At 44.8% G+C, this 62460-nt stretch overlaps 1 protein-coding gene across 5 annotated transcripts; it reads left to right on the top strand.

Annotated features, from left to right (window-relative positions):
• Positions 1–2554: 2554 nt before the first annotated feature.
• P4HA2 (prolyl 4-hydroxylase subunit alpha 2) lies at positions 2555–35847 on the top strand. Of its 5 annotated transcripts, none has more exons than XM_038552108.1 (16): positions 2555–2627; positions 3192–3323; positions 11123–11246; positions 11864–11960; positions 12324–12475; positions 15694–15831; positions 18495–18734; positions 20178–20371; positions 21115–21291; positions 25080–25150; positions 25387–25486; positions 30307–30360; positions 30910–30975; positions 32717–32785; positions 33122–33218; positions 35380–35847. In XM_038552108.1, the coding sequence occupies exons 3-16, from the start codon at positions 11165–11167 to the stop codon at positions 35448–35450; spliced, it is 1608 nt and encodes a 535-aa protein (XP_038408036.1). In that variant the 5' UTR covers positions 2555–2627; positions 3192–3323; positions 11123–11164; the 3' UTR covers positions 35451–35847. The 5 variants fall into 5 exon arrangements, with proteins under 5 accessions (XP_038408036.1, XP_038408035.1, XP_038408038.1 ...); XM_038552107.1 differs by having other exon boundaries at positions 2556–2627; positions 3189–3323; XM_038552110.1 differs by lacking the exon at positions 30910–30975 and adding an exon at positions 30801–30860 and having other exon boundaries at positions 2556–2627; positions 3189–3323.
• Positions 35848–62460: the final 26613 nt, after the last annotated feature.

Below are 62460 nucleotides of genomic sequence, written 5' to 3'. Positions count from 1 at the left end.
GCGCCTGCCTTTGGCCCAGGGCGCGATCCTGGAGACCCGGGATCGAATCCCATGTCGGGCTCCCGGTGCATGGAGCCTGCTTCTCCCTCAGCCTATGTCTCTGCCTCTCTCTCTCTGTGTGACTATCATAAATAAAAAAATAAAAATAAAAAAAATTTAAATGGGGAGAAGGATGAATTTTCTAGACAAAAAGAAAAGCACGTACAAAGGCCTGGCAGTACAGTGGGAGAGAGGATGGTTAGTTAGAGGGATGAGAAGAAGGTCAGCGTGACTAGAGAAGTGAACAGGGCCCAAACCATGTGGGGCCTTACGGGCTACCTTCAGGATTTTTCCTAAGAGCCATGCAATTTACTAAGCTGTTTGTGGTGGGTTCAGACCTGAACTTTGAGGAGACTACCAGAGCTGCAGTGTGTACAGATTGGTGAGAGATTTAGGTGGTAAAAGTGAATGGACACAGGATCTTTGCCCCCAGAGCAAAGACAGGCTCTGGGGGCAAGGCAGAGAGGGAGATGCTGGGTGTGATTGTCAGGCTTCTGGTTAGGCGCCTGATGGGGATGGGAGGTGGCTCCTTTACTGAAGCAGGGAGTTGAAATGTGTGGAGAAGAGAAGGAGAGAGACCATGAATTCAGTGTTGAGCATGTTGTGGATGGAGTACCTGTGGACACTGAATTGGAGACATAGACCCAGCAGGTAGTTATGAGTCTGGAGCTTAGGAGTCAGGGTAAATGTCGAGCAATACGTGAATCATTGATGTAAAGGAAGAAATTAGAGAAGAGGAAAGAAAGTAGGATGCTCAGGCCTGAGCTTTGAGGAACCCCCAAATCTTACTGACTAATGAGGAGAGGGGGAGGCGAGGATGTCCTAGGAGGGAAGAGGCTGGGGGTAAGTGGTGGCCAGAGTGATGGGTGGAAACCAGGAAAATTAGCATTCCAGGGAGGTGGTGGTCAGATACTGCTGGAGAGTCAAATTCTGACCCGGGTTTCAGCAGATGAGAACTAAAGAGAGGCTATTGAATTTTGACACTTGGAAGTTACAGAAAGTTTATTGAGACCTGGTTTGGTGTTGTGAGGACACCAGAAAGTCCATCGTAGGAGCCTGAGGGGTGGGAGAAACGAGGACAAGGATTGACAGACTATTCTTTCCGGGGATTTGCTGGGATTGAGGAGAGAGACACTGCAGTCGTTGGTGGAGTTGAATGAGGGTTTCATTTTCACACTAGAGGCTTAAATGTATTTATAGGTCAAGGGAAGAATCCAGTTCAGGGGAGGGGGCAGTTGAATAATCAAGAGAGAGAAGGGATGATCCACAGGGCAAGCTCCTGAGAAGGGGGTATGATTCGGAAATCTGGGCAGGCAGAGGGAGGCTCCTCTGCATAACAGGATGTAGCAGACACAGTTAGCTTTCTGTTTGGTTTTAGTGGAGCTCTGGCTGGTGGCTGACGCAGGCCGGAACAGTGGCTGGTTCCCTGTTTTATGTGTGCTGTGTGTAGTTCCATGCCTATGCTCGTGCCTTCCCCAGGCCTGGGCCGCCAGCCTGGACAGAGTGCCATAGGGAATATCCCCACACAGCCTGGGCGGAGGCTGGGCACCTCCCACTCTGGGCTAGCTCGCTGATGAGATTCTCAGACCGTGTTTCCCCTCATTCATGATCAGGAAGGTTCACAGAGCAGGCGTGGGAACCTGCTTGGCCGCCAGGGCCTCCTCCGACTCAGGCTGAGATTTGCGGCATCCCAGCCTCCATTCCCTCACACACCGGGCTAGGTAAATGAGGTGTCCACTCTTCTTGGCCCCTGTTGAATGAAGGGGTTTGGGCAAACCAAGAGTTGGCCCCAATATGCTACCCCCCACCTCAGCCTTTGGTTGGTCCGCTTCTCATCAACCCATCACCCGTAAGTACGTCACCAGGAGGAGTGCCTGACACTGGAGCTGGGGACGGACAGAAACCCTTGGGGGAGCTTGGTCCTGTGGGGAGGACCCCAGGTCCCCCGTATTTTTCAAGGTCTTCTCCACTGGTCTGTCGATTGCACGGACGCCCGGGCCCCGGCCCCCCGGGGGGCCCCACCCCGCCCTGTAACTCGGGAGTGGTGACGATGGGGAGGGGCTGCAGGAGCCAGTGCCCGGCAGGACCCCCAGAAGATGCGCAGGAGCCCCGGCCGGGAGTCCCCACCGCGCGGGCGCTTCTGCAGCAGCGGGGAGGCAGGGAGGCAGGGAGGCAGGGAGGGCCGAGGCCCGCAGGTGGAGCGGGGCGAGGGGAGGCGGGCGCCGAGTACGTGCGGCGAGCTGCCGGCGGCATGAAGGGCGGGGAGCGGCTCCCGCCGGCCCGCAGCCTGCTCCCGGCCCCGGCCCCGGCCCCGGCCCCGACCCCGACGCGCGCGGCTGTCCGCCCCCCTTGCCCCCCCCCCCCCCCACCGGGCGGCTGGCGGGGACCACCCCGGCCGAGGCTGCCAGGGCGCGGAGCCGGGGCAGGGGCCGCCCGGCGTGCTGGGGGGGCGGGAGGTGGGGACGTGGCGACGGCTCAAGCGGGCGGGGCCGGGCCGCGGCGGGAGGCGGAGCCGCGGGGGAGGAGGCGCCGAGCGGGCCGGGCCGCCGCGGGAGGTTCTGGAGCCGCCGGGAGCCGCGCGTGTCCAGGTGAGCGCCCCGCCCGCGCGGCCCGGGGCCCCGGCTGAGCTCGGACGCTGGCGGGGCGGCGGGGAGCTGGGGGCCGGGGGCGTTCAGTGCGGCCGCAGCCCGGAGCCCGCAGCCCGGAGCCCGCAGCCCGGAGCCCGCCGCCCGCAGCCCGCCGCCCGCCGCCCTGGTTCTCCTCCCGCCTGGGTTCCTGCCCCGCCGCCTGCGGGCCCTCCCCGAGCTCGGGGCGGTGAGGTCAGCGGCGCCCTTCCTGCCGGTCCCTCGGCGGCCGGGCCGGGCCGGGCGGGGCGGGGCGGGGCACTCGGCCGCCCGGGCTCGGCAGGCTCCCCGGGAACGCGACGGGCGGCCGGGCCCCGAGGGCGGCCAGAGGTTGGCGGCGGAGGCGGGGCCGTCGGCCGGACCCCGGGGCCGCTGGGCGTGAGCGCGGGCCGCCTTGCTCCCCCGAGGGCCGGAGCCCCTGGCCCCGCGGGGTGCGCCTTGGTGCCCAGGAAACGGGCTGTTGGTTGAGAAACTTTTTTCCGCCCCTCTAGACGTCCCTTTCCAACGTGCGTTGTTTTTCCTTAGCAGCTGGGCTGACCTGTGGTAACAAGTTAACGAATTCAAATAACGACGCCTTCTGTGTGTCGCGCAGCGAGGAGTTGCTAGCCCAGCGGGGCGGACGGATTGAAGACTGGGAAAGTCCAGATCCAGAACAGTGTGGTGAGTGCTGTGCTGGGAGGGAGTACCAGGCTGTGGCTCTTTGGTAGAGGACAGGATGCTTCAGGCCAGAGGGCTTCCTGGAGGAGGTGGAATGGTCAGAGGAAGGCTAAAGAAGGGTAACCTGGACAGAGCAACGGTGTGTGTGAGTGGGAGCAGACCGGGGCACTCCAGTAGAGGTAAGGCGTTGAGGAAGGGACATTTAAGGGGGTAGCTGCCAGGTGGACCCTATGCGCTACAGTTTCAAGTGAGTACTAGGCAGTGCCTAGTACTGTGCTGTGCATGTGAGTGCTGCTCAGCAGGCGCACAGATCAGGGCACTTCCTACTTCGGGACAGTTGGGCCCCTGGCCTTGTATTCTAATGTGACATCTTTAAGATGGTGTAGCACATTAGTGTGCCTCCCAAGACTGAGACTGGTGTTTCTGCTGGAGAGTGCCAGTTAAAGCTTGTGTCGCCACCGCGGCCTCCTCCTCCTCCTCTTCTTCAAGATTTTATTTATTTATTCATGAGAACACACAGAGAGAGGCAGAGACATAGAAGGAGAAGGAGGCTCCCCCACAGGGAGCTGATGTAGGACTCCATCCCAGGACATCCAGGATCACGACCTGAGTCAAAGGCAGATACTCAACCACTGAACCACCCAGGTGCCCCAAGCTTGTGCTTCTTACTATAAACCCTTTGAAGCCTGAGAGCCTTAGCCTTCTTGCAGGAGATGCTGGTTCTGAGAGCAAGGGTTGGGGGACATCATTTTGTAGCTGAGAGCATTCTCACCTGTCCCAGATTTTGCCAAAATCCGCTGTCCACCTAAGAATTTGTAGAATGTTTTTGCAAGCTGCTGCTGCAAAAACACATATGGAACAACAGGTTCCATGATTTACTCCTCTGTTCAATGAGCCACGATTTCCTTTGGCTGATGTTTAAACTGCCCCTGAAGTGTCCAGGGTGCAGCCTCTCATTGTGATTCTGGGACTCAGAGCCCAGCTTCTTCTGTTCATTTCAACATACTCACAGGAGCGTGCTTTGAATCCTTTTTTCTTCTAGGTTTTTTTTTCGTATTCTCAGATGGCCAAGTATGTCCACTGTGCATCCCCAGCCAAGGAGGCCACGTAGCAAGGATGGAGTGAGTTGGCTGGCGGCCTCATCCCAGAGATGATGTCTTATTGGGCCACCCTCATTCTCCAAGAGCTCAGTAGACAGACATGATGACAACTAGGCATTGCCTGTGACTTGTGATAGACCCTTTTACCCAGTAGGAGTTTCTGAAATGGGGTGCCTGGGAGAATGCTTACTTAGCCACTGCTATAACTCGTACACAGCTGATCTCTCTTCATTCCTTGAGTACCTACCCTGTGCCTGGCTTCTACTTGGAGCGTGCCTAGGGGTAGAATTAGGAGGGAGAGGAGAAGGAGGTGGTATTGACGCTATCCTTGCTGGTGGGTAGCTCATAATCTGCCTGAGATTGCTGCTTCAAGTTGGCAGCTGGCCATGTGGCAGAGGAAGAGCTCAGAGAGTGAATATTCATCAGAAGGAGAGACTGTGTGGGTGCAGCCCTGAGGAATGACTAGGATGAGGGAATCTGGGATCTACTCATTTCCTGACAGAGCCTCACTTTTACTCTGCCCTCCCACATCCATGGGAGGTTCTGAGGCTGGATGCAAGACCTTGGCTGATTTGTGGCCACGCTGGCTGATAGTACATTGGGTTGGTGGGTGTGTCCCTGGCTCTTGGGATCTGTCAAGAGTTTAATTTTATGCAGATGGTGATTGGCAGGAAATGCTGTGATGCAGGCACGTGCAAGCCTAGACAGAATGCTAGAGCGAGAGTTAAACTTCGATTGCTTGAATCTGGCAGTTTGGACTTTCGAAGTGTCCCAGAGTGGGACATCAGCCTGTCTTAGAGGGAGAGGGCTAGTGGCGCCTGTGGTCTCTGGGGTTTTTGCTGGGGATATGGAATGAAGGATATAGTTTTTATTCTCAGAAGGGGTGGAGGGAAATGAAAAATCTGGACTAGACTTCTTGAAGCCTTAGAAGAGAGTTTTTGTTCAAATGGTGTCATTGCCAGCCAGAGGATTAAGTATTTGGGTAGTGAATTCTCCAGCTCAGATTGGATCTGTCTGAGCTTGTTCACAGTCCAGTACCTGCTTTAGCCCTTTTAGGAAGTGCTTGCTGGAGTATAGTTTGCTTTGTACCTGGCACTTCTGAGGACCAGGGTGTGGCTGAGATCCTGAGCTGAGGCCTGGTACTTGTAGGAACTTGGAACCAATACGTCAGAGGCATAGAAATACAAGAGATCCTAGAGTATTAGTCCAATCCCCTGCCTTTTACTGGAGAACTTTCTTTCCTTGATGAGCTATAGAGCCAGTGATTGACCTCTTCCAGAGTTATTTTCCTGATGATCAATGTGCTGCATTATACCTGACTCTGCTCTCTCCTAAAGTAATATTTCATTTCTTTTGGTCCTTGTGGGATGTGGAGATTGCCCAATATCTGCCTTGTTTTCATCTTCACTGTCCCCTAGACTGGACTGTATTCATTTCCAGGGATTAGCCAGGCAGCTGGCCACTTAAGGTCTACTGGTGTAACTCTAGTACCCTTGGTGCTGATATGTGGTATAAGTGTGCTTGATGGTAGGCTGCACACTGATAATTGTCATCTCATTCAGTCCTCACTGTGAGGTATAGGTCCTAATGTTATCACCATTATATAGATGGGAAACAGGCTCAGAGAGATCTGGAACTTGTGTAAAGTCACAAAGCTAGGAAGTGATGGTAGAGCTGAGATTGAAGTTGGGATTGTCTGACACCTGACTAGACAGGACTACCTTGCCCTGAGCTGGGCTGATTGGTCATTTCTGAGTGCTGTGATGTCTGAGGCTGGAGTGACTGCTCTCACCCGAACTCGAGGCTCCATGTTGCTGTTGACTTTTTGGTGGGGATCCAGCCTGGTATGTTATGGAGCTGATTTGTGAACCATGATAAAGTCCTTGACCTGGGCAGGCCTGCTCGTCGTTTTGGGAGACCCTGCTGCTGTAAGACAGTAGATGTTACTGAGTAGGATTGAATGTTTGCGATACCTCGTGCAAAGTGTGTTTTGGGTTTGAGTCTCAGCTCTGACACTGATTTGTGGTAGCATGTCAGGTATGCAGGAAACTCTTGCTCAGCCTTATTTATCTAGTTTTTATATCTGAAATGGAGATGATTATCTAGTTTACAAGGTTTTGGTGAGGATTAGATGCTAGAATTGAAAGATTTTTGGAAATATAAATAGTGGTTAGCTTAGTTGCCAAAAAAGCAGAACCTGGGGCAGTGCTTAATGCTTTATTGGAGGGTGGAGTACAGCAAGGGTAAGGGAAAAGAAACCTGAAAGAAGGATGGGAAGCACAAGGTAGTGCTTTAGCAAGTTGGTCAGTTTGCCCAGAGATGTAGTAGTTGTTTAGCCATGTGGGTTATCTCTGGGTGAGCTCTGCAGAAATTCCATGCCACAGAACAGTTCAGCAGTGGAGGCCTGGTGAAGGAATTTATCTGCCGGCCTCCTCCTGTCTTCTGTCTTCATTGGTCAAAGTTGCCTCCTCGGAGCTAGCTCCCTCTTGCTCCTTGGTTGCACTAGCAGGGTCCTCCAGTAGCCACAGGGAAGGCCAGTGTGGTACTTCTGTAGAGTCTGAAAGTAGCAGGAGGAGCCAGAGATATGGGGCTTGCCCACATGCTTCCACTGAATCTGAGGCCCAGCAAGAAACCCAGGGCGCAGAAGACCAGCCTCTTGGTGAGGCCAAGAGACTGTGAAGTGGTAGATGGGAGGCATTCTGTAGATGGCTTTGTGGATTTTGTCCTCATGTGTAGTCCCTTCTAATGAGTTACTCTCACTTAGATTGCCAAACCTCTGCCAAGACCCTGAGTGAAAGTCCAGTTTGGTCTTTACATGTTGATTTTGCCTGGCCACTGAAGCAGGAGACTTTGTGGTTTTGATGGTACCCAAGTGGGAAGTACAAATCAATGTGTTCCTGTACCTGATGGAGAAGTATAAGGATGGATGCAGATGAACATCTAGGTTTCTGTGAAGAAAGTCCTCAGTTAAGAATATTTTCCAGGGAAGGTAAGCATTTGAAGCTAGGAAATGTAGACTCATGAGATAGAGCTAGAGAGGGCTGGAGGGCCATGTCATACAGAGTCAAGAAGGCCTTTGGGGGCTAAGGAGTTTAGACTTTATTGCAGGGGCAGTGGAGAGAGAGACCAAACGAGCAGCTGCAGTAAGCCATGCTGGCAGCTTTGTAGAGCAGAGCTGGCAGGAGGGGCGGGGAGGGCTGCTGAATGAGAGGAGAGAGCAATGCAGGCAGGGGCCAGGATGGCTGTAGGGGGGAATTGGTGGTGGCTCACACCAGGGTGATGACTGAGGCCTGACATCAGGTGAGGAGGGGTAGCTCCCATTCTCTCCAGAGGGTCAGCTTCTAAGCCTGAATGGACATCCACGTGCCTAAGTTCTGGGGCCTCCAGAGCCTCTCCACAACGCACAGGTCCTCTGGGCTATCATTCCAGAGTTGGCTACACCACTTGGAGGCAGGGCCACAGGGGGGCGCCCTTTTTAGAGAGCTTTTGCTCCTTCACAGAAGGCAGGCAACTTCTTGATGAGTGCCAGGCAAGACCTGCTTGTACTCAGCAAACCCATGTTCTGTCTCTAGGCTGTTAAATACATTGTTAAAAGTCAAGCTGTTGCGTTTGGGTTGCAGCTGGGAGTTTGGCAGGGATCGGTGCCTGATGAGGTAAGGGGAGAAGCTAAGGACGCTGCTGTTTTGCAGCTGGAAACTTTTTATGGCCATTTGGCCAGATTGTAAATGTCCTTTCCAAAGAGCAGGCTTGTTGGGGCTCTGATTGTATGTCTTGGAATTTGTCTGTGCTTAGAAACCGTGCTGGTCACTTGGTGACTGAATCACTGTCATTGGGGTGTTGGTGGGCTTTGGAGGACCTCTCTGTTGGACCTCTCTGTTGGGGTCCAAACTTGGGACTTAATATGCATACAGCATCCATTCTTAACAATCCATAACAATCCATTGAGTGGAAAAAATGTAAAATCTTCTGTTGTTGTTTCTAACTTGAACAAGTCTGTGGTGAAGCATTGTTTGTTGGGTACATGATAATGGGCCAGACATTGTTCTAAACCTGGGATGCATCGCAGATAAAAGTATTGGTTTTTCTCCTCAGGGTTGGTGCCACTTTGTGTTTTGTTTTTCATAAAAGGAGATTTGATGTTGCCCATTTCCTGGCCTATTCTGGAAATCCAGAAGGATTTCTGAGGGGTCCTGGAAGGGCTTTTAAAGGCAGCACTGGACACTTAGTGGGGGTGCTGGGTATGCACACACATTCCCACCTGCTCTGTTATAAGTAAGCTCTGGGTACAGGTATGAGTTTGGATTGGGGGAAGGCAAGTAGGTGCTTGGCCTTTCCCACACTGTGGCACAGTCCTTCTTGAATGCTGCCTCTTCCCAACCTGTCTTTGATTAAGTAACTTTTTATACAAAGTCTTTAGTGTTCAGGGTCAGGATCAGGAGAAATGTTGGGACTCTAGGGCATCCCTGCCTGAGGTGGCATCCTAAGGGCTGCTTGGGGGTACCTAGCTCTCTGACCAGTGAGTTGTCTTCCCCTCCTCCCAGCAGAGCAGGACTTTGCAGGCTCTTGACAAGCCATTTCCCAGAACCCCATCTGTGATTCTTTGGGGCTCTGCCTCCGGGGCTGGTATTCGTGGATGGGCTTAGTCTAAGCCAGATAGTGCATTCCAGAGAAATGACAGCTGGTATTCATGTAATGAAGGAACCTGCCTGCTTTTTCTTGAATGCTATAAGGCCTGAACCATGGTCAGTATCACCAGGAGGATTTGAAAGGAACAGAGAGGCATCTCCCTGCCTTGAATCTGTTACCTGATCTCTGAAGAGGTATACCACTGAACCTGGTGACACAACAGGGGAGAAGCGCTGGTCTCCCCTTCTTCCAACCGTGTCTGGTCTGGTCTCTTGCCTGGGCCCTGTTCTCCCACCATCCCAGCCTGACAGGCAGTTGGCTGGCCCCTCAGTTTCCACAGATACCCCTTGCCCCTGGATTTTACTCTTCCTTCTTTTCACATATAGAAGATGCTTTCCTGAGTTAGTTAAACCTCTTGAGGTATGAGGAACAGCACTACTTCCTATAGAAGGGGCTTATGTAAGCAAGAAGAGAGGCCTTCAGGAATCCTGGACTGGAGATGCAGAGGTTGTAAGGCCTGGGAGCAGACCTGTGGCTGGGACAAGGAGGACCTGTGCTCCACCTCAGGGCTGATGGTCTGCTCACCTTCTCTTGGTGACTTGCTTTCCTCTGCTGCCCTAACTCCATAATCCATCCCTTAGCCTGATACTCTGTGCCCTGTAGCAGGTTCAGGCCCAAAAGATCTTGCTTTGTGTATCTTGGCCCCCAACAGCTAGGGCAGTGATGGGCATGCTGATGGCTTTGCAGGCATTTGGCAGGGATATGAACAAATGTGGCCATTCGCTTATTCTCTCCTCTTTCTGATAGAGGAATCTGTTTGGGGTTGGGCCTTGTGGTTGGGCTTTTCTGAGCCTAACATGGAACCACAGTGGATTGAAATTTCTTCAGAGGCAAGGAGTCGTAGACCTGACTGTATGATCACCCATAGTAGGTGAAACCCTGATGAACTGGCATTACCTCAGATTTGAAATTTTGTCAGGTTAGGCTTACATTTTGGGGAGAAGCATTTGCATTTTTTTTGTTTGTTTGTTTTCCTTGTTTTCTCTTCATATATTTCTGGTGGGGCTTGACTGAAGTAGAACAGGAAGAGAAGGGACTGGGAGAGCTTAGGCTGAGGTGCTTGCTAGGCCACATGGCTGAGCTGGGGCCCCAGCATGCTCTGGGCTGCGTGGCTGAGCTGGGAGACCATGTCCAAAGCTTCCGTTACGTACTTAGGTCTGCTGCCAGTGGGGCTTGCCCCAAGTCGTGCCTGCTGCCTTCACGGCTGAGTCTGGCTATTTCTAGGCTGACAAGAAGACAGAAACTGGTCTTGCATCCCTGTCGACAGGCCAGCCTGTCCCAGGGTTTTGGCTTTGTGTGGCCAATTCATTTTTGAATCCCAGGTGCCTAGCTCAGTGAGTAGCCTGTGTGGATCTTCAGTAAATATTTTTGAATGGTGCCTTGCCAGTGAGGATGGTGTCTGCTGTGGTGGCAGACAGGAAGAGCAGTGTCTGCCCAGGGTGCCTGCTCCCCAGCCTGCCTTTGCTGTGGCCAGGTGCAGACTGGCCGGGGGCAGTTTTATTCCCCTTCTGGCCAACCATCTGCCATATACCTCATTTGGGGTGTGGGTTCCCTGGAGCCTATTGTGTCAAGTTCTCTTTCTGTCATTGTCTCTCCTACACTTTCAGACTTCTTGTAGGCACGAGTTACATGTTACCTGTAGGTCTCCAGCACCTGGCCCCATCCTGACATGTGTGTTGGAAAGAAAGACAGAAATAAGACAGGCAGTCTGGGAAATGAGAAGGGGTGGGGCAGTCTTGGACTGACTCTTGGAATCAGAGGTGACAGTCTCCCACACCATTCAGCCTTTCCATGGTTGCTGGCAGTTACTGGGAATCTGGAGGGTGCGAGCTCTCCCACTGGGCCGGAATTGAGCACATCACTGGTTGCACACCCTGGCCTCTTTGCACTGCTGATGCAGGATATTCTTAGTTTCTGTGTCCTAGTCAGAGTTTTGGCATGTTTGGCCGTATGTGTCTGTGTGTACCTGTGTATGTATCTCCTCACCTAAGTTGCTTTTTTCACCCGTTGATCCAGTGGCTGTCACTGAATGCCTTGCGGACACTACTCTCTGTGACCATGAAACGCTGGGTGTCCACATTGCTGGTGGCCTGGTTTGGTGTCCTGAGCTGTGTGCAGGCTGAATTCTTCACTTCTATTGGTATGTGCCAACAGGACTGTCATCTACCTGAGCAATCCTTGGCTCAAGTGCCAGGGAATGTCACCACCTGAAGCCTGTTCTCACTCAAGGTGGAATGGCTCATCCACTGGTTTTGACCAGTTCTGGGGAAAGTGGGGCTCACAGAGCTGCTGTTTCCCCTTCTGAGGCCCCGATGACCTGAATGTCCTTCTTGGGAGCCACCTGTCTCAACTGGGTCTCCTCCCTGAGAAGTGCAGGTTGCTCCTGGGCTTCCTGGCCTCTCTGACCATCTCTGTTCAGGGCCAGAGAGTGGTTCTGAGCAAAGAAGCCCTTATGATGTCCATGCCTTGGTGCCATGACCCACCTGGGTGCCAGTAGGTGAATGAGAATTAGGGCTTCTTCCTTCAGGTACTCCTAGTGCACTCATCTCACCATCCCCTTGAAGCCTTCATCTCTGTCTTATTGAAGCTGGGGTCCAGGACCGTGGGAGTGCCTAGGTCCCCTTAAACTGCCAAATCCTCAAGGTCCCAAGAGAAGTGATATGCCAGTGGCCCAGAGGACTTGTGCTGTTGTGCCTCAAGGAAGGGGGATGGACGTCCCTCATCCACTTCTTACTGCCCTTTTTTCTTTCCCTACAGGGCACATGACTGACCTAATTTATGCAGAGAAGGACCTGGTGCAGTCTCTGAAGGGGTACATCCTTGTGGAGGAAGCCAAACTCTCTAAGATTAAGAGGTATCCGATGTCCTAAGTCCCCCACCCTCACCCCCGAACCCATCCAGGGTGCCCATAAGAGGAAGCCCTTTAGAGAGCAGTGAGGGGTTGCTGTGGAGGTTACTTCATGCCAGTCCCCCAGAATGGCTCAAGGCATGGGCTGAGGACACCTTAGTTTCCCTATTTAAAAGCCTTTTTATGTACATTGGGATTCTCACCTCTTCTCTAGATTAAGGAACTGCAAGTGTCAGTGAGGAGTTGCGTGTTCATTTTTTATTGCCTCTCCACTGAAAAGAGTCCTGAATCTCACCAGCAAAATTACTGGTCAAGACTGGTATATGTGTGGGGGGGCGTGTTAGTCTTCCTTTTCCTCTGTTTCCACAGCTGGGCCAACAAGATGGAAGCCTTGACCAGCAAGTCAGCTGCTGACCCTGAAGGTTACCTGGCTCACCCCGTGAATGCCTATAAACTTGTGAAGCGGCTCAACACAGACTGGCCTGCACTGGAGGATCTGGTCCTGCAGAACTCGGCTGCAGGTGAGGACTGGTGAGCAGGTGCTTGGGAGCCAGAATGTCCCTGTGCCTGTGTCTGGGGAGTGTGTGTCTGAGTTTGTCCTGGGTGTGGGGTGTTGGTGGGCACGGGGAGTGTGGGAATATGCACACTGCCACTCCTGTAGCCATCTCCCTTCTCTGTAGGGACAGCATTAGGCTGTCTTTGTTTTTAATATGTGAGAATAATCAGTTCTGGCCTTTTCCTAGTGTTTTCATTTCCTTTTTAAAAAATATTCATTTATTTATTTTAAAAAGATTTTATTCATTTGACAGAGAGAGAACACGCACACAAGCAAGGGGAACTTCGGGCAGGAGAGAGAGAGAAGTAGCCCCCCCAACTCTGCAGAGCAGGGAGCCCAGTATGGGATCAGGGATCAGGATCTGAGCCCAAGGCAGACTCTCCTGACTGAGCCACCCAGGCACCCTTAAATACTTCTCTAAATAATGCTTTACTAATGTGTTCTTGTAGAAAAGTTAGAAAACAAAATAATGTAAGAAAACTAGAATTCTTTTTTTTTTTAAGATTTTATTTATTTTAGAGAGAGCATGAGCAGGTGAGAAGGGCAGAGGGAGAAGAGGAGAAGCAGACTCCTTGCTGAGCAGGGAGTCTGATATAGGGCCCAATGCCAGGACCCTGGGATCATGACCTGAGCTTAAGGCAGATGCTTAACCAACTGAGTTACCCAGGCACCTTGAAAATTAGAATTCTTAACCAGTTGTCTAGTGATCAGCACTATTAAAATTCCAGTCTTCCTACACTTGAATTTACATTAAAAGAAGAAATGGACCCATTCATATTTTGCAGGAAATGCAGACTCACTTGCTTTGAGGGACCAAATGAATTAACAAAAAGTGAGTCAGGCTGGGTGATGGGGCCATTGTAAGCCAGGGATTATGGGTCTCATCTAAATCCATTCCCATTCATAACTTTTAGAGAAAACCTATCTGTAGGCAGATTTGTGCCATAAGCATACAGTGTTTTCCTGAAATTTTCAGCTTCTTTATATGTCCATTAAATGTTATACGACATGACTTTAATGGCTGTACGGTAAAGTCATGCAGATATAGTATAAAACTGGTCAAGGGGATCCCTGGGTGGCGCAGCAGTTTAGCGCCTGCCTTTGGCCCAGGGCGCGATCCTGGAGACTCGGGATCGAATCCCACGTCGGGCTCCCGGTGCATGGAGCCTGCTTCTCCCTCTGCCTATGTCTCTGCCTCTCTCTCTCTTTCTGTGTGACTATCATAAATAAATTTAAAAAAAAATTTAAAAAAAAAAACAAAAAAAACTGGTCAAGTTAGTGGATGTGGGGTTTGTAAATTATCAGCAATTGTGCATATACATCTTTATGCCTTGCCTTTGATTATTTTTCTTAGTTTAAATCCCTAGAAGTGGTATTTGGAAGTCAGAGTATGAAATTTTTCAAAGTTTAACTGTGCTTAATGTCTTTGACTATGCTGGTATTTTTCTATGCTCTAACATTTTCCTCTCAGCAGGAGATGGTCAGGCAGGCATGTTTGCGGGCCCTCCTGACTCCAGCCTGGGGCTCAGTCTCCTGAACTCAGTGACTCTTCTCCCCGAGTTGGGAGTTCTGATTAACTTCAGACTAGTTGTCTCTGGCTGAGGCAGTTCAGCCCATGTGGCCAGACTGGGCTGGGCTTGGCTGGGGGCAGGGTGGCCTCTGGGGAGGGATTGGTGAGTTCAGCCAGGCTGGAACTGTGCCCAGTGAGCTCACCGCCTCCAGAAGCCATGGCTGCCTTTCCCAGCCCCCTGTCTTCCAGCCTGGGGCTGTAGCTCAGAACTGGCTGTTCTGCGGGCAGGCATTGCACTGCAGTAGAATAAGCCTGCCTTCCGGGATGACCTTCCGCTCCCTGGTCTTGCTTTCCACCACCAGCTCCCCCCCCTCCCCCCGCCCCCTCAGCCCCCGTCAACATCTGGTTCTTTTAGAAAACCTTATAATTAACAGAAGGCAGACAGGACTGGCCCAGAGAGCAATAGGTTGTTTTTACCTCCGACTTGAGATGAAGGGGGACTTGCTGACGGTGTGGCTTTTTCTGGGGGCATGTTTTCTTTTTCCTGAATTCCAGACTCTTTAGAATCCCTGACTGTGCAGCCAGGAGAAAAGCAGGATTACAGCTTCTTGGTGCCTGGGTTTGGCATGGTTTGAAGTGGGTGTTTGAGCCTGAGGTCCTGAGAGTAGGTGGCTGTGGGTGCTGCTGCCCTGAGGAAGAGGCCAGGAAAGAAGGGGCCATGGCATTCCCCTCCCAATTCTTAGTTCACAGTCAGAATTAAAACCCCTGAATCAGTTTGAGAGGGCCTGGCCTCCACCTGGAGTCCTGAGATTATAAGAGTGCATGTCTTGCTTCAGAGCCAGGGCTTGGAGTCCTCGAACAGCCTCCTTGGATATTTCTTTGGTCAGGGACTAGCCTAGGTTCCAGGCTATGGTCTTGAGCACTACATTCAGAGAGCTCATGCCTTTTGAATTCATTGCAGATTTGAGTAGTAGGAGTCCTCTTGAGAGCAAGAACAAGAGCTAGTGTGATCTCTCACGGTACCATGCTAGGGCTTGAGCAGCCCACCTCAGTGCTTGTTCTGGCCAGATGGTCCCCTAGTCCTTAATTTGGGTGGTGGAGACAGCACCAGATCCCCTCTGAGACTGTCATCATTACCTTTCTGGATGATAAGTGCCAGTGGTCAATAATGAGTGTCTAGCTAGGTTCCCTGAGTTAATCACCTCTGTCACTTGGGCTTCTTGACCTGGAATGTGGGCCGGATGGTCTGTTTTTTCTGGCCCTCTGCCCCCTGCAATGATCCTGGATCAAGGTTTTCCATGTGATTCATTTTCCATTAAGTGATCAACAGATCTTCCCTGAGTCCTTTTCAATTACCATTTCTGTCCTCTGTCCCTTCTATCTCCTCCAGATCTGACTGAGCACTTTGGAGCCAAGACTCTCAGACCTGCTAACCAGTTTGTGGGGCCATCTTTGTTCAATTCCAAATGAGTAGTACAGGCATTCCGTACAGTGAGGAGGAAGAAAGAGATCTCCATGGACTGGAGTCATCAGGGAGGGCTTCTTGGAGGAAGGGGAAACAGCCTTTGAGGGAAGGGGCAGGGAGAAACTGTCCCGTGGATACCTTTCTGATCCCAGGTGGAATTGTGCCCTTGGATCAAGGGTAACTTCCTGTTCTCACTCTCATTTGGAAGGTTTTATTGCCAACCTCTCTGTGCAGCGGCAGTTCTTCCCCACGGACGAGGACGAAATGGGAGCCGCCAAGGCCCTGATGAGACTTCAGGACACATACAAGCTGGATCCAGACACAATTTCCAAAGGGCAACTTCCAGGTACCTTAACCACCTCAGGCTTTGCCCATCCATGCATGTGTGTCTCCTATGGCGTCTGGATAGGGCTGGAGCCACTGCCATCTTGTGGTCTCTACCCTCAGGCACACCATCACTGTTGGCAGTGATGCTCTTTTGGGTTTCCAGTTGGTGCCAGGTCCGTCTTCCCCCACCCCCTACCGCCCCATGACAGCCATCTCCCCTCAGCTCCTTCCTCTTCCTCTCACACCTTCTCCTTTCTCTTCTAAGAGAAGCCCAAGGCTGCTGTTCAGGACGTCCTGGCCTCTGCCCCCAGAGCACCACTTAGATCTGCTTCTAGACCTGCTTCTGTCCCCACACCCTCTGACTTCTTTTTGACAAAGGCTGATCTCTGGATTTAGCCCTGTGTCCTGTGTGTCCTCAGTTATAAGCCTATACCCATTTCATTCTTGGCCTACCCCACTTGGCTCTTCCCCCTGAGCTCACACACACCCTGGGTTCTTATTCATCTTACAAACCCCTCCCTCAGGATCCAAGGCCCTTTGAGTCTCTGCTGTTCAATGATCTCTTGCTTAGCCTAACCTGGCTAGGCTGCTGGATAGTCATCCACATGCTCTTCACTTCCTTGCTTCCCGAGTCCTCCTGAACACGCAGAGTCTGGCCTCTTTGCCCACTTTCCAATGATCCTGCCTCTGCCAAGTCACCAGTGGCCACTCAGCTGCTAAGCCAGTGGATGAGTTTCAGGGATAATGTTCTTTAATTTTTCAGTAGTATTTGGCACCTTCATTGTTCCGGTCTTCCTGATGTTCTCTCTCCTTTGAATTCTGGGGCACTGATCTCTATTGCTTCTCTTTTTGGCTTTCTACTATCTTTTTTAAATTTATTTTTATTTATTTTTTAAACAGGCCCCTTTCTCCTCATTGCCTCAGTATGCTTACAAGAAGATATATTGGGTTTGGGGGACTGTTAGAGGCCACTAAACCCAGTGGTTCAGTTAGACCCTATTAGACTTTGGATGCTACTTGCCCATGGGGACCCCGGAGGAGGCACAAACCAGGAATCACAAAGTGTGGGAGAAAGAGGCATTGTCTGTCAGCTTGTCAAGGCCTGGAGTTCTAGTGCTGAGGAGTATGGTGAGCCAGTGGGAAGGGAAAGAGTTTATACTTCTGCCTCAGTCATGTTTGATCAAGCCAGGTCATGGAGCCAGTGAGAGAAGGCCCCTCAGGGCACCTGCAGGGTGTGTTCACCTTGTAGCTGTAGAGTGATTGTTAGGATGAGGGAGACACACTTAAGCATTGACCTTGTATGTTCAGTTAACAGACCCTTGCATGTCCTGGAGAGGCAGGGAGGGGTGGAAGGGAGTTAATCCCCAGGATTCCCTTACATAGAATTTTCCCTAAGCACCTTCTCCAGGTGAGCCCAGCCATTTCCATCACATGTATATGGATGACATCCACATCTGTGTTACCTCTCAAGGCTTATCGCCAAAGCTTCCAACCAGTGAGGGCAAATGCCTGTGGGGCATCTCTACTTGGGTGTTCTCTGGGCTCCTCAAAGGTCACATGTTCCAAACTGAAATCCTCCATTGCCTTTTGAAATGTCTACTCCCCCCTTGCCTGAGCAAAAGTACTTCCATCCATTGGCAGCCCAAGTCAGAATCCTGAGGCCTATGAATTCTACCTCCGCAAGGGGCCTGCTTTTTCATCGTTCCCTGAGGAATACACTCATGGTCCCTCTCATCTTACCCCTACCCTAAATCCTACATTTTTCCTATAGGTAGCATATTATATTTCATCCTTCTTGACTTAAGACTATCTTCAAGGTCACTTTCCAGTGTTGAGCTCATGGCAAATAACTTGTGGTCGGTCACAGGACCTGCAGAATTGATGCTCAGCAATGTCCCCGCCACCTAGTGGTCAAAGCTGGCACTGCAGTCTTGGCTCTGACCTCTCTTGGCATCTGTCCCACCATTCTTGCTCTGTTTGTGCTACCTCTTAGGTCCTTCTCATTGTTACTCTTTGTCCTATCTCTCTAGGTGGTCTGTAAGGTTCTGGCTTTAGCCACTTTCTCTACTGTTTCCTCACACTCTTGCTGGAACTGCTTGTACTCATCCATGCCTTTAGCTGCCACTTAAGTTCTGTTTTTTGTTTTTTTTTTTTTTAAGATTTTATTTATTTATTCATGAGAAACACAAAGAGAGGGTGGCAGAGACATAGGCAGAGGGAGAAGCAGGCTCCATGCAGGGAGCCCGATGTGGGACTCGATCCTGGGACTCCAGGATCACACCCTGAGCCAAAGGCAGATGTTTCACCGCTGAGCCACCCAGGCGTCCCAGTTCTGTTTTTTATATTCAACTGATTTTTCTACCTTCCAGACTCATATGGCCAGCTGCCCAGCAGACATCTCCTCTGTGGCTCACAGGACCTTCATATTCTCTTGTATACTACTATTTCTTGGGCTTCTTCACAACATGGGAGAAGGGGAGTCTGTGGCCAGGACGTTGGCTGCAAACCCCAGTCCAAGGCAGGCCCAGCCTGGTTGTGCTCACTTTGAAGTGCATGGTGTAAAGCCCTGACTCTGCTGGGATCATGCCCCCCTCCCCATGACCCAGGCTTCCTCAGTGTGGGAATCATTCTCCCTAGCCCAGAGGCTCTTTAGAGCCTGACTGTTTGCTTCTCCTGCTGCAGGAACCAAGTACCAGGCCGTGCTGAGTGTGGATGACTGCTTTGGGATGGGCCGCTCAGCCTATAATGAAGGTGACTATTACCACACAGTCTTGTGGATGGAGCAGGTACTGAAGCAGCTCGATGCTGGAGAGGAGGCCACCACATCCAAGGCCCAGGTGCTAGACTACCTGAGCTATGCTGTCTTCCAGTTGGGTGACCTGCACCGTGCCCTGGAGCTTACCCGCCGCCTGCTCTCTCTTGGTAAGGAAGTTCTAGGGGAAGGTCAGAGCCAATGCGGGGCTGGACAGAGAACTGGTCATTCTATCAGCCACAACTTGGCCCCTCTCCTGGGTTGGAGCCTGGCCAGTGACTAATGCCTTACTGCTTTCAGGCCCATTCTAGCTGCCAGTTAGCTCTTTATTTGCCTCATTTCTGGCCTTAACCCTTGCCCAGTTGCTTATGGATACACTCTGACCTGTGGCTCTGCACACTCCCTTTTAAAATAGGAATCCAGTGCTGCAGTGCATCTGCCGCTCTGCAGGGTGAGCCTTCACATTGTCAGAAGGAGCTCAGAAGGCAAGTTGTGCTACAGAATGACTGCAGTGACCATGGCCTGACCCCTTAGAGGTCTGAGGTCTTCCTGGGAACTTGCTATAGCATTAGTATTTTAAGTGTCTTGTGGTGTTGGACTGAAGTAGATTAAAAGCACTGTGTCTTTATTCAATTTTTTTTAAAGATTTTATTTATTAATGAGAGACAGAGAGAGAGAGAGAGAGGCAGAAGGAGAAGCAGGCTTCATGCAGGGAGCCTGACGTGGGACTCGATCCCAGGTCTCCAGGATCGTGCCCTGGGCTGCAGGTGGCGCTAAACCGCCGAGCCGCCCAGACTGCCCAGCACTGTGTCTTTAAAACCTATCTGTCCTATCCACCTCTTACTAATATATGGGATTGTCATAATCTGGAATTTCACAGATTAGCAAAGACTTTCTTTTGCTGTTGCTTTTCACAGGACTTGAGTCTGATATGATGCCAGCTACCATAAAAGTGTCCTGCAAGACTGATATGGGAAGAGAGCTTTGTAGATGCTATCATGTTAGTAAGAGCCATGTCCTGGGAGTCAGGACGCCTAGCTTCCTGTTCAGTATAACCTTAACCTAAATCTATTAATATCTTTGAGCCTTGGTTTCCTCATCTATGGAGTGGCACAGTAATCCTGCCAAGCTTGCTCCTTTGTGTTGGGAGGCCCACACAATGAAGCTATGGCATTGTCACGTGGCTGTTCTTTTTGCCAGAATTTCAGCCTGCCTTCTCATTGTGGCCAGCATATGATGTGGTCACCAGTAATGGATGTACTCTCGGGGATGGATGAACTGACTCACAGCCAAGTGTGGAGGAGGCGGCAGGAGTCTGGGTGCTTTTCTCAACCTGTGCCCTTGGGCCCTCCAGGGAGGTCTGAGAGGAGAGCCCCCTGTGCGGCTGGCTAAGCAACCCCCTCTGTTGTTCCCTTCCCATCTCTGACAGAGTGGGGAGACCCATATTGGCTTTTCTGCTCTGACCGGTGAGCCCTGGTTAGGTGCCGTGGAAAGCAAAATGCTGTGTGCAAATGAGCTGCTGGGAGAGAAAACCACTTACAGAGTAATGTCTTTAAATGACCTAACAGATGTTTGTGGTTTCCTTTCCCTTCTTGTTCTCTGCTCTTTCTAAGACCCAAGCCATGAACGAGCTGGAGGGAATCTGCGGTACTTTGAACGGTTGCTGGAGGAAGAAAGAGAAAAAATGTTATTAAATCAGACAGAAGCTGGACTGGCCACGCAGGAAAGCATCTATGAGAGGCCTGTGGACTACCTGCCTGAGAGGGATGTTTATGAGAGCCTCTGTCGTGGGGAGGGTGTCAAACTGGTGAGACACATGGCCAGGTCCCACATATGGACCTAGACTTTGGCTCTGGATGGACAGATTTGGGGAGGATGTTTCTCCAGTTCTTTGTAGTGTCTGGTGAGACTGATGGGTGGGTGTTTTCTGAGGTGTAGGATGGTATATTGCTCCCCTGATGTCCCAGGCAGAGTTCAGATCCTCTAAGTTATTTCTGAGTTCCTCTCCCTACCCCAACATGCCTACCTTCTGATCAACTCCTGCTGTGAGGAAAACCATGGGTGTGGATGTGCCCCATGGGAAACTGTGGTCTCTGGTTAAGACGCAGACCTAACGGCTTAGTCTTAGTCTCTGGTGTCACTGAGTTTTGAAAGTCCTGGGATCCTAGTGCTTCCTCAGGAGGCTCAGGTATGAGATGATTTCTGGGCCTTGTCCCTGCATATCTACATTCCTCCCAGTGGCTTCTCTACCTAGAATGGCCTCTCTCATGCCTCAGCCCTTCTGACTTACTCATATCTCTGTGAGAAGGATCAGGGATTATCCTGTGCCACAGGACCTTGCAAGAGAGAAAACATGACATGATTTATAGGGTATCATTTCTCTCATTCAAGCTGAAAGGCTTTTGTTTCTATCTGTGGTGGGGCAGGAGGGACAGCTGCTGGACATGGGGTGTGAGACCTATACCTGCAGCCAGCCAGCCAGCCAGCCAGCCTGGGACCCAGGATTAGGACTCACTATGCTCAGAGCCTATTGCTGTGTATGCTCCCTAGACTCCCCGGAGGCAGAAGAGGCTTTTCTGTAGGTACCACCATGGCAACAGGACACCACAGCTGCTCATCGCCCCCTTCAAAGAGGAGGATGAGTGGGACAGCCCGCATATCGTCAGGTATTATGATGTCATGTCTGATGAGGAAATCGAGAGGATCAAGGAGATCGCGAAACCCAAAGTAGGTATCTCTGCAGTTCCTTCCTGGGTGCCTAATCCCTTGTATCATGGGGTGTATCATAGGGTGGTTTGTTTGCTTACTCTTCTGGCCTTTGCTGATACCTAGCACAAGTCTGCTGTCTAGGTGCTCTGGTACTGCAGACTCAGTATGACTTTCTGGGTTCATGGTCCAGTGGCAAGGAAAACTGAAGAAACCAATGTGGACAGCCAAGTGCTATGACAGAAGGACTCCTTGGGAGCAGGGCCTGTCCACAGCAGGAAGTGTCAGCTCACCTGGTGGGGACTGGTGTGTGAGTGAGTTTTGGGGGAACTGCCATAGATGCTGCCAGCCTGGGTCATATGGAGGTCCCAGTTAGTACTGTGAAGAAGTGATTGACTTGGAGGAAGAACAGTATGCAGTCTTCTCATTCACAAGCATTCTAGGTCTCTCCATTTATTTATATCTTGTAAACTTTTTCATAAATGCCTAGTACATTTCTTGTTAAGTTTATTCCTAGGTATGTTTTTTGTTGTTTTTTTAATTACCATATTTTTACTGGTTGTGTTGTATTAGTTTACTATTATATATTGAAGTATTAATTATAAAATATATTTTATAGTCACAGCTAATGTTTTTTTTTTTTTAATTTTATTTATTTATTCATGAGAGACACAGAGAGAGAGAGAAAGGCAGAGACACAGGCAGAGGGAGGAGCAGGTTCCATGCAGGGAGCCTGACGTGGGACTCGATCCAGGGACTCCAGGATCACACCCTGGGCCAAAGGCAGCGCTAAACCACTGAGCCACCTAGGGATCCCCCACAGCTAATGTTTATTGAGGTTTTTTTTTTTTTGAATTAATTTTTTTGAGAGCACATGTGATTGAATGTGGTGGGGGGAGGTTAGAGGGAAAGAATCTCAAACTCCCGCTGAGCGCGGAGCCTTCTCAGGGCTCCTTCTCACAACCCTGAGATCATGACCTGAGCTGAAATCAAGAGTTGGATGCTTAACCGACTGAGCCACCCTGCTGCCCCTGTGTTCCTGAATTCTTAGGTGTGACAGGCCCTATTCTAAGTGCTTAACATATATTAAGTATCATATCTGTTAAGCACACTGTGTTGTGTCACTGTCTTCATTTTACCCACAAGCAAACAGATCTGTGAAGATTGCTGCCACTTGTTCAACTCACTTTTCCTCTTTTGATTTTTAGCTGATTCTCTTGGGTTGTTCAGACATGATCATCAGCTACAAATAAGGAAAATTTTGTTTTCTCCTTCCTAATCATTATAGTTCCATTGTTTTTATCATCTTGTTGAACTGCTCAGAACTCCTTGAGCATTGTTAACTGTTGGCATCCTGGTCTTGTTTCTGAATTTCCTGGGGATTCCTCTGTTATTTCACTGCTAAGTATGCAGTTGGCTGTTTGTTTTGTACGTACGTCATCAGGCTATAAAATTATTTTTGTATTTCTGGTTCATGGAAGATTTGTTCACATTTGACGTCATTTAAAGAGAACCAGTTCCTGCCATGTGCACACCCTTTTCCTATCTCTGGTGATTACAGGGCGGCGGGGGGGCGGGGGGGGAGGGGGAGATTTAGCTGGATCCCCTATTACTCTGCTTCTAATAGACTTGTAGTAGCAAGAGGTCCTACACTCGTGGGGAGATGGAAAATAGGTTCCTATCCTGGCCTCTGCACCTCATCCTGAAGTGACCTTGGCTTGAGGTACAAGGACATCTAGTGCCCAGAATCAATCATTGAGGTTGCTGAGGGATGGTCTAGCCAAAGTGTGTGGAGAATGGGGACCCAGACCCACCCTTTCCACTCCCTGGGTCAGCTGCAAAGTCCTCCAAGGAAGAAAACTGTTTCCCTGGTTGTCAGGCGAGAGAGATTGTTATGCCAGGACCTTTTGAGAGATTCCTCACTTGTCCCTCAGGCCAAGGCACTGAAACATTTCTGTGTGTGTATTCATGTGGGGTTTGTGTGTGCATATGTGTGTGGCAGGGGCAGTGTGGGGAGAGTGTTGGGAGAACTTGTCTTTGAATTGAAGCCATGACATGAGCCACTACAAGCTGACCTCTCCTTTCTGGAGCCTGTGAGGGACACATGCTATTCTGGCTTTGAGGTAGGGCCCATGAGCTTACCTTAGTCTGCAGGGAATGCCTGGCAGCTGCTTTTTTAGGTCCTTGGCCTGCTTTCAGAATAGCTCTGCCTGTCTCTGGGAGCAGAACACAGCTTCCCCACAGCCTCCTTGTGGATGTCAAGCCAGTGTTGAGACTCCGATATTTGGAGGGGGTTTGGCTGCAGCTGCACTTGTCATCAGGAGGAATCGTACACAGGAGCTTGGGGAAGCCCTCTGCCCTCGGCACACTGTTGGGTTGCCCAGAAATTGCTGCAGTAGCGCAGCATCCTGGTTACGGGATCTCCTGGCCAATCTTCTGATCCAGCCACACCTCTCCATCCCTTCTACCATCAACTCTTGCCTTGATCTCTGCTTGAGCTCCTCGCTGGCTGCCTTGTTACCACTTTTGCCCTACGTTACTCAGCTTTCCCAGAGGTGTCCACATTCTGATTGTGAGTGTGCCTTACCTGCCTTCTCTGTTTGTTATTTGCCACAAAGTTGCTTCCAGGCCCAGTCCCCACTTGCCTCTTTGGCCTATTCTCATCTCTTTCCTCTAACATCTAATCCACAGTCATGGTATCACACACCCACTTTCATCCCTGGGCCTCAGCATTGCTGTTCCTTCCCTGTTCCTGTCATGTTCCCCTACTTGGCTAACTCCTGCTTACCCGGCACGTATTTCAGCTAGGTGATCTCCCCCTGACCATTCCTGAGTATAGTATAGACTGAGCTCCTGCAGACATTAAACTGACTCCATTTGCCGCTCTCTTCATGTTGGGCTGCAGTTGGGCAGCTAGTTTTCTGCCTTCCCCACTTGACGGAATTGCACGAGGACAGGGCCCATGTCTTGGTCACCCGGTGTAGTACCGGCCACGTAGTAGGTGCTCATTAAGTATTTATGGAAATTAAGGGGAAGTGCTGTAGGGGTGGGGGTATCTGGGTCTTTGGTTCCACCCATGTGAGGTCATTAGGACAGTACACAGCTGAATCATGGCAGAGATGGCTTTGAGTATCAAGTGCTTCCTGGGAGCATCACTGTACCTGTCTGTGGAGATTCAGAGCCTCTGAGGTAGGTTAGGGGTGTTGGTGGATGTGTGTACATTAGCATACATGTGAGATAAGTGGCTTCCAGGCAGCAGGTCACATATTTCAGCCTGTATGATCCTTTCTAGATTCTACCATCTGATCTTGTGAGGCTGCTGAGTAGAAAGTGTGCCTCCCTTCTTTGCTCTTCACAGCGGTGGAAGCCCAGTGGGAGGTGCTGCAGCAGGATCATAGTTTCTTGGCAGAGAAGGTCGCTGTGGTTCAAAAGGACCAGGTCAAGCAAAGGTGGTGCTCAGGCAGGGGCGGTATGTATGCCTGGTGAGAAGGCAATCTGTCCAGGCAGATGGGTGAATGGACAAAGGAGAGTCCATAGGCATAATTCTACAGACAGCACAGACCTGGGTGGGAGCAGGGCTCGGCAGTGACTGAGCATGGCAATGGCCAGGGTCTCACAGCAGAACAGGAATGTGGAGGCCTCAGACTATTGCTTTTCCCTGGCTTGCAGGATCATGGTGCCTTGTCTAGGGCCACTGCCTGAAAAACTTGTTTTCCCAGTTGGTCTGAATGGCAGATCTGGTCCCGGTCTCTCTAGGAAAACACTCAAGGCAAAGAAAGATAAGTCTGCCCTTTCTTCCTGCCTTCCAGCTTGCACGAGCCACTGTCCGTGATCCCAAGACAGGCGTCCTCACTGTTGCCAGCTACAGAGTTTCCAAAAGGTTAGCAGAGGTGATGGTGGGGGTGGGGTGGGGTGGGGGATGATGGCTGCTCAAACCCTATCTACAGGGCTTTCTAGTTTCTACTGAAGGGAGCTTGGCTTGGCTTGTTCTACTTGCTGGTATTTCCCTACTTAGAATACACACCTGTGTTGCCTGGTAGTCCTGGCCCTGACTCTAGGGGGAGAGTGTAAGACCTCATCTAAGCTACCTTCTCCACTTTCCTTTTCTTGGCTTAGCTCGTGGCTGGAGGAAGATGATGACCCTGTTGTGGCTCGAGTGAATCTTCGGATGCAGCACATCACAGGACTGACAGTAAAGACTGCAGAACTGCTGCAGGTACGCCTGGCCCCTATAGTTGGGAAGTGGGAACATTTCTGGGCAGATGGTCTCCCAGGGTGCCCCAAGCCAGGCGTTGGGGAGCTTTCCCAGTGAACTATGTGACTGCACAGTGCTGTGAATATGGAGTGACCTCACACGGGGAAGCCAGAATTAAGCATGCCTACTGTCATTCCATCAGTTATCATTCAACAGATATTGGTTGTCTTCTGTGTGCTGAGTATCATACTAGGAGCTAGGGTTCAGTGGTGGGCATGGCAGACCCATTTGTCTCTCTTGACTATGGAAGCTGAAATCCTGAGTTGTTTTAGAGACACTGCTAAGAGAGTTATAAATATCTGCAAAGGTCATAGTTCTGATGCCTATGGTTCATACGCACTTAGAGGTAAATAAAGGGTTCTGTGATCCATTGGTAGAAAAAGTGAGGTCTGAAGAGGCTGATGAGAGTGAGGAGCTTTTTTCAAAGTAGCCCCTTTGGAACCCTGGCTTTCTGCCTTTATTTCAAAGGTGATTGTGAAGACATGGCAGCTGGGTAGAGCTCCTAATAATGTATCCTCTGGTATATATTGAGTTCAAATCAGTTTTGGGGGCAGCGCCTGTGGCCCAGCGATTTAGCGCCACCTTCGGCCCAGGGTGTGATCCTGGAGACCCGGGATTGAGTCCCATGTCAGGCTCCCTGCATGGAGCCTGCTTCTCCTTCTGCCTGTGTCTCTGCCTCTCTCTCTCTCTCTCTCTCTCTCTCTCTCTCTCTCATGAATAAATAAATCTTAAAAAAAAAAATCAGTTTTGGCCATGCTCCCTTCTGAACATTGGAACATCTGGGTTCTGTTGTAAAGTGTTGACCTGAGACACCTCCAGAGAAGTTTCACTGGCATTTCTTTTTCTTTCTTTTCTTTCTTTTTTCTTTCTTTCTTTCTTTCTTTCTTTCTTTCTTTCTTTCTTTCTTTCTTTCTTTCTTTCTTTCTTTCTTTCCTTTTCTTTTCTTTTCTTTTCTTTTCTTTCTTTTTGGCATTTCTTTTAAAATATTTATTTATTGAGAGAGACTGTGCAGGTATGTGTACAAGCAGGGAGAGGGGCAGAGGCAGAGGGAGAGAGAATCTCAAGCAGACTCCGTGCTAAGCACAGAGCGTGACATGGGGCTTGATCTCATGACCCTGAGATCGTGACCTGAGCCGAAATCGAGAATTGGGTCCTTAATCGACTGAGCCACACAGGCACCACAAACTTAATTTAATTTTAAAGTAGTTCTATAAACAAGTACATCGAAGGGAGCTTTTGCCACATCTCCCACTTGCACCATTTCAAGAGCAGTAGAGATTCTCACTGCACTAAGTTCATTTCTGTTGGCATTGTTGTGATTCATATCTTCATGGAGCATATCTGTTGTTGTTAACACATCTGCCACTCTCAGAGCCAGTGTTAGGACTCTCATGGCCACCATGGAGGACAGCATTCTGCTTGATTGGCTAATTCCATACTCTGGACCAATGGGCTGAGAAGACTAGATGGGATCTATGCCCCTGTTGCCATCTTGGCTGGCTCCCGGGCTATACCCTCTGTACCCTATCTCACATGCAGCTGAGAAGGCAGTATAAAACTTGGACTAGCTTCTCTGCCACAACCCTGGCTCCATCTTGTTTGGCTCATCATGTTGTAGGTCAGTAATGAGTGGGATCTGAATGCCAGGACTCCCTGTGGAGGGACTCTTAAAATCAAGGCTCTTCTGGAAGACCCAGACTATAGCTGTCTAGGGGCTGAAACCCTATTTTTGTTTGCCTTCTTCTTCGAACTATTTTGGCATTTCCTTTGCCAGCCAACAGTGTTGAAAGCTTTGACCTGACCCTACATGGTCTGGGGGACAGGAACCTGGGTGTCAGCACCTTCTTCTAAGTGCTTATTTGTTGTGGATTGGTTGAAGTATAGTCAGTGCCTAGGCACTAGCAAGAGCCTGTACTCCATGGTCCCTCAGAATGTTAGGGATCTGGAAAGGAGTTGGTTCTTCTGCTCCCTGTTGACACTCTTTCATCTGAAGTTGATGTGTTTGCACTAGATCATTTGGGAAAAAAAAGAGCAATTGAGGGTTTCTTATGAATTGGATGAAGGCTTATCTGATGCTACACTGAAGGAATTCTCTAAGATTGAGGGCACTTCTGATTGGATGTCTCAGCCTTTCTAAAAGAGTAATTTCTGACCATTGTTTTTGGTCTTCACTCTGATCTCAGTATCATAAATTACCCATTTTTCAAATGACTGGCTCTTCTAATTTCGTAACAACACATCTAAAGATTCAAATGAATGCTTCCTCACAGGAATCAGTTTTCTTGTGGGAGGAGGGGGTGGGGGATTTATTTATTTATAAATTTAAATTCAGTTAATTAGCATATAGTATATTACTAGTTTCAGAGGCAGAGTTCAGTGATTCATCAGTTGTATAAAACATCCAGTGCTCATTACATTACATGCCCTCCTTAATGCCTATCACCCAGTTATCCTATTCCCCCCACCTCCTTTCCAGCCACCCTCAGTTTGTTTCCTAGAGTTAAGAGTCTCTTATGGTTTGTCTCCCTCTCTGATTTCGTTTTATTTTTCTCTTCCCTTACCCTATGCTCCTCTGTCTTGTTTCTTAAATTCTGCATATGAATGAAATCATATGATAATTTTTTTTCTCTGGATAGACTTATTTTGTTTAACATAATATCAGTTCCATCCATGTCATTGCAAATGGCAAGATTTCTTTTTTTAAAATGGCTGAGTAATATTTCATTGTGTGTGTGTGTGTGTGTGTATGTATATATATTCCTTATCCATTCATCTGTCAATGGACATCTGGGTTCTTTGCATAGTTTGGGTTTTGTGGACATTGCTGCTAGAAACATTGGTGCAACTGCCCCTTCAGATCACTACATTTGTGTCTTTGGGGTAAATACTAGTAGTGCCATTGCTGGGTTGTAGGGTAGCTCTATTTTCAACTTTTTGAGGAACTTCCATATGGTTTTCCAGCGTGGCTGTACCACCTTGCATTGTCAGCAGGAGTATAAGAGGGTTTCCCTTTCTCCACATCTTCTCCAACACCTATCATTTCCTGACTTGTTAATTTTAGCCAAGGAATCAGGTTTGATGGATAGTTGCTTGTTATTAAAGTTCTGAGTTTGCCCAGATGGTGAAGCTGATTGCAAATCCAGAAGCTCCTATGACACTTGCATTCTTTGCGGACAATAAATAGTATAGACACAATAGTATCAGCAGACGATCAAATGTGATTCCCAAAACTAAAAAGATGAACCTGCTATAGCAATGCAGCTTCTTTCTCTCCGAGGGATCTACAAGTTTAAAGCATCCCATCCCACAAATGGGAATATTAGAAAGTACAGCCATACCCTGTAGTTCCAGCAGTAAGCGGTGATCAAATTTTGCATAGTGCATTGGCATGATAATTCCAGTCATGTTTAAAATTTTCTTCCAAGTTTTCAACAACGGGACCCAAAGAAAGTGTTTGCAATATCACTTTATCAACTGCTGTAGCACTTCCCTCCTTAGATATACGTTCAGCCTTAAGGCCACCTGTTGAACCTGGCCACTTCACACTGTTGATAGAATTTCCAGGTATTTTTGGTGTAGGAATCTTGAAGGCTAAAGCAGCCCATGATAGTATATTTTCATCCACTGATTCTTCATATCAAAATTTTAAATTATGTGGACACTGAAAATCATGCTTTCCAAATTCTGCACTACATCACATTTGATGCATATTGCTTTCTTTTTAAAGAGGAGGATTTTCTTTCTTGTAAAGTACCCCCTCCCTCTCTCTCCCTCATGTCTATAGGTCTTCATTATTTCCAGTTTTACAAAATCTCACATCTGACTCTTGGAATCGCCAAAAAGGATATGCAAAACATACCAACTTCCTGAAGACTAATAGCTGAGCCCCAGAGGTTTTTAGGGCTTCAGAAAGAAACAGTAGCCAGATGTTCCCAGATGGACATTGGTGGTATCACTTTATCTGTCAGCTTCCATGTCAAATTCTGTACTTCATCTTGAATTTTGTCTCATTCTGACCACTGTGGCTAGAATAACCATTTGTGACTTAAGACTTAGATTGTGCTGATAAACTGCTCAGTCAGGTGTTTATAGTTTATAATCTAATCAATGACAATCTGGTAGTTGCTGAAGCTAAGATGGCTCAGGTGCTGCTTCAGGTCCAGGCTCCCACTGGGACCACTGTCGGCTGTCTGTCCTGCTGTTTCACTTGGATGCAGAACTGCTCTATGCGGTGAGCCACTGTGAAAGGGAGTGGGATATATTTTCCCTGCTCAGTTTCACCAGGAACAGTAACCAGGGCACAGTGACACAGGTGGCAGGAGCAGTGTCAGGTACTGAGGAGCTCCCAAACTAGCATAAGAAAAAAGTTCCTGTCTTGGGTTTGTTGTCTTTCCTCTGGATTACCTTCCTATTGTCTTGCAAACACGTAGGCCACGCCCTGCCTTTAGGAAAGCTCTCTCTCCTGCCATCTGAGTGTCCCTAAAGGGCTGGAGTTTCTCCACAGTGGCTGTCTGCAGGTTCCCCATCTTGTGTTTGGGAAACCCCATTTATGCTGTGGCCTTACTCTTGGACATGGCTGTAGGTACATTTGAACCATTTGGTCTGCCTGTGCTGGCAGGGCATAGTTACCATCCACCTTAGAGAAGATGCACTTGGGGGTTCTGGTTATTAAGGGGTACAGTGTTTTCTGTTGTTGTGGGGAGATAGTCTTCCTGGGGAGATGGGCTGCTTCAGGACTGTTCATCCTGCTGACAAGGTCTGATGCTGTTCTTTCCCACCAGGTTGCTAATTATGGAATGGGAGGACAATATGAGCCACATTTTGACTTCTCTAGGGTAAGGCCCAAACCATGGCTACTTCTAGAGGGCGCTGCTCCAGCTGTTTTGAAAAAGCTGGAGCTTCTCTGAGTACTTCAGTCTCTATACTAGGCACCCCCCCCCCCCCCCCCCGCCCGCAAACCTTACCAGGACCAACTCTTTGATACTGGAAAAGTCTAAGGGGCACAGGAAGTCTGGGGCCTGTGGAACCCAGTGCACCCTGGCTATTTCCCTGTAAAGCATAGGACCTCATTAGGTCTTTGTGAAAGCTGTTCCTGGTTCCTGCCCCCCCTTTCCCTGTACCCTGGCCAGGGTTTCCTTTGCAGCCGTGGCCCATGGTCCAGGCTGATGTATGGAATACATGCTTATTGCCTTCCCTTGACCCTTTTGGCCCCAGTCTTGTGAGTTGGGGGGTGGAATTATCTGCAAATGTGGGTGAAAGTTGTTATTTGTTGCAGCGACCTTTTGACAGCGGCCTCAAAACGGAAGGGAATAGGTTAGCGACGTTTCTTAACTATGTAAGTACTGGGGCCAGGTCCACCTGTTCATTCTCACTTAATTTTATAGAAAAATGAGCAAGATGCTTTCAAGCGTTTAGGGACGGGGAATCGTGTGGCCACGTTCTTAAACTACGTGAGTATGATGCATGCAATAATAAATGGGCCTTCGGGGAACCTGGGCCAGAGTGCTATATTAGATCCACTCCTGTCAGGGCTGACACCATCAGCTGTTGCTCCATGGCTGGGCCCCTCTGGCCCTCAGCACTCTTCTTGGCTGGAGTAGGGAGTTGACACAGATGTTCCCATCTGTGTGCTTACCCACACCCCTGACTTTCATATCCCTGGCTCCTTTTGATGGGCCCAGTGCTAGTCAGGATTTTTGGGGTGAGTGCCCTGGAGAGTCCCCTCCTTGGAGGAAGAGTGAGGAGGCTGCCATGAGGCCCTTTTAAATGAAAGCTCCCTGTGTTTTCCCAGAGCTTGGTGGCCTGCCTCTCAGCTGCTGCCTATCCTCCAGCCACAGGCCATTGGGTTTACATCCTATATGAGGAGCAATTTGCTTTCCCCTCTGCTTAGCCCATTCTAAATTGGCATACAAACTGTTAGGTAACTTAGAGACAGCAGCCCATGGCCATCTTTTCCTTTGGTGTCTTGTTTAAGTTAAGATTTATGTCCATGCTAGTGAGCAGGACATGTGGGGTCTTTCGTGGGGTTTACAGCCTAACATGAGGGACTTGCTTTAACCATAGGGCCAGTAATTCATTTAGTTAGCATAGTGACAAATGCCTTGAAAAAGTGGCTCAGGGTTGAGATTCGGAGAAGGCCTCCCTGGGGAGTAATATGTTGGTGGAGACTTGAAGGTTGAATGGAAATTTGTTGGTGGAACATGCTTTCTGGCAGAGAGGAGAATGTGTGGAGACCTGGAAGAGGGAAGGAGATGGGGATGTTGGAAAAATGGAAGAAGACTGGTGTGACTCAGAGGTAGTAATTGAGACGAGAGCGGGTGGAGAGAGAGAGGCTGCTGAGACAGACGGGGGCTTTGGGTTCTAGAAAAGAGCCTGGATTTGATCCCCAGGGCTGTGAGAAGCCATCAAAGGTTTTCATCTTATTCGTTTACCATATGTCTGTTGAGTGCTCTTTAGTCTGTCTGGCATGCAACCTGTGGAAATATTTTTAAAACTCCACGTTTTATTACATTATAGACAAAAAACTTGAAGACAGCCAGCTGAGACAGAAGTGGTGCCTGGGGCATGAGTTGAGGCACGCTTTGTGGGCATAAATGTAGCCTCCCTTCCATGGAACTTGTGTTCCACTTAGTTTGAGGCCTCACTGGGAGAAAGCAGGACCTGTGGAGCCTTCTCTGTCTGCTCACCTGGCTGGCCCCGGGGAGAACTGCTGTTCTGGGAAGGTGAGGGTGGCACTAGAACCAGAGAAACAAAGCCCACAGTGGGGGCTACAGATGGTGTTGGGAGCAGCAGGGAGCTTTAGGGTAGAGCTTCTCAAAGGGCAGAGTGCCTTAGGTATGGCGCAGGCTGGATGGGGATTCAAGAGCAGGCATCAGTCCGGCATTTTCCGTGTACAGTCTCAGATTGTTCCCATCTGAGGATGGCCAGGATATGGGTCTTCCCCAGGGCTACGGCTCTCAAGCACCCCTGGCATGGGACTATCCCAATAAAACCGCATAGATTAAGCAGGGTTTAGGAGGGTTAGGGTATGGGATGAGCTTTTCTTGGGGGGAGGGCCAGCTGTGGACCAGAGCCTTCAAGTGGTGTCACTCCTGCTCAGAGAAAGGTAATCTGCATACTTGGGTCCTTTGTGGCTCACTTGCTCTGAGAACTTTGAGTACAAGGGCCAAGCTCTCTGCCTTATATTCTCAGATGAGTGATGTAGAAGCTGGTGGTGCCACTGTTTTTCCTGATCTGGGGGCTGCAATTTGGCCTAAGAAGGTAAGTTCTAGTTTTTGTGGGTCACAGTTTGGAGCATAGCTCAGACCTTGTTCATGTCTCTCAGTTCCATTCCCTGGCCTGCTTGATTCTTATTGTGAGGGGCTTTATCCCCTTCCTGCTTGAGCTCTGACTTTTTGGCTTTAGTGTCCATCTGGGGAGATGGTGTGGGAAGGGAAGTCCTTTGGGAGAAGCTTGGTTATTAAATATCCTCCCCACCATGAAGGGTGGATACTTCTGTATTGTTGGAATCCCAGAGTCCTGTCCCTTTGTACATGGGAAAGTGAGAGTGTTTCTGCTTAGGGAGGTGTTATCTGATGGGCTGTCTTTTTTTCCTAGGGTACAGCTGTATTCTGGTACAACCTTCTGCGGAGTGGGGAAGGTGACTACCGTACAAGACACGCTGCCTGTCCTGTGCTTGTGGGCTGCAAGTGGGGTAAGTGGATTAGCCTGGGCACTTTTGGTCAGACTGATTTGGGAGATACCTGCTGCTGTATTTTCACAGTGCCAAGATGTCTTCCTTTTTGAGTTTTTCGTTTTTTTCCTGCTAACTGGTTGTTTCATCCAGCCATGTAGCTGTCCACAAAACTGATTCTGTGCCAGGACGCTGGTTGGAAATATTCTCAGAGATGCCCACAAGAGCTGAGGAGGCTACAAGGAGGAGAATAGCTACATAAGCATTGCTTATGGCCCAGGATGGCTCCCAGAAGAGTAGACTCTGGTAGGGGTTCTGAGGGAGCAGTGGGAGAGAAATGGAGTCAGAATGGGGAAGAGGTCTCCTAGTCAAGCAAGGCCCACATGGAACCAGCATGTTGGGTTCGGGGACCAGCTGCCTTTGTCATTTACGTAAGGGGAGGACTATGGTACAGGGGCCTGGAGATGAGGCTCGAGGCTGGGACCAGACCATGGAGGCTGAAATTAGAGCTTTGAGCTTTGTTCTGAAAGCAGCTGTGGTGAGTGAGGGGGAGGCTTGAACCAGGATGATAGAAGTGATTGCAGAAAGGAGTTTATACCCTCATGGAGAGTTTTGGGGATAATAGTGGTAGGTTCACAGAAAATTAAGCATTTAGAATCTAAATGAAGCAAATGCTGACTTTAGGGAAAAGAAAGAATCGTACAAGAAATGTCCGTGTACACTATTAGGTGGCTCAGGCATGAGCAACATTTATGTGATATGATAATGTAAGCAGTTAATGATTATTTATTTATTTTTAAAGTTATTTATTTATTTATTCATGAGAGAGAGAGAGAGATAGGCAGGTACAGAGACACAGGCAGAGGAAGAAGCAGGCTCCATGCAGGGAGCCCGACATGGGACTGGATCCCGGGTCTCCAGGATCACGACCTGGGCTGAAGGTGGCGCTAAACCGCTGAGCCACCCGGGCTGCCCAATTAATGATAATGTAATTAAAATTTGTGATTTAATTCTGTTGGGGAGATAGAAGATGTAATGTGTCTTAGGGGTAGTATAGAAGAATTCCAAAATTGAAAGTCAAGAGATAGCAGTATCAGCATGTTATTTAGAAATATGTGGTTATAAAAAAAAAAAGAAATATGTGGTTGAATGTCAAAAGAAACAACTAAAGGAGTTGAGTGTCCTCTAGAAGTGGGGTTTGGCAGCGGGAAGGGGTGGGTGGGTAGGAGATTGCTGTTTATCACTATAAGCTTTGTAGACAGTTTAATTTTTTTCAACTAAATACATTTATAGGGATCCCTGGGTGGCGCAGCGGTTTGGCGCCTGCCTTTGGCTCAGGGCGCGATCCTGGAGACCCGGGATCGAATCCCACGTCGGGCTCCCGGTGCATGGAGCCTGCTTCTCCCTCTGCCTGTGTCTCTGCCTCTCTCTCTCTGTGTGTGTGTAACTATCATAAATTTAAAAAAAAATTTAAAAAGAAATACATTTATATTTTAAAAGCTCTATGGCTTCAGTAGTGCATTATTTATCATGCTAAGAGTCTGTGTTAAGGAATGAAATAATGGTTCCTGTAGATTTGAGGCACAGCTTTAGGTGACTGACTGCTAGGACTGGCTCTGCTGCTCTCTTACCCACAGCACACAGACCAGATCTGCTGACCCACAGGTCTTGAGGTTGACATCCAGGCCCTCCACAGTCCTGACAGACTTCCTCATCCTTAGCTTCTATATCTTAGTTCTTTATCAATAATATCAAGCTGCTTGGGGTCCTTCATACACATCACGGTTATTCATGTCTTGATGTCTTTCTCATCCTCTTCCCACTTCCTGGACTCCCTTGATACATGAATCATCTGGTAATCCATCTTCTTCCCTGGATAACTCCTATTCAGCACCATGTCCCAGCCTGGAGTCTCCTCTTCCCTCACATGATTAGGTGTCCTTTGGTTCAGTTTCCATGGCAATGTACACATATTTATCTTTTTTCATGGGCAGACCTTTGAACAGTTATCTATTTATACATAGGTTTTCCTTACCAGCTCATGAGCAACTTGAGGTTTGAGACCATATCTTACTCAAGTTTGAGTCCCAGGGCCCAGTGCAGGATTCATCATGGAGGAGTCATTCATTTTGGCTGCTAAACTAACCAACAGGATTGTAACATACTTTCTTTCTGTTCACAGTCTCCAATAAGTGGTTCCATGAACGAGGACAGGAATTCTTGAGGCCATGTGGATCAACAGAAGTTGACTGACTTCCTTTTCTGCCCTTCCCGGCCCCACAGCCCATGTCGTCCTCAAGTTCCACATGACAGACACCTTTGTATTTTCCAGGCCCTGTCACTCAGGTCTTTGTTGGAGTGAATGTTTGTCTGGAGCAAAGGGAGAGCCGACTGGGGAGGGTCCTGGGTGACCTGGGTCCCGACCTCTCTGGTCAGCCTGTGCCACCTCTGGCCACCTTGGGTCAGAGTGGCTGCAGCAGAGTAAGGCTGTCTAGCACCTAGCAAGGTGCCTTTGTACCTCAGATGTTTTAGGTGTGAGGTGTTTCAGTGAACCAAAGTTCTGATACCTTGTTTACATGTTTGTTTTTATGGCATTTCTATCAATGTGGCTTTAACCAAAAAATAAAATGTCCCTGCCGGAAGCCTTAAAGAGCCTTATTCGGAGTATTTTTTAAATATGGGGGAACTTATACCAAGTTCGCTATTTCTTTCCTATGCATCTCCTCTGTAGAGGCAGAATCTGGGTAGTGAATACTTTAGTGGCAAAATCCTTGACCTTGGGTTCTAGATGTGGTTTCAACACTTATATTTCTAAGCTTCAGTATCCTTTCTGGAAAGTGAGGGAAATAGTCTCACCTTGCCTTTTAGAGAATATAGTGATCGTGTATATTCATGACTATTTTGCTGTTAGAATTTGAAATATTTTTTTTTGAAATTTCTTAAAAATTTTAAGATACACACAGAACTGTTTATGAAACGTAAATATACAATGTAAAGAATATGAAGGTGAACATGAGCAATGATGTGACCAGGTTAGAGAAGAGATCGTTTTCAAATCTATACCTCAGGAGACCCTTGTAATCCTTTCCTGGATCATATCTCCTATCCTGCTTCCAGTACCTTGGTGGTAACCATTGTCTAGTTGTTTGTGGCAGTTATTCCTTTGTTTGTTTGTAATTTTATTACCTGTGTCTACATCCTTAAATTAAGGATCATTTTGTTTTCCCTGATTTTGAATGTTTTGTAAATAGAATCATCTATTTTTACAGGTGTTGGGCTTCTTTTGTTTGACAGTTTTTAAGATTCATTTATGTTATATAGCTCTAGTTTGTTTTAATTTGTAGAGTTGCTTCATTTTGTTAATGTATATGGTAGGACAGTACTTAATATAGCCAGTATACTGTTGATAAGATATTTGAATTGGTTTCATTCTTTGTATGTTATGAGTAATGCTGCCATTTGTATTTTTATACATGATTCCTGGTACACATAAGCACATTACTGAAGAATATATATCTAGCAGTAGAAATGTGGAGTCTTAGTAGTTTTCAGATTTACCATATAACAAACATATTCCAGGGTGGTTATTCATATTCTCACCAGGACTGAATGAGAGTTGTTATCCCAATTTTCTCTAATATCTGGTACTGTCCTGCTTCTCCATTTTAGCTAACTTGTTACATGCATAGTATTGTCTATTTTATTTTTATTTTATTTTTTAAAGATTTTATTTATTCATGAGAGACCCACAGAGAGAGGCAGAGACTTAGTAGGACTTGTCCCACGACCCCAGGATCACGTCCTGAGCCAAAGGCATACATTTAACTGCTGAGCCACCCAAGTGCCCCAGTGTTATCTATTTTAACATAATTACTGATGACATCGAATACCTTTTTATTAGTCATTAGTTTTCTTTAAATGTCTTTTCAAGTCTTTTTCTTACTGATTGACTGGAATTTTTTAGTATCTTATAGACATAAACTCTTTGATGGTTATAGGTTTTGCAAGTTATTTTCCTTTTTTTTTTTTTTAAGATTTTATTTATTTATTTATTTGAGAGAAAGCAAGTGAGAAAGCACAGGCAGTGGAAGGGGCAGAGAAAGACGGAGAAACAGACTCCCCACCGAGCAGGGAGCCCAATGTGGGGCTCCATCCCAGAACCCCGAGATCACGACCTGAGCTGAAGGCTGACGCCCAACCACTGAGCCACCCAGGCATCCCTATTTTCCTTTTTCTAGTTTGTCTTTTCAGTCTTAGTTTTGTCTTCTGATGAACACAAGTTCTTGATTTTTATGTCAGATTTATCAGGCTTTTCCTCTTTGATTTATGCTTTTTATATCTTAAGAAATTATTCTGTTCTCCAAAATGATCATGGTATTTCCTATGTTTTCCAAAAGCATTATAATCTTGTCTTTCATATACCTGGGTTTTATTTTTGTTGGTACAAGGGTCTACTTAAATTCTTACGTATTTTGTTAGGATAGAATAAGCTTATGCTACATTAATAATAAAACCTCTAAACCTGGGGATCCTGGTGGCTCAGCAGTTTGGCGCCTGCCTTTGGCCCAGGGCGCGATCCTGGAGTCCCGGGATCGAGTCCCACTTCGGGCTCCCCGCATGGAGCCTGCTTCTCCCTCCTCCTGTGTCTCTGCCTCTCTCTCTCTCTCTCTCTCTCTCTCTCAAATAAATAAATAAATAAATAAATCTTTACAAAAAAAAAAAAAACTCTAAACCTCAGTGGTTTTTAATATATAAAGCTATCTCTCTTCCAAAAAGAAAAAAATCCTTGGATTTGGGCACCTGCTACTTACCTAATACCATGTAATCTTCTTCTAGTATCTTCCATTGGCAGAACCTAACAGGATGCCAGCTGGTAAGGGAATATGGGAAACACAGTTTATAGAGTTGCAACTCCAGTATAACAGCAGACTATAGAAAGATTCGCTTAGAGTTGAGAAACAACAACAAAATTATTGGCATGAGGGATCCCTGGGTGGCGCAGCGGTTTAGCGCCTGCCTTTGGCCCGGGGCGCGATCCTGGAGACCCGGGATCGAATCCCACATCGGGCTCCCGGTGCATGGAGCCTGCTTCTCCCTCTGCCTATGTCTCTGCCTCTCTCTCTCTCTCTCTCTCTGTGTGAGTATCATAAATAAATAAAAAAATAAAAATAAAATTATTGGCATGATTGGTGGGTTTTTTCCTTCCCTGTTTGATAGTCTTCAAGTTTCTTGAAAGTGTACAGTAGTATCTTTACTCAGTTTTGGAAAACTATTAAATCATTTTATTTTAATATTTTCTTTTAAAAATTTTTATTTTATTTTATTTTTTATTTTATTTATTTTATTTTTATTCTTTTATTTCAATATTTTCTGTGTTCCTTCTGGAACTTGGATTAAATGTAAATTAGATTATATCATACTGTTCTTAGTTCTTAACCTGTTTTCATATTTTTTTATAACTGCTGTATTTTGGGTAATTTTTAAATTGTTTTCTAGTTTATTCTCTTTTCTATTAAATTCACCTACGTTTTTCTTTAACCAGCTTAAAGATGTAATTCTATTATTTCCAGGCTTGCACCATTTCTGTTAAAAATTCATCTATCTTGTCCTTTTGTTGCTCTTTGAAAGTAAATTCCCCACAACCCCGTCCCCTCCCTGCTGTCTGCTTAAGATTTTTCAGTGGTTTTACTATAATGTGCCTAGTGTGGGTTTCTTTTTGTTATTTTCTGGCTTGGGGTTTACAGAGTTTCTTGAATTTGTGGGTTGTCTTTAATCAATTTTGGAAATTTCTTAGACATAATTCAAATATTGTTGCGGTCTCATTTTTTGTGTCTCTTCTGAGACTCCAATAATCTGGATGTTGGAACTTTTCACTCTTTCAGGTTTGATACTGTCTTCTGTTTCCCATTCTTTTTTTCCCACTTGTTTTCAGACTAAATATTTTCATCTGTCTTCCAGTTAATTTGTCAGTTATACTAAGTAAACCCATCTGCTGAATTCTTAATTTTAGTTCTTATATTTTTTCAGTTCTAGAGTATCTTTCCACTCAATTATTTTTAATAGATTCTAATTCTTTGGGGAACTGATCTTTTTGCTTTATTCCATGTTTTTCTTCAACTAATGAAGCCGTTATTTAAAAGTTCTTGTCTGGGGCAGCCCTGGTGGCCCAGCGGATTAGTGCCCGCCTTTGGCCCAGGGCGTGATCCTGGAGACCCAGGATTGAGTCCCACATCAGGCTCCCTTCATGGAGCCTGCTTCTCCCTCTGCCTGTGTCTCTGCCTCTCTCTCTCTCTCTCTCTCTGCCTCTCTTGAATAAATAAAGTCTTTAAAAAAAAGTTTTTGTTTGATAACTCCATGATAAAAATTTTCTGTGGATCTTTTTTTTTTTGCCTCTTGGTTGATGATGATTTAGTCCATTCTATACTAGTGTTTGACCAAACAACTGGTCACAACAGTCTAGGCAAGTTGACATTAAGTAATTGACTATTACATGCCCTTTTACTTCACAACTTCTGTCAGTTATACTTTAGACATTGTTTTAGTTTCCAGGATAAATAGATCGGTACTAAAAGTTGAAACCAATTACTATCTTCTTTATTTAATTAAACTTATTATAATGTTGATGTAGCTATCATAAATATGGTACACATTCCTTTTTATTTTTTTAAAGGAATCTGTACTGTATTTGTCTAATAAAATTCAAAACAAATTTACAACTTGTATGTTTGCTAGGGCTGTCATAATAAAATACCACAGACTAAGTGGCTTAAACAATAGACATTTATTTTCTAACAGTCTGGAAGCTTAAAAGTCCAAGATCAGGGTGTGGGAAAGTTTGGTTGCTGAGATTGAGGTCTCTCTCTAGCTTGCAGATGGCCACTTGCTTACTATGTCCTTACTCTGGATACCCCTCAGTCTGTTTGTTATGTATGGCCTAAACTCCTCTTAAAATAATACCAGTTGTATTAATTAGAACTCACGGATAATGACCTCATTTTACCTTAATTACCTCTTAGGTAATCTCTCTCCAAATAGAGTTGCACTGCATTCCAAGGTACTTGGGGTAGGGGTGGGAATTAGAACTTCAACATATGAATTTTAGGGGAACGTACAATGCTAATTGGACACCCTGTAAATTTGAAACACTGGGACTAAAAGAAGTAACACACTTTTCCTTATTCTTTGCAAATGAAAGGTACCCATCTTGAACAAATGTGTCAATTATGTTTGCATTAAGAATGTCTTCACAACCAAAAGTTTTACTGATATTATTGAAGAGATAAAAGGATATGGCCTATTAAAATTCTTTTTTTTTTTTAATTTTTTTTTTATTTATTTATGATAGTCATACAGAGAGACAGAGAGAGGCAGAGACATAGGCAGAGGGAGAAGCAGGCTCCATGCACCGGGAGCCTGATGTGGGATTCGATCCCGGGTCTCCAGGATCGCGCCCTGGGCCAAAGGCAGGCGCCAAACCACTGCGCCACCCAGGGATCCCCCTAATAAAATTCTTAAATTGGAAAAAGTATTGACAAAAAATCTTGGAGGCAGGATCATGATAATGGAACAAATACAGCAGGATATATAAGCCATTATTTCCCCCCAAAATGATATGCCAAATTTGTGCCTTAATTCAGCTCATAATCTAATGTGTAAAAATCCTGCTTTCAAGGAATTAAAATATAACCTTTTTTAGTACTGAACAAAGGATATTTATGTATTTTGTGAATTCAATGAACAGATAGGATATTAAGCCTGTCCTAAAAACTACACTAAAATAGGGCAGCACCAGTGGCTCAGCGGTTTGGCACCGCTTTCGGCCCAGGGTGTGATCCTGGAGACTCGGGATCAAGTCCCGCGTCGGGCTCCCTGCATGGAGTCTGCCTGTGTCTCTGCCTCTCTCTCTCTCTCTCTCTCTCTCTCTCTCATGAGTGAATAAATAAAATCTTTAAAAAAAATAACTACACTAAAATACACATGAATCCTCAGGGGAATCAGGATAGAAATGCAGTCAAAGCACTTCACACAAAGATGTCTATTAAAACATCAAATGACAAAATACAGTATGCTGAAATAGCAAGTGTCTTGGTGCAAAGACATTACAAATTTTTATCTGTCTTATATAAATGGGATGATAGTTTGAACTAAGAAAAAGTTAAAGATTGTTACAATTTAAAAAACCCATGACTATATACAAAGTGTGTTGCGTGCTTAATAGAAGGCCTGTCCCTTGTAACAAATGAGAGCAAGTAACTCTGAAAGTATGTTTGATTAATGTAAAACATTAGCAAGAGATGAATATACCTCCTGACTTGAAAAGAACCTGGAAATGTACAAATCATTGATGAGTGTATCAGCTATTAGAGGAAATGTGTTTATCAGAAGTTAAAGAGATTATAGAGGTTCAATAAATGGAGATGTCTTCAAATATTTTAGAGAACTGTTATTTTCAATGGAGAAAGGTTATTTTGTACAAATTACATCTGATTTATAAAAAAGCAACTTTGTAAAAAAAGTTTATGAGAGACACAGAGAGAGAGGCAGAGACATAGGCAGAGGGAGAAGCAGGCTCCCTGTAGGGAGCCTGATATGGAACTCGATCCCAGGACCCTGGGATCACGACCTGAGCCAAAGGCAGATGCTCAACCACTGAGCCACCCAGGTGCACCCCGAAAGCAGCCTCTTAAATAGTATCCTGATGATTTAAATCCTGTGGATATTTTTAAAAATGATTTTATTTATTTATTTGAGAGAGAGAGCACACAAGCAAGGGTAGTGTCAGAAAGAGAGAAACAGGTTCCCCCCTGAGCTGGGAGCCTGATGTGGGGCTCAGTCCCATGACCCCAGGATCATGACCTGAGCTGAAGCTGTAGACGCTTAACTGGCTGAGCCACCTAGGTGCCCCACTCCCGTAGAAATTTCATCTGAGGAAGTTTTAGGCAGCAATTTTGTAATTAAAAAATCAGGGGCACCTGGGTGGCTCAGGTGACAATCTTGGAGTCCTGGGATCCAGCCCCATATTGGGCTCCCTGCTCAGTGGGGAGTCTGCTACTCCTTTTCCTTCTGCCCCCTGACCCACATGCTTGTGTTTGCTCTCGCTCTCCCTCTCAAATAAATGTCTTTTAAAAAAATCAGCATTGTGTTTGGGTCTTTCAAAACATTCCTGTTTTTTTCTTAGTGGAATCCTATCCAAATATTGAAGTGGTCTCCAGAAACTTAAAAAAAAAAAAACACCACCAGTTACAGTGGTGGCATCCTATAAAATAAGTCTTAATAAACTAATATTAATTATGAGTCACTTACAATTGAGGCTACTGGGTGGCTCAGGGGTTAAACGTCCACCTTCAGCTTAGGTCATGGTCTCAGGGTCCTGGGATCAAGCTCCCCATCCGGCTCCCTGCTTAGCTGGGAGTCTGCTTCTCCACTCTCTCTCCACTCTCTCCCATGGCCTCTTTCTCTCTCTCTCGCTTGCTCATTCGCTCTCTCCCTTTCTCATTAAGTAAACAAAATCTTAAAAAGTTAGGATTAAACAAAAATTATCTAAGATTGCACTCGGTCAAGAGAAATCTTGAAAATTTTATTTATGGGCGTCCATTAAATCCAGGAAAATAAAATTGATATTTTTTTTTTACTTTGAGTATAAATAAAATACTTAAACTTCAAAATGTGAATTTCAAAATAACTTCTCAGCTTTTCAGTATTTAAAACTATTTGGGGAATATTAACAAAACACAGAAGCACATGCAAAAACATATGAGAGGCACATGTTTCCTTTGCCTCAGGCTTGGCACAGCGCTGCTCTTGTTTCCAAACTTGGTGTCTTAAAACTCCAGCATTACAGTTGCCAGATTCAGCAAATAAAAATGCCGGACACCCCACTTAAACTGCAGTTTCAGATAAACAATGAATAATTTCGCATGAGCTTTACCAAAAAATTAGTTACTGCCTCTCGGAACTTCACATTTAAGTGAGCATCCTGCATATTATCTCGCAACCCTAAACGTAGTTATGTTACATGGTTGAGGAAGCTATTTCCTTCCCGGCCCAGCTCTACTGCCCCAACGACAAGTCGTCCCTAGGGCTGCTGGTTTTGCAGGGGTGGCTCGGGCTCCCACGTGGGCAGTCACGTGGCTTCTGCGCCTCGCTGAGTGGCCAGTGGCCACCTGGCATCTCTAGTGGGTCTGGGAAACCCCGCGTCGGCACCCATCACCATTCCGGCTGCCTGTCCCCCAGCCCTCGCTTCCTCAGGGCCATTGTGCTTGCTGGTCCCTCTCCCCGGAATGTTCTCCTAGGTCGTCACAGTTACCGCCCTCATTCGCTTCAGGCTGATCAAATACCACCTTATCAGATTGGTGAAAGGCCTTATCTGATAGGTGACTGATGACTACGAGGAAGGAACGGGTCCTCATTCCCCTCCCCGTTACCCTTTGGTTTTCTTTATAGCACTTACTGCCATCCACTAAATAATGCATTTATTTGCATATTAGCTTATGGAATAGAGGCTCCTTGAGGGAAGCAGCTCCGTCTCCCACTTCTATAGCCACAGAGCACGCGACTTAAAGGGAATTTTGGCACGGAGCTTAGTACCCGGATGAGGACTGGTGGGAGGGAATAGAGGGAGGCACCCGGAAGGGGCGGGGCTTGTTGTGGGAGCCTCCGGAAGGGGAGGTGCCAGAGGCTTCTAAAGGCTTTGGTCCTGGGGTGGTGTTTCCATGGTTGAGGTAGAGAGATGGTCAAGGGCGGCGGGCTGTGGGTGACACTACGTGCAGCGGCTCAGGCTTGGAGCCTGTGGCCGACTCTCCGTTCAGGCCTGTCCAGCCGGAGCAGCTGGGCAGGACCCGCTTCTGTGAGCCCTAATGGGCTCTGTTCCGGTTAGAGGCTTGCTCGTCAACAGGTGGAATAGAAGGTGTGCCCTGAGGAGGTGGGTACAGTTCCCCAGTGACTAGGACATCATTTGCAAGGCTGAGGCTGCTCTGTGGAGGTTTGTTTAACTTCTGTGCAGGTTTATTTAACTTTTGTGCGGATTCCTTAGTCACTAATACGGGGAATATAAGAAATAGTGAAAGGGAATAAAGGGGAAAGGAGAGAAAATGAGTGGGAAATATCAGAGAGGCTGACAGAACATGAGAGACTCCTAACTCTGGGAAACGAACTAGGGGTGGTGGAAAGGGTGGCGGGCGGGGGGTGGGGGTGACTGGGTGACGGGCACTGAGGGGGCCACCTGGCGGGAAGAGCACTGGGGGTTATGCTATATGTTGGCAAATCAGACTCCAATAAAAAATACATATATAAAAATTTATTTTCAATGTAATATATAATATGTATATATAATTGCTTAAAATATGTAATTACATAATATATGTGTGTGTGTGTGTATATATATATATATATATTTTTTTTTTTAAAGTAGGTTCCATGCCCAGGGTGGAGCCCAGCGTGGGGCTTGACCTCATAACTGTGAGGTCAAGACCTGAGCTGAGATCAAGAGTTGGATGTTCAACTGACTGAACCACCCAGGTGGCCCAAAAATAATTTTTTTTTAGAGTGTTTGAGGGTTAACAGAAGTGGAAGGAAAAGGCTATAGCTATTTGGCAAAACCAGAATTTTTTGTTTTCAGGGAGCTTTTCAGTGCCTTTCTGAAAATGCTTTTGTAATGTGGAGGATGAGCAAGCCCCTCCTGGAGGTCTCCCCTCTCTGATATTACTGTCTTTGAAAAGTCTTTCTTTCTTACCTCGTGAATTTGCTGCCATGGAAACCTCACTACAGTATTTTTTTTTAAAGTATTTTCTTTCTTTCTTTCTTTTTTTTTTAATTTATGATAGTCACACACACACACAGAGAGAGAGGCAGAGACACAGGCAGAGGGAGAAGCAGGCTCCACGCACCGGGAGCCCGACGTGGGATTCGATCCCGGGTCTCCAGGATCGCGCCCTGGGGCCAAAGGCAGGCGCTAAACCACTGCGCCACCCAGGGATCCCTGAAACCTCACTAAAGTATTAACCAAACCCTCTCTTGTACATTAGAGGCTCTTGGCTGTCCTCTTGTCTGTTTTCTTGATTTCACTGGTACGCTACTTAAAACTATGTGCTGTATTTACTGCCTTCTCACTCCCCTGTCTTCATTTTTGACATAGTGAGTCTATCCCAGGGAATTCCCTGAAATTGTTTGGTTAAATGGTCAGAGCCCTCCTAGTGGCCAAATTCAGGTATTTTTGACTTTTTTTTTCCCCATTAACTGAAGTACACTTCATCATTCTTGTTTTTCCCTTTTTCCCCAGCCTTCCTGGCTGGCTCTTCATCAGCCCACCTTTCTCCTGTATGTGTTCCCTAGTCTAGTTCCCTAGTGTGTGTTCCATAATCTAATTCCAGTTTCCTTTTCACAATGCTATCCTGTAGGAGGAAGGATCTTACCCACTCCTGTTGTTTTAACAACTGTCTATATGCTTATGATTTGTTAAACTATGTTTTTTTTTTATTCACATCTTTTTCTTAAGTTCTATTCTAGGCACTTATATCCAGGTTCTTAGTGGATATATCTATCTGTTCTTTCCACATGAATCTAAAGAATGGATGCAAATTATTAAATGATCATAAATAGAACCCAAGGTAGGAAAATAGGCACTTACAGTTGCCTGTTAACCCTTGAGGTAACAGATCCTCTTGAGAATCTTAGGAAAATCAAGGACCTTCTCCCTATAAAAGTCCTCTCACACTTATTTTTGCCTCTAGTTTTGGAACTTCTCAGAGCTAGTGTAGTTCAAGAACACAGATTGGAGTAGGGCTTTCTGAAATAATGGTAATATGCATGGTGTGTTTTCGTAAATCAAGAAGATAGATTTCATAGATTTAGATGCTTACAACGAGACTGCATTGTATTCTAGCTTTGTTGAGCCACTAACCCAAAGTAATATATCAACCTTACTTTTATGGAAGCTTGATCTTTAGAAGCAACTTTAAGAAAGAAAAGTCTGGAGCCCAAGCATGATAGTTTCTGATTAACTGTGGATTGTGTGTTTCATAGTCCAAATGGGATCTACTTTACTTTGGTCAGAGGCCAGAGTGCTGCAGATCTTTCAGAAAGTGTTTGCTACTGAGAATGTGGCCTGCTCTCCTGGGGACCAGAGTACACCCGAGGTTCTGAGGCTTGCTGATGGTCTGAGCATGCAAGAATGATAGAGGTACAAGAGATTTCAGGGGTTTTCTTCTAAGAGAACCTTCCTTCTTCAGTGACTTGTAGGGCTAGTGATTTCTCAGTTCCAGAGTTATTCTTTTAATGGTGAGTGCTACTTTGATAGTCACCTTACTCTTTCCTGAGTTGAATCTCTTCTTTTGCCAATAAGCTACTTAATATTTCTTTTTTTATAATGATGAAATCTAAGGAGATTTTGGCCATTCTTTTTTTAAACCCTTCTCTTGGCTTCTGTGTCTTCTGTTTTTTGTTTTGTTTTGTTTTGTTTTGTTTTGGTGATTTTTTCCCCCATATCTCCTGGTACAACTTCTCAACTCCCCTCGTCCTCCTTTCTCACTCCTCAGTTATAGTCAGTTTCTTTGTGGCCTTGTTGCTTTCTTTGAAGGCTCATGATTGCAAATACTACCTATGAATTGATAATTCTTGAATCTTTAATTCTCATTTTTACTGCTTTCCAGCTACTAAAATGGCCCTCTGGTTCTTCCATCTTAATATATCCCAAAACAGGCTCACTTTATTTCCCTTAAATGGTTCTTACTGCTGTTTTACCTATCTTTGTGAATAGCAAACATAGCTTTCTCCTAGTCACAAATTTTTGTGTTATTTCAGATTCCATTTTCTCTCTTCACTGCTATTAATAACTATTCTTGTGAATTTCTTTCATTTTTTAACTGTACCAAGAAATTTATTTGTTTCTATTTTATTTTTATTTTTTTTTCTATTTTATTTTATTTTATTTTATTTTTCTATTTTATTTTTAATATTGGTAGTTGAGTTTAGGTATATACTTCCCATATCTATTTGATTTTTAATATTGATAGTTGAGGAGTTTAGTATATACCAAGTTTAGGTATAAGCCTTTCCATGAGGAAATAGGCTTTCTTTGTAAATTCTTAATTCCATAAGGAACATTTATGTATATGCTCCCTCTAAACAATTTAGGCAAAACAGAAACAGAGCAAGATGTTACAATGCCTTCTTCCTCCATTTTCCTCCTATCTCTAGAGCAGTGGTTTTCAACTGGGCATGATTTCACCCCCACCCTCTCTGCTTCCCCAGGAATATTTAGCAAGGTCTGAAGATAATTTTGACTGACTGAAGATAATTTGGTTATGACTGAGAGGGTTGAGGCTAGGGATAATGCTAAATGTCTACAGTATACAGAACAGACCCATGACAAAGTATTATTGGTCCCAGGTGTTAGGGCCAAGGTTGGGAAACCCTGCTCTAGAGGTAATCACTATATCTATAACTGTACTGTCTAATACTATAGACACTAGCCACATGAGGCTGTTTAAATTGAAATGAATTCAAATTAAATTAAAAATGCAGTTCCTCAGTTATATTAACTACATTTTAAGTGTTCAGTAGCTATATGTGACTCCTGAATTGAATGGTAGATTATTATTATTCCACTATTAACAGGTTTTATTAAACAATATCTTAAACATATTTTATAAAGAATGTATTTCACATAAATAGAATCACATCATACATGTCCTTCTACAGTTTATTTTTGTTAATATGTCTTGAAGATTTTTCTGTTCTTAGTATATATAACTAAATGTTGAAATTTAGTGGTCTTGTGAAATAATTCAATTTCATAATTCAGCAATATATTATTTTACTTTAAAAATATTTTATTTGGGATCCCTGGGTGGCGCAGCGGTTTAGTGCCTGCCTTTGGCCCGGGGCGTGATCCTGGAGACCCGGGATCGAATCCCACGTCGGGCTCCCGGTGCATGGAGCCTGCTTCTCCCTCTGCCTATGTCTCTGCCTCTCTCTCTCTCTCTCTCTCTCTGTGACTATCATAAGTAAATAAAAAATTTAAAAAAAAAATTTTATTTACTTATTCATGAGAGACAGAGAGAGAGAAGCAGAGACATAGACAGAGGGAGAAGCAGGCTCCCTATAGGGGAGTCTGATGGTGGGACTTGATCCCAGGACCCTGGGATCATGACCTGAGTCAAAGGTAGGCACTGAACTACTGAACCACCCAGGTGCCCCTGTAATTTTACTTTTTAGAAAGTTTGTGTTTGAATATCATGTATTCTTTTTCATCTAGCTTATTTTACTTGGTGTTATGTGGGGGCTTTTTTGCACTTCAATTTTTAATTTTTAAAAAAGATTTTATTTATTTATTTGACAGAGAAAGAGCACAAGCAGGGGGAGTGGCAAGCAGAGGGAGAGGGAAAAGTAGGCTCCCTGCTGAGCAAGGAACCCAGTGCAAGGCTTGATCCCTAGGATCCTAGGATCATGACCTGAGCTGAAGGCAGATGTTTCACTGGCTAAACTACCCAGGTGCCCCTTCAATTTTTAAATTTTAAACATTTACTTGTTTTTTAAATTCCAGTTTAATTAATGTACAGTGTTATAATCATTTCAGCGTACAATATTGTGGTTCAGCAATTCTGTACAGTATTCTGTGCTCATCACAATAAGTGTACTCTTCATCTACTTCACCTATTTCACCCATTCCCTCACCCCACTTCCTGTCTAGTAACCACAAGTTTGTTCTCTGCAGTTAAGAGTCTGTCTTTTGGTTTGTTTCCTTTTTTCTTTGATCGTTTGTTTTTGTTTCTTAAATTCCACTTATAAGTGAGATCATATGGTATTCTTTTCTTTGACTTATTTCACTTAGTACTATACCCTCTAGATCCATCCATGTTGTTGCAATTTTATTTTATGACTTAGTAATATCCTTTCATTGTAAATATATACACCACATCTTTTTTTTTTTTTTCCAAGATTTTATTTATTTATTCAAGAGAGAGAGAGAGACAGAGGGAGAAGCAGGCTCCATGCAGGGAGCCTGATGTGGGACTTGATCCCGGGACTCCAGGATCACGCCCTGGGCTGAAGGCAGGTACTAAACCGCTGAGCCACCCAGGGATCCCCCACACCACATCTTCTTTATCCATTCCTGTATCACTGGACACTTGGGTTGCCTCCCTATTTTGGCTATGGTAAATAACACTTCAATAAACATAGGGCTCACATATCTTTTTGAATTTGTGTCTTTGTTTTCTTTGGTAAATGCAAAATAGAGTTTTTCTTTTTTTAATTTGTAACTTCCATGCTAGTTTTTAAGTAGCTGCACTGATTTGTATTCCCACCAAGAGGCAAGAAGTTTTCTTGTCCTCTTCGTTGTCATCCTTACTTATTGTTCCTTGTGTTTTTGAGTTTAGCCATTCCAACAGGTGTGAGGTGATATCTCATTGGGGTTTTTATTTGCATTTCTCTGGTAATGAGTGATATTGAGCATCTGTTCATGTGTCTTTTGGTCACCTGTATGATGTCTTCTTTTTTTTTTTTTAATTTTTTATTTATTTATGATAGTCACACAGAGAGAGAGAGAGAGAGGCAGAGACACAGGCAGAGGGAGAAGCAGGCTCCATGCACCGGGAGCCCGACGTGGGATTCGATCCTGGGTCTCCAGGATCGCGCCCTGGGCCAAAGGCAGGCGCCAAACCGCTGCGCCACCCAGGGATCCCTGTATGATGTCTTCTTTGGAGAAATGTCTGTCATGTTCATGTCTGTTCTCTGGCCCATTTTTAATTGGATTATTTGTGTGTGTGTGTGTGTGTGTGTGTGTGTGTTTAAAGATTTTATTTATTTATTTGACAGAACACAAAGAGGGTGAGTGGCAGGGAGAGGGAGAAGCAGGCTTCCTACTGAGCAGGGAGCCTGATGCAGGGCTTGACCCCAGGATCCCAGGATCATGACCTGAGCTGAAGGCAGACGCTTAAGCTACTGAGGCCACCAAGGTGCCACTGGATTATTTGTTTCTTTGTGTGTGTTGTATAAGTTCTTTATATATAGATACTAACAATTTATTGGATACATATTTACAAATATCTTCTCTCATTCACTAGGTTTTCATTTTGTTTTGTTGTTTCCTTCACTGTGCAGAAGCTTTTTATTTTGATGTAGTCCCAGTAGTTTATTTTTGCTTTTGTTTCCCTTGCCTCAGGAGACACATCCAGAAAAATGTAACTATGGCCGATGTAAAAAAAATTACTGCTTGTGTTCTTTTCTAGGATTTTTATGGTTTCAAGCCTCATGTTTAAATCTGTATTATATACTTTTTGATGCTATTTTAATGGATTTGCTTTATTAGTTTTACTTTTATAATGTTCATTGTTAGTATATATAAATACAATTGATTTTTGTGTATTGGTCTCATATTCTGTGAATTTGCTAAACTTTTTGATCAGTTCTAGTAGTTTTCTTGTGAATTTCTTAGATTCTTCTGTTTGTAGTCTGCAAATTAGTTTTACGTTTTCCTTTCTAAGTTTTAAAAATGATCTTATTGCTTTGGCTACAATTTCCAGTACAGTGTTGAACAAAAGTGGCAAGTGTAGACATCCTTATATTGTCCCTGATCTTAGCAGGAAAGCATTTGGTACTTCACTATTAAATATGATACTAAGCTGTGAGATATTCATACATATTGCTAAAGAGAAAATCACAGGCCCATGATGGAGTTACTTAGGTTAAGGCCCCATGTCAACAAAACAAGACTTAGTGTCTAACTGCACTAGTTTCAGGCTTCCGAAGTGTAATCTTTAATCACTCAAGATGAAATATCCTGGGCACTACTAGGAAATTTACTGATAGACCTCCTTCCATTCCTCTTAGATGGGTGATCTTGAGTAAACAGTGCATTCCTGCTCATAAATTCCTCTTTATGTTCCCGATCTTTGTCTTTAGAAACCTACCTTTTGTTTAACTTGGGTGGAATTCCCCTCCACTTGCTAGATGGAATGCTGCCTGATTCATGAATCATTTTAAGAAGCCAATTAGATTTTTTTTTTTAAAGATTTTATTTATTTATTCACGAGAGACAGAGACGCAGAGACACAGGCAGAGAGAGAAGCAGGCTCCATACAGGGAACCTGACGATGAACTTGATCCCAGGTCTCAAGGATCAAGTCGTGGGCCAAAGGCAGGCGCCAAACTGCTGAGCCACCCAGGCCAGTTAGATCTTCAAATTTCTTGGTTAAAAAAATTTTTTTTAAGTTTGTGTTTTTTTTTTTTTTTTTTTTTTTATGATAGTCACAGAGAGAGAGAGAGGCAGAGACATAGGCAGAGGGAGAAGCAGGCTCCATGCACCGGGAGCCCGATGTGGGATTCGATCCCGGGTCTCCAGGATCGCGCCCTGGGCCAAAGGCAGGCGCCAAACGCTGCGCCACCCAGGGATCCCTTTTTTTTTTTTTTAACTAGATTTGGTGACATCAGGATCCCAGGTGAACTTCTGATGGCATTTAGATATAAGGAGAAATGGGTGGCACTCCAAGAACTCCTTTGAGTTTATAGTCTGTCTTGCTACTTCTGAGGGCTATTGGTAAGTCCCTCTCAGTTTCAGCCCCATTCTATTTTTTGTTTGAGCTTTCCAGTCCAGCATTAACGATTCATTCTAGCTTGACAGAGGCAGCTCTAATAGAACACTAGTCCTTAGCCCTTGGTTTAGTCCTCATTCCACATTGGAGTCCTTTCCCCATTCCCCATTTGCAGTTCTCATTTCCTGGGGTTCGCTGAATTAGTCCATGTAGGGCATTGCTGGTGGTGCACGTGGGGTCTTCTGTTGACTAATCTACAGTGACATATTTTGGTCAGTCCTGATGTGTTGAAGTGCACATTTGTCTGTCTTGTTTTGTGCCAATAAAGGCTATTGTCATCTGGGATCTTGGAAGGCAAAAAACCCTAAAAATTGGTGGGCATAGGGCAAGCATTTAAGAACTATTAGAATGCTTGCTTCCTAACTCAAAGACTTCTATGTTAAGATACTTGCTTACAGAACCACTGAGATTGATGATAAATCACCTACCGACCTCCAGAAAACATCAGGCACACTATAATTATAAACATGCACAAACCCGCATTCAGCACCACATCCCTTTTAGGAATTAGTTCAGCTCCAAGAGACCCAAAGGCTTAGCTATTGGGATCCTTAAATTCTAGAGTCAAATCTACCACTTTCTAGCATACATGCTTATTTTGTGTCTAAAAACTATGGTACCAAGAACTGTGAATATCTTTGGAAATGGCAACATTTTACTAAAAACAGCCTAGTACAGTGGCCATAATGGGGAATATTCCAGTTAAGATGGTTCATTGAGAAGTGCACTTGAAAGTAAGGATTCCTGAATTAAATGAACAGAATGGAATACCTCTTTTAATTGGAATGTAGAAACTTCCAAAAGGCTTCAAGATTCTAAAAAAGCTTCATGGAGAGATTCATTACAGAAGCCTAATGACTAATGTGACTGCTACTGCTCTTCTCTATTTTTCTTTACCTGAGTACTCAAATTTCACTAATTCTCTCAACTGAATTTCTACTCTGAGACACTGTTAAACAGTTACCTTTTAAAATTAAGTTACCTAAGGGTGTGTGTGAACCCCTTCAGATATCTTTCATCTCTTGGTCAAAGACAGTTAAGGAATTTTCTAAACCTCCAGAGGAAGCATAAAAGTTTTTTGAAGAATTTAGAGTCTTCATTGGGACTCATAGAAGTGCTGACAATACTGACTCATTTTTTTTTTTTTCAGTGAGAATAATGTTTATTGAGAATGGCTCATTACAAACAAAAGATATATATGTAAAAGATCTCTGCAATGCGAAAAATCCCTCTTATCCCTGGGTGGCTGGAATGAACAAAACCAAACATCCAATGTGGCTTTGCTGGGCCCCCAGGGGTTATGGGTGCCATGCACTATGGGCAGAAGTTCCTGAAGTCTGGGTTTTCTCCAGCCTTGTTTTTGGCCCTCCATCTTGTTTGTGACCTTTCTTGCACCTGTGGGTTTTGGGCCCCTTATAAGTTAATATACACACCTTAGAAATGCCACTGAAGCTGGGATATAGGGAGACTTATTTTGGCCTCCCATAAATCTGTTAGAGATAACAGTCTTTCCCCTTCCTGACTGAGAGGTGGTGCCACAAGATCTAATTAAAGGTTAACTGTCAGGTTCATGCAAACTCTTTAAGGTGCATGTAGATGTTTTAATCTCACTACAGTGTTCTTCTGTGCATCCCCTTTCTCTATAAAATCTGTGGACTAAGGTTAAGATACTGTTGAGAATAACTGCACAAATGGATTGTCATCTGTCCAACTCCCCCTGTCAATGTTACCCTGTCTAAAACTCTTGTGTGAACTGTATGGAGTGGCTTGCTTTGTAGACCAGGTCTCAAAGTACCTTCTCACTTTTGGGGGAGGTCCCTCCCTCACCTTCTAACAGGGCCTTTGACCCCTCCTTCACTTCTAACAGGGCCTATGACCCCCAAGCTGCCAGATCTTTATCAGCTTGTGTACATATTGGCCAAACGTGGGGAAGCCCGAAAATGGATGCAGGAAGCAAGATAGCAAAACATCAGTGATATTTGAGATTCTCAACCAGAAAGGGCTCACAAAATAGCAAATGAACTTTTATAATTCATTCCCATAGTTTTCCCTGCCCATACTGATTAACTGATTATTCAAGAATGCAAACAAAAGACCAATCTTTTGCATACTTTAGGCCCATCTGAAAGCACTCTTCCTACAGCATTTTCTTTCACACAGTAAATAAGGCCCTTTAACCTGCTCTAGCTGCTTTATTTGTGAATGGATTATCCCTGACATTAGTGGATAAATAAAAAGACAAAATAGGATGGGAGGCCATCAGCCTAACTGAATTCATGACTATTCTGAACACTTTGAAAGGCTGTGGCCTGAAATCATAAACTAATGGCTTTATAGCTATACCACCTCCAAGGCCAGAGACTTCAGTTAACACTTAGGCCACCCATGTTTTATCTCCCTGGGAGTCCATTATCAATAAACTGGCCTAGGAGCTGATGTCTCACTTGTAATCAATTAGGACACTTGGTGAGAAAATTGTCCTATAAGGTCCAATGCAAATTCCTTAGTAGTCAAATACCCATATGGGCCCCTTTCAAAATTGTCAGGGACTTTCTGGTAAACTACTACCAGTAATATCCTTAAACAGCCAAGGAGAAGCAAAAATTAAAATTAATGGAAAAGCTTGACCAATTCTGGTAGATACCAGAGCTATTCTTTCTACTTTAATCCCTACTCTTGTAGGACAACAGATCCCTTGGAGTAAGAAAGAAGTTTCCATAGGGAGGGTACTAAGAAAGTTCAGAGAGAATTTATATCTCAACCAGTACAAATGACTCTGGGACCTTTCAATGAAAACCATTCGTTTTTGCTTTATGATACAGCCCCAATCTATTAACTAGAGATCTCCTTTCTAAATGCAAAAGGCTAATACGGTTTGCCTCTGGAGACCTCACCTTAGAGTTCCCTTACCAACCTCAATCTGAACTCTAATGTTCTTTGTATCTGTCCTTGATACAGAGGATGAATTTTAATAGAAGTTCCGTAATTTAGTTGAGGTGCCTGGAATTCTTTGGGTTACTTTGATTATTGACATTGAGAGAATAAAAAGTGCAGAGCGTATAAAAATTCAACTGAACCTCTTTCTAAGTTACCCCAATATATGTTAAAAGCCTGAGGCCATGCTAGGTATCATACTACTAATATCCAGGGGTTAATCATTCCGTACTAGACCCTATAGAACTTCTTTCTTGCTGCTTCATAAATTTCCATTCAGAAATGGGAGGGGATAGTAATCTGTCTAGGATTTGAGAGCTATAAACAAGATAGTTAATCCCTGTTTTCTAGTTGTTCCAAACCTGAACACTCTATTGTCACAAATTCCACCAGGGTCAAAATGGTTTACTCTTGCAGACCTTTTTCAGCATTTCTGTAGATCCCAGTACACCCAGTATCTTTTTGCTTTTACTTGCAACAGTCAACAGTATACTTAGACAGTTAGGCCTTTCAGGGTTCATAGAGGCAACTTCTTATTTCTCCCAAGTGCTCCATGAAAATTTAAGTACCCTCCAATCCACTGGGAATTGGCTCTTTTACAATATGTGGATGACCTCTTGCTGTGCTCAGTTACCAAAGAGGCATCCATAAAAGATTCCATTTAATTGCTTTAACAGCTGAAGAGACATGTTTTCTAAAAAAAATTATAAATTTCTCTGAGCACTCTTCATTACTTAATTCATAATTTAAGTGCTGAAGGAACCTATGTCCAAAAAAGAATTAAGCTAAACCAGGAGTTTCCTAGATCCACAACTTTGTGATTTCTAGGTCTAGGTGGTAATTAGAGGCCTAATTTTTATTTGCTTCCCTGTGTTGTGAGCTTACTAAAATAATCCTGGAGCTCTTTTCTTGTGAAGATAGACATGAATAGACCTTTATAAAACTAAAACAAGCCCGGCAAGAGCCACCTGCCCTAGGGCTATCTAAGTATTCAAAACCTTTCACCGTATTTGTACATGGAAGATAACCAAGACCTGGGCTCTCACAAAAACTTGATAATAAACTAGGCCTACTGCCTATTGTAGCATAAAACTTGATTTAATTGCTTGAGCCTATCCAAACTGCCTCAAGGCAGCTGCAAAATTGTGAAAAGCCTCGACTGATCTAGTCTTAGGAAATTACATTTATTCACAAACTCTACCAGCTGTCAAAAGCCTGTTAACTCTTGAATTAACTCAACATTTCTATTCCAGCCCATTAACCTTTTATGAGATCTTTCTGCATTCATCACCTAATCTACATGTAAAAGGTTGTAACTTTCTCAGTCCTGCTACATTACCACCCCTGCCTGATGAAAGTGAGCCCCATGACTGTCAAGTAGTAACATACCATTTCTTGACACCATGTCCTGATTTATAAGACACTTCTTTAATCCTGATCTAATTTTGTGCATTGATGGGCCATATCATAAAAGTTAGAATATGTGCTGCCGAAGCGAGCACATCTCATAAAAATTAGAAAGGGAGTTTCAGACTGCCATGTGTTACCACCCAATACGAGGTATTTGAAAAGAGAAATTTCCCATGAGCTAAATTATCCAAACAAACAGAGCTCCATGCCCTTACCAAAGTATGCCAGATATCAGAAGGGCAAATTGTTAAATTTATAGTCATAGCTGATGTGCCTTTAGGGTCATCCATGATTTGGGGATGTTAGGGAAACAAAGGGGTTTATTCCCATTCCCTGGGACCCCAATCAAAAATATTCAAGTAAAACAGCTTTCTTACAGCCATTCTTCTTTCTGAAGTTAATGTCATCAAAATTGAGGCTCACACTAAAAGGACTGAACCAGAATATCAGGGAAATGTCCTAGGTAAATTTCATGCAAAGGCAGTAGCAACAGAATCTAAAGGTTATGGCATATTTGGATGAAGTTCATTCTGATCCTGCAATGAATGACCTCTTGTTGCCAGACTTTTACCATCCTGATATTCTTGTGACATGGCCAATAGTCTGTTCTCAAATTAGAAAGATTGAAATGGGCTGCAAATTCAGTGAACAGTCAGGGCTATGGGAAACCCAAGATGGCCACTTGGTTCTTCCCAGCTCCCAGGCAAATCCCATTTTTTAATTTTTGCATTTCTTTATCCACCATGTGCATTTGACATGAGTCAAATTGTAAACATTGATCTAAGGTATTGCCTCTGGCTCTGCTGACTTTTCACAGTACCGTCTTTCGGAAACATAAACTCGCTCTTTATGAGATAGTCACCAGGATACTATTGTGTGTTAGCATACAACCTTCTGTGGATTCTCTATTATCCCCTACTAATGTAACTAGCTATTATAAATCTTTAATGCATTATGCTAAAGCCTATCACCAAGTTAAAGCTTTACCTGACCACAGTTCAAAAGATCATGTTAGACATAGTCTAGAGCCCAGTGACTAGTATTTTGGGACATCATCAAAGACAAACAGTCCTTGAGCCCCAATGGAAAATGATAAGATAACAAAAGGCAAGCTGAGGGAAAAAGACAAGCTCACATCACATATACCCCCCCACCCCTAAAGTGGGAGTGGGATTCATGTAACACTTCTCAGGTATTCATGATTGCCCAAGAACAAAGGAAGGAAAGAGCCAATGGTCACCTGATAAAGATCACAGTCATGAAGGACACGAGCCTCCCCCGCCCCTCCCCCCCCCCAGTTTGTCCTGTCTTAATGCTTTACAAAAAAAGCACAATCTTGAGAATAGCCAGACCTCCAGAAACCTATAGACTCAATTTCCTGGAACCCTAAGATCACCTTCCCCCTGTCATAAGATAGAAAACCCTATGCAATCAGTAACTGCTCACACTTAAAAAGATCTTTCTGCCCATGAGTCCTATACCTCTGCTATAATAAAAATGCCTTTTTTGGTAACGTAAAACATCTCAGTTCTTTCTTGACTATTGAGCTCGACAATCCTGCATCAGAAAGGACCTTACCAAGTGCTCCTGACCGCTAACACTGATGCAAAATTAGAGAGCACTGAACCTCGATATACATCTCACAGCTGAGGAAGTCTCCACCTGATGTCTGCTCTGTAGAGATGCTGGAGACCTCCAAGTCATATTGATAGGAGAGAAGAAGCTGACATTGAAGTAGACTGCTTCTGCCCAAGATGCCAGAACAAGACTTCATATTTCAATTAAGGAAAATCTCACCTGATCTCCCTTTGACTAAGGTCATCATCTCAGGGTCCTGGGATTGAGCCCCACATTGGGCTTTTTGCTCAGTTGGGGTCTGTTTCTCCCTCTCCCTCTGTGCTTGCTCTCTCAAATAAAGAAGTAAAATCTTTTTTTTTTTTAATCTTTTTTTGTTTTCCTTTTCTTTACTCTGGCATTAGCCTGAAAAGAAGCCTTCCTCATTTGTATCTCCCAGGTCATTGGTAAGGGGGGGGGGGGGGGGGGGCGGGTAACTTTCAGCTTGTTGGATTTGTCATGAAAAATTTCGATCTGTCCATGATGCTAGAGACCCTCTGGTCCTCCCTATGATCAATTTCTTTTTTTTCCTAATGTCACCAAAAACTATAGGTTGAACCCCAATAGGAGACTTTTACCAAAGTCAACTTATCCCTACTCCCTAAGAGAGCTCACTTGCCCCACTTATCTTTGTAAAATACTTAGAATGACTCATTCTTTTAGGCTAGGAGATTTTCTCCCCATAGTGCACTGGAAAACTGATCCCTGGCTTGAGCAGATAAACAAAGAAATCCTACCACACAGATAGGAATGATTTATGCTCCAACAGAGTTCATTTTTGTCTGTATTACTCTTCTTGGGAAATGAATGCCTAGGTAGGGGGCACATAGCTGAGCAATTTCTCTTAATTTTCAAAAGGAAACTAGGGCATCTCATTAACCAACTCCCCTGGATTTACATAGTCAGATTAGGACCTACCAGTGCTCTCCTGTAGGATTTTGATGAACTCTTGTCTCAGTTTTAGGTCTTTTATCCATTTTGAGTTTATTTTTGTGTACAGTGTAAGAAAATGGTCCAGTTTCATTCTTTTGCATATGGCTGCCCAATATTCCCCCAATATTCCCGACATCTTTTTTTCCTTTGGGTACTCTTTCCTGCTTTGTCAAAGATTAGTTGACCATAATGCTGAGGATCCATTTTCTGGGTTCTCTATTCTGTTCCATTGATCTGTGAGTCTGTTTTTGTGCCAGTACCATACTGTCTTGATGACTACAGCTTTGTAATAGAGCTTGAAGTCTGGAATTGTGATGCCATCAGCTTTGGTTTTCTTTTTTAGCATTCCTTTTGCTATTCAGCATCTTTTCTGGTTCCATACAAATTTTAGGATTACTTGTTCCAGCTCTGTGAAAACTATAGTTTCATAATGATAGATATTGCATCGAATGTGTACATTGTTCTGGGTAGCATAGACATTTTAACAATATTTGTTCTTCCAATATATGAGCATGGAATATTTTTCCATTTCTTTATGTATATGTGTAATGAAATATTACTCAGCCATCAAAAAAAAAAAAAGAAAGAAAAAAGATGACTCTTTCAATGGAGTCTTTGATTTTGATTTTTTTGGGGGGTCTTGGGAGCCTTAATTCCAATGTACACTCCAAACATTGGGAATTACCCTGAATTTAGTAATTATAACAATCTTCCTGGTGTGGTATAGTCTCTCAAAAGCTTTATTTTTATTCATTTTTTAAAAAGATTTTATTTATTCATTCATGAGAGACACAGAGAGGAGAGAGAGATTGAGAGGCAGAGACATAGGCAGAGGAAAGAAGCAGGCTCCATGAAGGGAGCCCGACATAGGACTCAATGCTGGGTCTCCAGGATCACACCTTGGGCCAAAGGTGGTGCTAAACCACTGAGCCACCTGGGCTGCCCTTTCAAAAGCTTTAAACGAATATTTGCAGCTGTTGACAACCAAGGAAATGATCTCCCTGAGATTGGAATGTCAGAAAAGGTAGGAAGAGGATGACTGACTTAAAAATTGTGAACCTGAAGTTATAACCTGTGAATTTCACAGAGATTAAACAAAAACAACGTGGCCTACGAATACTAGAGAGAAGAAAAACAAAAGCTTTGAGGACTGCAAAGCAATAGGTGAGAGTGACACTAATTTAAATTTTGTTTTTTGGTTTTTTTTAAAGATTTTATTTATTTATTCATGAGAACACACAGAGAGGATTGAGAGAGAGAGGCAGAGACACAGGCAGAGGGAGAAGTAGGCTCCACACAGGGAGCCCGACGTGAGACTCGATCCCGGGTCCCCAGGATCACGACCTGGGCTGAAGGCAGCGCTAAACCGCTGAGCCACCCGGGCTGCCCTAATTTAAATTTTGATTACATCTCTCAATTAAACTGAGCATCTAATCAACATGGAGACATTATTAAAAACAAAACCATAAGTGTACAATGGAGTTACTTAGGTTAAGGCCCTGTGTTAACAAACCAAGACTTAATATCTGAATTAACTGTAGTTTCAACCCTCTGGAAATGTAACCCTTAATCACTCAACATGGAATTTCCTGGGCAGTAATAAGTGATTTATTGATAGATCCCCTTTCCATTCCCTTTAGAAGGTTGACCTTACTTAAATAGTGCATTCCTTTTTATATGTCCTGTCTTTGCCTTTTAAAACCTTCCTTTTGTTTAATTCAGGTGGAATTCCCCTCTACTTGGTAGATGGAATGCTGCTTGATTCATGAATCATTTAATAGAGCCAATTATATAGTCTCTACTCATTTTTGCTCCAGTCTTTATTATTTTCTTTTTTCTCTTGGCTCTGTACTTTGTTTTTCTTTATCTAGTTTGTTTAGGTATAAGTGTAGGTTGTTTATTTGGAATTTTTCTTGCTTCTTGAGGCAGATCTGTATTGCTACAAATTTCCCTCTTAGAACAGTATCCCAAAGATATTGGACTGTTATGTTTTAATTTACATTTGTCTCTATTTTTTTTTATTTCCTTTTTGATTTCTTGGTTGACCCATTCATTGTAGCTTATATTTGTGTTCTTTCCAGATGTTTTCTTGTGATTGATTTCTAGTGTCCTACTATGGTGGTTAGATAAGATGCTTAATATGATTTCAGTCTTTTAAAATTTTTTGAAACTTGTTTTGTAACTTGTGATTTTTTCTGGAGAATGTTCCATATGCACTTGAAAAAGAATGTATATTCCACCATTTTAGGATGGAATTTTCTGAATATATATGTTAGATCTGTTAGGTAGTGCCATTCAAAGCCACTATTGCCTTGTCAATTTTCTGTGTGGATTATCTATTCATTGATGTTAAGTGTGGTGTTAAAGTCCTCTACTGATACTGTATTACTATTGATTTCTTCCTTTATGTAGAAAGGAAGTTAATAGTTGCTTTACGTATTGGGGTGCTCCCATGGTGGGTGCATAAATATTCACAATTGTTATATCTTCTTGTTGGATTGTTTTATGATTATGTAGTATCTTTTTTTTTTTTTTTTTTTGTCCCTTGTTACAGTCTTTGTTGTTGGTTTTTAAAAAAAGATTTTGTTTATTCATTTGAGAGAGAGTCAGAGAGCATGAGCAGGAAGGGGGGAAGAGGGAGAAGCAGACTCCCCACTCAGCAGAGAGCCTGATGCAGGGCTTGATCCCCAGACCCTGAGATCATGACCTGAGCTGAAGGCAGATGCTTAACCACCTGAGCCATCCAATCTTTGTTTTAAACTGTTTCTTGTCTAAGTATTGTTCCCCCAGGTTTCTTTTCACTTCCATTTACATGATCAGTGTTTTTCATTCCTTTCCTTACAGATTGAAAGGATTGATTGTGTCTTTAGGTGTGGAATAAGTCTCTTGTAGGTAGCATACAGAGGGGTCTTGCATTTTTATCTCTTTTGTCATCCTATGTTTTTTCATTGAAACATTTAGTCCATTTATTCCTGAAGAAATTATTGATAGGTATAGACTTATTGCCATATTGTTACTTGTTTTACAGTTGTTTTTATAGTTCTTCTATGTTCCCTTCCTGTGTGGTATAATAGCTTTCTTTAATGATATGCTTGGATTCCTTTCTCATTATTTTTTGCATATCTATTACAGGTTTTTGACTTGTAGTTACCATTAGTTTTATATATAACATCCTTTGCTTATAGCAGTCTATATAAGGATGATGGTTGCTAAAATTTGAACCCATTCTAAGAGCACTAATTTTCTAATCCCCTCCTATATTTTATGTACATGATATTATACTTTATTTACATCTTTTTATTTTGTGAATCCTTTGAGTGATTTATGTAGATGTAACTGATTTTTACTGTTGTTATGCTATAACTTCTGGACTGGTTTTGTAAGTGATTAACATACACTACTTTGGTTAAGTTTGTATGTACCTATGAAATTTTATTCTTTCCTAATTTTTTTACTGCCTGATTATGGCCTTTTATTTTCACTCAAAAAATTCTTATAAGACTGGTTTAGTGAATAAATTCCTTCAACTTTTGTTTTCCTGGGAAAGTATTTATCTCTCCTTCTAGAGTATTTTTGGCTGCAGGTTTTTTTTCCTTTTAGTACTTTGAATATATCATGCCACTTTCTTCTGGCCTGTAGAGTTTCTGCTGAAAAATCAGTTAATAGCCTTATACTATGTCCCTTTCTATGTAACTGCTTTTTAAAATTCTCTTCGCATTACTACTTTTTGTTCTATTTTTTATTTATTTTTGTTTTTTAAAAGATTATATTTATTTATTCAT

Source organism: Canis lupus, chromosome 11 (genome assembly GCF_011100685.1).
Source record: "Canis lupus familiaris isolate Mischka breed German Shepherd chromosome 11, alternate assembly UU_Cfam_GSD_1.0, whole genome shotgun sequence".
NCBI classification, from domain to species: Eukaryota; Metazoa; Chordata; class Mammalia; order Carnivora; family Canidae; genus Canis; species Canis lupus.
This window is presented reverse-complemented; position numbering and strand designations above follow the sequence as displayed.

What these genes read in the sequence shown, in the direction of transcription:
- P4HA2 (XM_038552111.1), top strand. Translation starts at nt 11,165, where the DNA reads ATGAAACGCTGGGTGTCCACATTGCTGGTGGCCTGGTTTGGTGTCCTG. An exon ending in AAACTCTCTAAGATTAAGAG is followed by an intron (nt 11,961 to 12,323) that starts GTATCCGATGTC and finishes CTGTTTCCACAG; the next exon opens with CTGGGCCAACAAGATGGAAG. An exon ending in AGCTACAGAGTTTCCAAAAG is followed by an intron (nt 25,151 to 25,386) that starts GTTAGCAGAGGT and finishes TTCTTGGCTTAG; the next exon opens with CTCGTGGCTGGAGGAAGATG.